Source organism: Coffea eugenioides, chromosome 5 (assembly GCF_003713205.1).
Source record: "Coffea eugenioides isolate CCC68of chromosome 5, Ceug_1.0, whole genome shotgun sequence".
Lineage (NCBI taxonomy): Eukaryota > Viridiplantae > Streptophyta > Magnoliopsida > Gentianales > Rubiaceae > Coffea > Coffea eugenioides.
Window position 1 is genome coordinate 14,881,287 of NC_040039.1, and position 72,089 is coordinate 14,953,375.

The 72,089-nt window shown below is 34.1% G+C and overlaps 4 protein-coding genes across 6 annotated transcripts; 2 read left to right on the forward strand and 2 right to left on the reverse strand.

Annotated features, from left to right (window-relative positions):
- Positions 1-10,750: 10,750 nt before the first annotated feature.
- LOC113771210 lies at positions 10,751-11,644 on the reverse strand. Its single transcript, XM_027315820.1, has one exon. The coding sequence runs from the start codon at positions 11,642-11,644 to the stop codon at positions 10,751-10,753; it is 894 nt and encodes a 297-aa protein (XP_027171621.1).
- A 2,228-nt stretch (positions 11,645-13,872) lies between these two features.
- On the forward strand, positions 13,873-29,179 carry LOC113772334. Of its 2 annotated transcripts, XM_027316927.1 has the most exons (15): positions 13,873-14,313; positions 16,718-18,561; positions 18,831-19,133; positions 19,214-19,285; positions 19,453-19,533; positions 19,668-19,702; positions 19,819-19,906; positions 19,979-20,116; positions 23,461-23,652; positions 23,738-23,817; positions 23,914-23,986; positions 24,065-24,166; positions 24,755-24,860; positions 26,919-27,006; positions 28,336-29,179. In XM_027316927.1, the coding sequence occupies exons 1-15, from the start codon at positions 13,902-13,904 to the stop codon at positions 28,508-28,510; spliced, it is 3,789 nt and encodes a 1,262-aa protein (XP_027172728.1). In that variant the 5' UTR covers positions 13,873-13,901; the 3' UTR covers positions 28,511-29,179. The 2 variants fall into 2 exon arrangements, with proteins under 2 accessions (XP_027172728.1, XP_027172729.1); XM_027316928.1 differs by lacking the exon at positions 26,919-27,006 and having other exon boundaries at positions 28,336-28,460.
- A 13,732-nt stretch (positions 29,180-42,911) lies between these two features.
- LOC113769853 (zinc finger protein CONSTANS-LIKE 9) lies at positions 42,912-49,766 on the forward strand. Of its 2 annotated transcripts, XM_027314155.1 has the most exons (6): positions 42,912-43,141; positions 44,041-44,791; positions 46,056-46,280; positions 48,092-48,393; positions 48,900-49,031; positions 49,172-49,766. In XM_027314155.1, the coding sequence occupies exons 2-5, from the start codon at positions 44,210-44,212 to the stop codon at positions 49,027-49,029; spliced, it is 1,239 nt and encodes a 412-aa protein (XP_027169956.1). In that variant the 5' UTR covers positions 42,912-43,141; positions 44,041-44,209; the 3' UTR covers positions 49,030-49,031; positions 49,172-49,766. The 2 variants fall into 2 exon arrangements, with proteins under 2 accessions (XP_027169956.1, XP_027169955.1); XM_027314154.1 differs by having other exon boundaries at positions 48,900-49,766.
- Positions 49,767-65,001: 15,235 nt separating this feature from the next.
- Positions 65,002-68,954, reverse strand: LOC113770624 (probable LRR receptor-like serine/threonine-protein kinase At3g47570). Its single transcript, XM_027315145.1, has 2 exons — positions 66,027-68,954; positions 65,002-65,729 (listed from the first exon to the last, which is right to left on the reverse strand). Exons 1-2 carry the CDS (start codon positions 68,752-68,754, stop codon positions 65,320-65,322), a joined length of 3,138 nt encoding a protein of 1,045 aa, XP_027170946.1. The 5' UTR covers positions 68,755-68,954; the 3' UTR covers positions 65,002-65,319.
- Positions 68,955-72,089: the final 3,135 nt, after the last annotated feature.

Below are 72,089 nucleotides of genomic sequence, written 5' to 3' on the forward strand. Positions count from 1 at the left end.
TATTTTATTATATTTCCCCATTTTAGATTGTAGTTAGATTCCCACCTGTAATAGGTAGGTTTTGTGTGTTTATGTGGCTTATGTGTTTATATGTTTTATCCACTTTCCTTCAGATTTTTGTATCTAGATATTATACTTATGTGTTACGTGCTACGTGCTCTTACGTGTTTATTTATTTTAATTTATGTCTTATCTGTTTTATTATTTATTATGAATGCATGACGTCACCACATTAGTCCAATGCTAGTTGTAGCTTCTTCCTCCGCTTAGTTGCTAGTCCAAAGCTAGTAAGGACTTTAGAAATGGGCTAATCCAACGCTAAACTCTTAGATCGTTTATGCGTTAGATTCATCTTTTGTGTGACATTCATACATTCCCATGCATATTTTTTATTTTAGGACATTTTCTCATTTGCATGATATTTCCTATTATATTATCCCTTACCCTATATATGTATTAATCATATCATTTAGGGTTGCATCTCATTTAAGAAATTGTAAAATAAGTTAGTTCATCTGCTTGTCTAGATTAGGAGAATTACTCTTTGAACATGGGAAATGGGTGATTATAACTCTTTAGTTTAAATACCCCGTTAATCCCTGTATAAAACAAATTATGTCATGAGTTTTTACCTCTCGTACCCATTATGGTGCATCCCTTTTTTCTTGATCACTTATATCTATATATAATTTAATTTTTTTTTTCAAATTTCATTTTTGCATACTTGTGACCCCCTTCAAGGGATTATTTTGGCTTTCGCAATTAATGAGATTGATATTAATTAAACCCTTGAATGGACATTTTGTCCCTTTCGCTATTTTCTATAAATTTAGATTTACATCCATATAGGAAACATCCAAACGTGATAAATTTAAAGATTAGATTAGGAAAATTTTTGACTAAATCTCGCAGTTAGTTTAAACTAGATTGAAAGGATGTCTTAGGTTTGAGTCAATCGAATTTTCGCCTTCCCTTTCTTCAACCGTGACTTCCGAACTTATTTTCTCTTATTTTCAAAAATCTGGAGTTGTCAAAAAGGGTTTATTTTTATTTTTATTTTAATTTAAATTTTGTTAAAAAATTTTGGGTGATTTGGTACACCCAAACTCAATACCAAGTGGCGACTCTTATTTTTCTTAAAAAACCTTTTTTAGACTAAATTTTGGGTCCAAACTGTCACATTCTTTAAAGTCGCATTTTAGGTCATTTTCACTTATTTTTAAATAAAAATTACATCTTTTGTAAATACGATTTTCATCGCGAAAAATGGGACGCGACAATAATGTGATTGAAACAACATTACATTGTTTTTGTCTCTTGGATGATCTGCCTCACCTATGTCTTTCATATCAAACTTGCTAGAAAGCAAAGTTTTGATGACTTTGACCTGCTCTAAGTCAGCCCCAAATATTAACATATCATCCACATATAAGCAAATTATGACACCTTTACCTTTATTAACCTTGTCATAAATGCACTTATTAGATTCATTAACCTTGAATCCAGTAGCAAGTATAACATGGTCAAATTTCTGATGCCATTATTTAGGTGCTTGTTTTAATCCATATAAGGATTTAACAAGTTTACACACTTTGTGCTCTTGTCCAAGTACTACAAACCTTTCGAGTTGTTGCATGTACCCTTCTTTATCCAAATCACCATTCAGAAAAGTTGTTTTAATATCCATTTGGTGTATGATAAAATTTTAAATTGAAACTAGAGCAAGCAGTACCTGAATTGTAGCAATTCTTGCTATTGGAGAATATGTATCAAAATAGTCCACAACATGCTTTTGTGTAAATCCTTTTACAATTAACTTGACTTTGAACTTATCAATAGTTCTATCAACCTTCATTTACTTCTTGAAAATCCACTTATAATCTACTGGTTTTGAACCAAGCAGTAAGTCTACCAATTTTCAAGTTTTGTTACCCATAATTGAGTCCATTTTATCATTTATTGCTTCCTTCCAAAAGGGAGCATCTTGTGATTTCTTTGCTTTTTCAAAGGTCTTAGGATCAACCTCAGTATTGAAACAATAAGGGATTTGATTACTCAATGTATATCTAGTTCCTTCGACTAGATAAATATAAAAATCCGAACCAAAGTCTTTCAACTTTTTAGCTCTTGTGCTCCTAAATTCAATAGATTCATTTCCATCATCTTTTGTTATTTCACTTGACTTTGGAATATTGTCATTTATTTTAGAAATAGAGGTCAATCTATTTTCTTCAAAAATAGCATCCCTAGATTCAATTATGGTATTAACTGAAATTGAATCATTAGGGTCAATTACCATGAACTTAAAGCTTCGCTATTATGTGCATATCTTAAGAATATGAACTCAACACCTCTTTCTCCGAATTTCCTTTTCTTAGGTTTTGGGAGTTTCACAATAATCCTACAACCCCAAACTCTCAAATAGTTGAGATTAGGCTATCTTTTTTTCCAAAGTTCATAAGAAGTGATAAAATTCCTTTTATTTGGAAATCCATTTAGAATGTGACAAGTTGTTAATAAAGTTTCGCTTCAAAAACCTTTACTAAGGCCAGAATTTGGATTTTTTTTCTTTTGGTTATATCATTTTGTTGTGGTGTATAAAGAGCACTAACTTCATGTTTAATCCCTGTTGACTCAAAATAGTTGATATCATAGTATTCTCCATGTTTATCGGACCTTGAGCACTTCACAAATGTTTCAAAATGAAGTTCAATTTCACTTCTATATGTTTTAAATTTATGCATGACTTCATCTTTTAAATGCAACATACAAAGAAATCATGTATAAATGTGACAAAAATGAAGGAAAAGTAATACATGCATGTTAATAAAGATCACAAGAAATTCATTTTCTAAGATTCAAAAACTTCCTAAGTGTAAAACTTGATTCATAGTGATGTAGAGATTTTCTTAACTTATAGTATTAAAATAACATATTTATTATAAGCAGTTAACTTGTACATTAGTTTACACACTTGGTAGCTTTGTTTTATCATTTTCAAATGAGTTGGAAGCTAATAAGTTTTAAGGATTTTTCTAGATAAGTGTGATGAAATAATGATTCTAATCTGTGTTGTAAATATATAGGTTATATTTTTCTTATTTGAACTTTATTCTCTTCATGACTATATAGTTTATTTTCTATGATAAAGTGAGTTTTATCCATGTAGGCACACAAGATATAACCTATCAATATGTTAGGTCCCTTTTTTTAATGATCACCTAGTGCTTCTCTCTGACGCAGCTACAACTTGAATTTAAAAATAAAAAAAAAAAAAAAAAACTGGCCCAAGCTGCATTTACAGTATGTGACTGGGTCATCTCTATTTTTTTTCCTTTCATAATTTGAGCCTAATCACATTCTTGGAATGGCCTAGCTGAGAAATGCGTTGGGCCTAGTTTCGAAAAGACTTCTCAAATGCAATATTTGGTTGATTTTTTTAAAATACTATTATTCCAAGAAATTATCATCTATTAGGTCATTCTATATATTTTCTTGGTTAAAAATGATGGAATTTAAGCATGTAATCATTGCACCACATTCGCAGGGATATTTTCATCATTATTAAGACAAAATAGTATACTGGGCTAAATAAAATTTCAGAAAATTTTAGTGACCATTAGCATGCTTTTGTGAAAAAAAAAGCAAAAAATATATATAACAAAAGATATCACCGCAGTCCTAAATATTTTAAGAAATAATAGAGGGTTCGTATAAATTAGGTGTTTATCAAAAACTTTATTGTAATATTATATTTTACAAATTTTATTGTACAATTATATCTTGGTGTGTTTTTCAAAATTTATAATTTTGGTATATTTTATGATAATTTTTGGGTATTTTAATTTCACTCTTTAGATCAACTTCCACATCATATTTAGACTCTAATTTCTTTAGATAGTTTTAGCTTTCTCTATTTTAGAACTATTCATGTAAGAGAGCAGTACTCCTTTTTGCTTTTCTATTTTATTAGAGATAAGGTTTATGTCCCCCTCTTCATTGGTTCTTAGTTATATTTTCATATTTCATAAAATAAAAAACTAGCATCCCTCTCCCGTGTATGAGATTTGCCAATAAATTAAAAAAAAACTATTCTTCTGTTTTCTGATTCTTTGCTTCTCCCTTCTTCCACCTTCCTCTTCTCTCACCATCTTACCTTCCCTGTTCTGCCTTTCCCCTGCCACCTCCCCTATTCTCCTCTTTCTCCACCCTTTCTTTTCCCTCCTCTGTCTTTCCTTTTCTCCCTTCTTCCTTCTCATCTCTTCAAGCACTTCACTATTCTCTTCCCACCTCTTTACCCTTCCCTGCCACCTTTTTCCCCTTTGGTTTCCCCCATTTTTTCATACCCTTGCCTTCTCTTCCCCTCTCAAAATTGGTTGCACAACCAAATTTGAAATAGAGAAGGGAGGCGGGGGGTGATTGAGAGGGGGGAAATCAGAAGGGAGAGACTATGACGCCCCCACTTCTCCCTAAGGCGAATCAAAGGGTATCCACGGGACGCCTGTCCAACTCTCGTCAGGACTCACTACAATCCACAATTTAAAAGTTCGGAATACTTCAAATAACTTCAATACATAATTAAAGTACTCCAAAATATCTCACACTTACAATTAATCAACTCTCAAGCTTAATACAACCCAAAAGAATATTTACTACAGCCATCTGCTGTAATACAACTTAAAATCTTCAAGAGAAAGCAATCTAGTACTATTCACGAAAACTCTTGGTTTCGAACCCTGTTAAAGAAACCCAAAACGTGGGATGAGCTACACAGCCCAGTGAGGTTCTAAGACACTCTAGCAGTTCTAATAAATCAAGTAATTGAGCATACTGCGTGTATGGTTCAAGGTTGCACATTGGCATATTAACATGAGACAATAATCATTGTACGAGTAATTTCAGCATATCACAGGTATGGCACATTTGCATGAAACGGTTATCATTATGTAAAATAAACACACATTGAAGGATACGGTGTTCTATTGGAACCATTTCGGTCAACTGCATCTTATAACTTCCGGTCCCCACGGTACTGTCTGGCCATCGTCTTATCCCTCCAGTGGTAATACTCGAGTATACCGAAACGGTGGCTTAGGGTTCCAACCTACCCGACCGAACCCAGTCCTGGCTCGAGTAGGTCAGTAACCAAGGGTAGGGCCCAAGTTCAGCTTAGAGCTTACAACATGCACAAGTAATCAAATAACTTGGCTAACGATAAAAATTTATTCTTTTGGTAGGTCGAGTGAGATAAAGTACACACTCGCCTTAAAATGGTGGACAATTTCATATGAGCAATTACTAGCAACAATTAATACATAAACACATAAGCAATATTTGATAATTTCATGTGAACATGTAATTTACGGTAATTAAGTAATCAAGTACCAGGTAATCAAGTAGATAGGAAAACGGTAAGAAATTACGGTAAACGGTAACGGTTGACGGTTAACGGTTTACGGTTGACGGTTAACGGTAGTAATCACGGTTAATTGGTAGACATTAGTCATTTTAATAGGCCGCCATTGGCCGTTTCCCACTTTTACCGCTTAAGAGTCGAGGAGATTCATTCCAACCGACTTATGCAGCCATAGCATAATTAATCATTTAAACACATCACATAAATATGCAATTCAAGTATTTTATGTCGAGTAATTCAAGTATACATTACTTAAATATGCATGAGTATGGTAAATACTTAACATGTAGCACTTAACACTTAATGATCATGGATTAAGCATGATAGACTTATTCAAATTACGTACTCCTATATGGAACACTCACCTATTGCAACAAAAGAGTAAGTGCGTATACAATCCTTCAGGTGTTCCCCTCGAGATCCTCTTGAAGGTCTCCTTGAGCACCTGAGCAAACAATAGTTGTCTATTACACACCATCGCTAAAATCCCTTACTTATCGTGAAGGTTGTACTAGTGTTCATTCTAAGGAGAATTCATGAATTGAGCCTTAATTATTTATAGTCGAGACTCGGAAATGGGTTTTAAAAACACAAGAGAAATTTGATTCTCGCCTTTGAAATCAAATGTAAAACGGTCTAGCAATATCGGAGTAAAATGGAGAGTTTGAAACCCTCAATTTCCTTTAAGTTCAGAAATTTCAGATTCGGCAAGCAAACTTTGAAAAATCAGATCTCACTCTCTATCAGTCCAAAATTGGAAAACTTGGTACCGTTGGAAATTACTTCCAAAGTACTAAAAGTTTCTATAAGACACTTTTCCATGATTCCAAACGGAAGGTATTCAAAAATTGGCTCAAAGTTGCTGTTTTGAACATGAAGACAGCTTTCGGGGTTGGTTTTTTGCCAACTTTGGGAATTCGGCAAAATTCACTCAATTTGAACTAGCCTTTGAAATTTGGAACTCTATTAGAGTTGCAATCAAAGTTTAAAATGGAACAAGCGGAATGAGAATTGAAGTTTTGAGCACCAAGATATGGTAGCTCAAAGTTACCCAAATTTCTTTGTTAAATAAGGGTTTTTCCAAAATCAAGTCACGAACTTTGGAAGTTTAGTTGAGAAATGAAACGGCCTCGGAATAACACCAAAATTAGCAGTGCAACACTATCATATAAGGGTTATTCCTCTATCAAATTTCATAGAGAAATAAGTACAGAAAGTGGGTTAACAAAACCGTTGAAATCACAAGAAATTCTAAGGCTAAGCTGTCTTTGAACTTCCGTTTTGCCGTTTCCAAACATTTGGTCAAGGAACATCTCAAACATGGTTCATTCCAGTAGAAAATGTCCAAAATATGTTCAAGGTACATTCGATAGATGATTTACAATAAGAAACTTTGGATAACAAGTCCCAAACCGTAGTTAGTTTCAAATCTGTCCAAAACACTGTTTTCGTTCACAAAGTCAGTTTTGAATTTCGATCATAAATCACTCAATTCAACTCGGAATTGAGCGTGGTTGTGGAGTTAGAAAATATACTCATAAGGCTATATTTTCTCAGAAGAAACCATTTTCAAAATCTGTCCATAAATAGCTTATTCGTGAGCATCAATTTGCAACTCGTGTGCTGCCTTCCAAGAAGCAACGAAACAGGACAGTGGATTTCAAACGAATGATTTGGCTCACTCAAATGGAACCAGAATGTGCATTTTATACCGTTAGAAATCTGTCTGTCTTTTCCTGCAAATGGCACTCGATTCCGATTCATAAAAAATATAGCCGAGCCAAACACACTGCCTGAGTGATATGGGATAAATTTTCAGATTGCTAAGCTGTCGTAAATCCAACATTTGGGTGACCAAATCAAGTTATTTTTCAATGAAACTTTTTACACAACCAATATAACATGTAAACAACATAATCAAGCCATTAGAACCTCAAAATTTTGCACAAAAGTGGTCGGACAAGGCAGGGGTAAAATGATCACTTTTGCTCCAAGCACCTCCTTTGATTTTCTACCAACAATTCAACATTAATCCACTAATATAAGTACTAAACCACCATTAATTTCATCATCAATCATCAAATCAGTCTTTCCATCAAAGTGGGAGTTCATAGAGCCCACTCACCAATTTTACAACATTTTAAAGCTACCCATGAGAATCCAAGAGCTCATGAGTGTAATCTAACTTCCATAAATCAAGAATTAAGAGGTTGATCGTTCATTACCTCTCTTGATGACTAAATCAGAATTTTTGGTCACTTTGAAGCTCAAGAAAACCGTGGAAATGAAGCCCCTTTTCTAGCTTAAGATGATCGCCAAGTGTTTAGTTAGGTGTGGTTCAATTTTGGTTTGATTTGGTGAAAGTTTGGTGAGGATTTGATGAAGAAAAATGAAGAACTTTGGTGTTGTTTCCTTCTCTTGATGCACGGCTGTTTTGGGAGCAAAGAGGAAGAGTGTTGCACGCCACTTTTGGGTGATAAATTGAAGGGTTTTGATCTAGTGTGATGCTCCCATGAAAAATTCAATAATGTTTGGCCCAAAATGCTCCAAAAGTCAACTAAGGATACGCGTGCTTCGTGCTCGATTCCTCTCGGGTTTATTTCACTAGTGCACTAAATCTCTAATGCACTTATATTCATACTATTATTATTCACTCTTAATAATCTAGAAATAAATTTCTTAAGTCCCTCAATTAAATCGCGCGTGTGAAAACGCGCATTTCCAATTTGTGCGCGATAGAGTGAAATCTCCAAGAAATTCCTATAACGATTGTACCACTAACTAATACTTGAATACTTAAACATGAAAATATCTATTTTTAAGACTAATGTATAAGTATCCAATTTTTTCCGAACTTATTGTATCATCAAATCGGTCACTGTCTCCAAACGCGTATTCACTATTTTCACTAAACGAACTTCCAAAAATTAATTTCCACAACAAGTCATTTTAAAAATATAAGAAAGTCATAGTTCCATGTAATTGGGTCTAAAAAGGTTAGAAAATAATATTCGGAGTAAACTGAAAATTAAATATTTAAATAAGCTTGTAACAGGAGTTTAAAATAAATAAATTTTGCGAGTCCTCACGACTTTTCTTAATCTACTATTGATCATTCTTATTTTTCCAAAATTAATACACTCTCAATTAAAATATAGTCTCGAAAAATATGTATTCATTATTCCGGACTAAACGAGTTTTCGAAAAGTAATTTTTTTTTCTAATAAAACGCTTTAAAAACATAAGAGATGCGTTTTTCCATATAAATGGATTTTAAATAGTCGAATTAAATAATTAATTAAGCCAGTAAAATAAATTAAATTAAGGAAATTTTCGGGTCCTCACAGAGACAAGGGAAAAATAACATTTTCAATAGAGGGAAAAAGTTGGAAGGGAAGGGTGGTGGAGGAAAAAATAGACGGAGAAAAGTGGAGTCCATCATTTGAATAACATTTTCAATGTTTTCTTTCCTTTTCTTTCACATTGAATCTAATCAAAATTGATGGAATCTATTTTCCTCTACTCTCATGTTCTTTTCTCTCTACTAGAGTTCGCTTTTTCCCTTTCCTTTCCATCCCCTTTTCTTCAATCCAAATGGTATCTAAAGGATCGTAATTTTTCTCCTCTTTTTTTTTGAATTTTTTATTATTCAAGTCATTCTTTTTGCTAAAATACTTTTATATTTTTTCCAATGATTTAGGAATACTATGATTCCTTATGTTATAACTTCTTGTTAAGAAATTTCTTTATGTTTTAACTCTTCTTTAATTTAAAAAAAAAAATTTCCAAGAAGTGCATCAATAGTCTCTAAACTTTTCTAAAATTTCATTTTACCCACTTTACCATTTTTTAAAGGCAATGTGACAAAAATACCCCTATAAATATAATGTGCCGCTCATGTACATTAAACTCCATCACTTTGAACCAAGAAAATAAATAAAATGGCCCAATTGAATACTTTTAAGTACGTTTGGTTCTACAGAATTAGAATTGAATTAGAATTGAAATTCTATAGAATTGGAATTCTATGAATTGGAATTCCAAGTCATTCCAATTCTTTCGTTTGGGAAATGCATGGAATTAATACATAATTTATTTGGAATTCCAAATCCTTTGTTTGCATGAGAGAAGAATTCATTACGAATTAGAATTGTTTTCATGAAACATTTGCTTACATAAAATTTTTCTTTTTTTTTCTTTTTTTATATAATAATTTCTTTTTTTCTTACATTTAGCTAATTTTTACTAAAGATTTAAAAGTAAAAACCAATTTGTGCCATTAATAATTTATTTTTTCCCACTCTTATGTCAATTTCTTTGGTGAACATTTCCAGACTTAGGTTGTGCCAAGCACAGCATTAACGAGACGTGTCAATCTGACTGCCTTCTTTTGTTCAACGTATGGTATAGATATTGGCATCCAACCAAAACTGGACCTCACCCCCTTAAAAGTAAATCCCCAATGACACTAGCATATTTCTTAAAACATGGTAGAATACTGGACAGTGAATTAGTCACAAATTAACTCAAATAGTACGTTTGTAAAACAATTTAATTAACATTCTCAACAAATAAATTCAGTTTACTATTCGAATTCTGAATCTAACAGTTGATGGTGGAAAAGGGTGTGGAGAAAGGTGGAAGGACCAAAAAAAAAAAAAAATCCAACATGCCTGACTTATACTGGACACCATTTTTTTTATTGCAGACTGCAGCAGTAATTCAAAAAAATAAGGATCCAATGGCTAGTAAAGGAGCCATTGACTGCATGAAAAAGACGAAGCACTGCAAAGCTTATTTTATCACCCTTTCAATACGTGTTGGTACTCATATGCATACTTACTACTGCTGCTATTTCTGCAGTCCAGCAGTGCACTACACCTCCTCTTCATGTAGGGCAGTGCAGCACTTAGAGGCACGCCACATCCACATATACTCATTCAAAGTTCAAACATCCACCTTGTCAATTGTTTTACAAACGTACTATTTGAGAAAGAATGCAAAGGTTCATGCAGCTAAAGGACAAGTCAGGGCATCAACACAGGCAGCTATGTTAATCTCAATATCTAAAATGCTAGTTCATCAGACAAAAGATCCAATGTTCCATTCTTATCATCTCAAAAGCAGATAGAAAATAGCTGAAATACTCCCTAGAATCTTTCTATAATCTTGTTTTGATCCATTACATAAAAAACAAAGAACTCATCAGAATTTAAAAAGTCATGGATACACAATGGAGTAGTAACAACTTCTACTTGCTCTACTTGGGCTTCCAGCAATCAGCTCAACTTTTTCTACAAAAACAACTTCAACTGGAGATTACCAAAAAAAAAATCAATTACCAATGTGCATCAATAGCCAATCCTTTTTTAAGTCATCTTGGAGACCAGAAAAAGTGTCATACTTTGTCCTGTCATTCATAAGTAAATCAATACCCTTCAAAAATTGAAATCTATCCAATTCAATTTTAGATAACTCGTCTTCCACCATTTTAGTTGTAACTTTTGAGCATTCTGAATTTAAGTACTTATCCAGTGAATCTGCCATTCGTCCCAACACTTTGTAAAGTACTTGAGAGCTAGTTAGTTTTCTCTTTGTGCCACGATCATTTGTTGAAGATGAAGCTTTTGATTTTGACCGTTGTCGAGCTAGCAGTGCATTCATAACTTCATCTTCTAAAGATCGTGAATCAGTCTCAAATGATTCCTCTACATTAGCAGACTCTTCAACTTCAGCTTCAGTATTAGCCTCAAAAACAGTTTGGGCACCCTCTCCATTTGCACGATCTTGTGAAAACAGTGTACAGATGTCCTCCCAATTTTCAACCACAATTTTTTTTCTGTAAGGAAGAATTTTTGGATTCTCACTTACTCGAGCATTCCATACATCCTCATCACGAACATCAATTCTACCTCTAGAGTAGTCCCATATTATCGTAGACCCAGAGTTACAGGACTGGAGCAGTGGGTATAAGATGTCATAGTGTTTCTCCCATGTCTTGAAACGAGATATAATATTAGCCTTTGTCACAGATATATTGAGTTTATCGAATAAAGCATTCATTACTGCAGTGTAGGCTACTGTTTTCCATGCACATTTACCATCCAATTTGTTTCCTTGGTTCATTTGGTCAATAAAACAAGTGCCCATTACACGATCCATTTCAGGAGTCCAAGTGAAATACCCTTTGCCTTTCCCTTTTGACTGAGATGTTGCTTCAGATGCCATATCTGAGGCAGATATGCACCAGAAAAACATCACAATGTCATGTTCTTAAGAACATATTTAATAGCTACTGCATTATAGAACTAAAAATGAAAGGCAAATATGCACCTGAAAAATTCATACATATGTTAAATGAAGAAAATTTCATTCAGTGCCAACAGATATGGCAAGTTATTTCAAAGATCAGAAGTCAATGTACTTAAATTCTGTTAGGATACCTAGTAACTACACCAAATAGCTACATGCAAACTAGAACCAAGTAAAACCCAAATGTCAATAGATAAAAGATGATCTGAAGCCGTTAGCTATAACCATGTGAGTGGAATTATGGGGTGACTTTTTCTTCTTTTCTGTGGGTAGGGGAGTTGGAACTTTATGTTTGTTTATCTTTTTAGCAACGGAGTAAAAAAATAGTACTCCTAACAATAAAACAAAAGAAAAAGGGTGTAATCTGCATTCTCTGTGTTTATGTACAAGTCTATGAGAAAACTAATACTTGTTAAAGTGTTCTAAACAATCTGACAGATCTTAAAAAAAAAAAACATTGAGAACGCAAATAATTGTAATATGAATCAATATATGATATTAATTACAACTCATGTACCCCAATACAAATTTGATCCGGCAAACTACATTTTAACATATCCCAATACATGGAAATAATACCTCATTCTCAAGTATCATTATAAAATTCAACCCCACAAACAAGGTCAGTGCATTTCAAAAAGTGGAAAAGAACATGAACTGGATGAATGAAAAACTTAAAATCAGATTAGCAGTTTAAAAGCACATCAATTTGATCTAAAGGAAACTGAAAGGACAGTAGTTTCAATGAACAGCTCACAACACGATAAGAACTGCAAGAAAGGAACAAAATCATACCGTCTTTAAGAGCTAGTGCAAATGCAATAACAATATATATTAAGCTGAATAATGTTGAAAATCCCAACCAAATCCTTAAAGCTGACATATCCACTCCTCTTACTTCACTCTCCCTGTTGCCCCTGAAAATCCCTAAGATGTCCAATTCCCTATTAATTAACCAAACTCTCTTGAAGAAACACATCAAATCACTCTCTTGTACAAAGATTTTGCCAGTCAAAGAAATTCAGAATTCAATATTCAATGCTGCAAAGTTAAAAATCGAAGGCAAAGGAGAGCTTTTAGTTGTTACCTTCCGAACTAATAACCCAGTTCGAGAAAATTAGGCACGGGTAAGTAGAGAGCACTCGGAGCAGTCTTGCGATTGCTGAGGTGATGGGTAAATGCGTGGCAGAGCGATGCCGGAAACGGTGGTGGAAGAGGCAAAATGTTAGGGTGGAGGTGAAGGGGAGGACGCAGAGCAAAAGCACTTGCGGTTGAGGAAAAGTGACTAATTAGATCGCGAGAGAGGCTGCTTACATAGTTGACCCGATTTTAATTTTTTACCCATTAGGATCCGCGTACTAACCCGAATAGGAGGTGAAATTATGGAATTGGAATTGTAATTCTTAGGTCTTACCAAAGAATTGAATTTGTGGAATTGATGGCTCATAGAATTCAAATTGAATTCTAATTCTCTCACATAGATAGCATCCAAACCGAAGATTTGGAATTGATGCTCCAATTCTAATTCTAAGCCTCCAATTCTGTGGGAACCAAACACACCCTAAAAAATGGTATAGTGTACAAAATAAAATTGAAAAAAATATTAATAGCGAATGGTGCACTTTGCCATGTGTTTAAATCAAATGTCAAATATGACATGATAGGAGATGATAATGAATTAATAAGTTGTAAACTAGATTATTTTCACATCTTACATGAAAGGGAATTCAAGAACAATGTTCAACTCAATTTCACATCGATACTCTCTCAATGTTGATTTTTTGTGTTCCCATACATATAAAAAAATTTTAGTTATATATCTAGGTAAACATTAGAAAGATTCACTCATTGTTGATTATATCTTTTCATGGTGAGAAAGTAAAAAACATGTTCACCTCTAACCTCTCCTTATTGAAAATTTTCTGTCTAATTGAAAATTTTCCACCACAGTTTAATTGCCTTTGAAAGTTGAAACAACGACAATAATATCATCAAACTATAGGGGTCAAATTGGAATTTAGACATTTAATTGAAAAAGTGGAAAGCTCAAAAAGGCTTTCCCGCACAAAACCAGTCATTCATTTCCCTCTCTCCAGCTTCATTCCCAACCTTAGAAATTGAAATCTGAACAGTTCAAAAAGAAGCTCTACGAATTGAACTTCAATTTCAGGCCATGTCGGCAAAGTCCGGCGAACCCACTGCTATCGCCGGCGGCGATGGTGAAGCCACGGGGAACTCAGAAGGAGGAACCACCGTGGCTCTGCAGAAGAAACGGCTGAGAAGGGTGAGCTTTGCGGAAAATACCTCAGTGCGATTCTTTGACCGCGATGACGACGAAAATGAGACGCCGGAGGCACTGGAAGAATCGGCTAGCAAGGTTGGTAATAATAATGATAGTGAAGAGATAATTGAGCTCCTAGGGTTCCGTCAACTGGTGAAATCAAAAGGCGGCGGTGAAGAAGATAGAGAAGATGGAGACCGGCAGAGTGATGATGAGGAGCGTGTTGATATGCGTAGGTCGTTTTTGAGGCCGGTTGAATCGCCTTCTTCAGAAAGTGGTTTTGGTTCGGCCACCTCCAATGACGGCAAGTTCCTTCTTTTTCCCTTTTTTTTACACCTTTTTGCTATAGTTGTAAATTATGTGTATTTCTGAATGAATGTGGAGTTTCCAGATTTTTTTTATTTTTCTTTTTAGTTTTATTTGTGATTAAGTTTTTCTATTTGTTTTTTACTATTATTATGTTTGGGAAGTTCAGTTTAGATTGTGAAAATTTTCAATTAGCTGCAACCTGAATAAGACCTGTATATGGAGTTGAAAAGCTGAGGTCCATTTCATTATGCTGGAGTTGCAGTTTATGTTTCTGGATTTTCTTAAAACTACCAATGAACTGCATTTTGGTAATTTCGTTTATTTTGTGTTTTGCATTCCGTATTTGTGCCCAATTCTTTGAGCAAGAAAACTTGTTTAACTTAGTTAAAAATGAAAAAACTCTATGGCTCTGGAAGAGTGGAACGAGGTTTATGGTTCAATTCTTACTATATTGTTCTCCTAAACCATTAGAAAAACCTAAGACATAATAAAAACCTTGCTGTTCTCTCTCTTTTTGTGTAATCAGGAAATTCTGCCGCCCTCAACTTTTGGCACCTTGCTTCTTCCCACCACCTGCCTCTTATCCACTCCAGCAGACAGCAGCCACTGCCTCCCATGCACTTCTTTCCTCTTCCAAAGCTTGTTAATGGAATTAGAAAGTATGTCTAAGAAACAAGACAGCAATTCCTTTAGTCCATTACTGCATCATAAGAAACAAGACAGCAATTCCTTTAGTCCATTACTGCATCAATTTAGTTGGATATTGCGGCTTAGTAGCTCTTCTATTTTCAAACTAAATGTTGAAGGGTCTGAAACGTTGGTTGCTTCATTAAAAACAGTTCTCCATGTTTTTGGTTCCCTTCTTGACACCCTTAATTGGGATTGCTTGGTTGATGGAATTAATTGACATGGCTTGGTTGTAGGTGGGCAAAACCATAGTTGTCGCTTCTTGTAGCTAAATGCTAAAAGAGAAGTCTACCAAATGGGTTTAGTGTTATTTTGTTATCAATCTGTAAAGTATAACAAGCAGGTATTTGTTTTTTTAAATGAAAAATAAAGAAATGGTCTGTTTCATGTATTGCATAAAATGGATCACTAGTTCCTTTGTAGACTCTGAGTGGTTATTAAAGGGAACCTGAATTTTTCTATGTACATGGATACACTTAAATGAGTGAATTCCAGTTCCAAATATTCATGAAGTGAATCTGGAGATTAAGAATTTTGCAGTTCTGTCAGCACTACCATATTGATGATAATTAAAAATTTCTTTTGTATTTCTTTGCTGCCGCAGTTTGAACATCATGTTTCACCAATTTACTCCTATTTGCTGATAATCCTCTAATGATGATGCAACTGACTTGGTTCTGTGATTGTGTTATATAGAATTAAAAGATAGATAATTTACTTAAGAACAGCCTAGCTACCATCAGGAGGAAGCTAGTACTCGCAATTACCACAAGAAATGTCGATTTGGAATATTGTAGGTATCTTGACCAAGAAATCTTTGGTTGTGATGCTAATAATCATTCCTCTGGATTCTTCCATGCTTGGACATTAGCTTCCTACAAGCATCATTTCCTTCATTTTGTTTCTTGAGGGAATGGCAGCGTGTTCATAATTTTTGAAGTATTATGAGATTGTTCTACTTTATGTTTTATTCCTATTATAAGAAGTATACATGTGGACTATGGTCATAGATAAAACACTTCATGGAGATGTGAACAAGGTAGTACATGTTATGTATTAATCAGAGGGTGTCCAAGTAGGAGCATTCAGGGACATATATATGTTTGTATACATGCATTTTCACCTAAACAATTCGTATTAGTTTGAGAGGACTATATGTCACAACATTTTAAGGAGCTGTTAATAGTTGGGGAAGAAGACATGCTACATGACTTTTACAGAAACAAAATAAGAATACAAATCCAAATTGAATTTTAATGTTGTTAGCCTTCCTAACCCACAACATGATGAGACAGACTTGTGATCATATATTGGAAAAGGAAACTAATGCTTAGTCAGCTGAGACAGCTAAAAGTTTTGAAACAGTTGAATAATCTGTACCTTTGGAAATGCTTTGAAGTGGGTTTTGACTAGATATGTCCTTGCATTTAGTCCTAGGTACACCTTAGGTTCAATTTTACAGTTGTATTGAAGGCTTTGTGCCCCTTACTTTTTTATCCATAACATGTCTTCGGTTTACAGAAATGTGCTTTTATTTTTGAATGGTCATGAATGTTGGATGTGTTTCAGCATGTTTTAAATATGTAAACCTCCCAGGAGTGTCTTTATTTCTAGATTTCTAGCTATGTGATTTATGCTGTCTTTCTCTTTGCAAAGTTTGTTTCACTTTCTACTAAGTTGATCTATTTACAGATTTTTGAATGTTTGTGCAGAAGATAATTTTTTTGGTCCTGTTTCCGCCAGTTTTATAAGGCCTGACCGTTTATCAGACTCTGGAGCTTCAGATCTCAATCATGATGTTACCATGGATTCAACTGCATTCTCCATGCATTTCCGGAGCTTGGCTAGGTCAGATTCAGGAATTGACTTAAAGACACCCACAGAATCTCACTTATCCTTTGAGGAGAAGACACCAACGCAGACTAACATAGGAAGTTCAATGGAAATTACAGTGCCCAAAAAGTTAATTTCCCTGTCTTCCTCGCCTATTGTGAATGAAGGTGGTGGTAGTAGCAGTTCAAGTGATATGAGTCTTGTTGGCGGGAGCCCTGCTAGCTACGATTATGGGAGACTTTCACCTGCATTGGATGCTCTTTTGGGAGAAGGAAGCAAGAATTTGAATATGATTTCTGACTCTGACATTGATGTTGTTTCAGGGTCACGTGGTAACTATGGAAGTAAGTTTTTCCCAGAAAGAGAGAATGGGGATATCTTTGTGGATGTAACTAAGAATGGAAAGGCGGTTTCTAAAGGAGCAGGTGAAGCAAATAGTAGGTTACCAATCTCTCCTGTTGCTCATGCAACACCAGCTTCGGATATTTTGATTGATAAAACAAAATTTTCCCCAAACAAGTTAATTAAAGAGAGAACTTTTCGACCAGTAATGGATGATAAACTTGGTCAAGCAGATGGGCATATTCAAAATGAATCTCCTTTGGTTGATTTCATATCTTCGCCTGCCAAACGAAGAGAAGCACTTACAAGTTGTGCTTCACCACTCAAAAGTATGTCAGCACTGACTCCTCAAGAAGAAAGAAGTTCTTTTCGAGGTACTGAAATCATAAAACAAGATAGTACATCATCCATCCAGAAAAGCATTTCCAAGCTAAGATTACTTGAAGCTTCTCCCTTCGCTTTTCTTGGAGCTGAAAAACGAAATATTAAGCCACATAATATTACAGATTCTTATCCTTTCAACATCCTTTCAGAGAAAGAGATGAATAATTTTCAGATGAAGGAATTGTCTGCATCTTCCACAGACACTGAGAGCCAACTCTTAAGGGATTCTCTTGGGGAAGGGGCACAAGTAAGTAATTTTAACATAAAAAATAATCAAATCGAGGATTCAGGTGGAGGAAATATGCCTCAAACTGAAGAAGTTAATGTAGTTGCTATTTCACCCTCTCAGCTAATTTGTCCTGGAAAGGAGATGGAGCATGATTTATTCAGGTCAAAAGATCCAAATGATGATGTACTTGTAACCGCTGGAATTGATTCTTCTTCAGCTGAGACCACTCTTGATTATATTCGAGCGAAGAATTTAACTGGTACACCTCAAATATCTGTTCCTTGTCCAGATAAAGGGGTACAAAAGAAGTTGACAGCGTCGCCAGAACTTCTGAAGCTATCTAAAGATTTAGTGCTGCATGATCGATTTGTCAAACTTAAAAACTTTTCCCCAGGTCGAAACTTATCTCTACAAGGAAGTGCTCTTGATGAAAATCTTTTTACTGAACCTCTTGGCAGATCAGGTTATTTCTCGATTGGGAGGGAAGTTCATCCTAGCTCACCTGCTTCTGCAGTCTGCATTTCCAATCTAATTGAAGTTAACTCAACAGTTGCCAAAAATGGTAATGATGATGATGGGAATGTAGGTACTGGAGTGACCGAAAGATCCCAGTTTCTTCATAATAGGGAACTGGATGGAAATCTCCAATTTGGCATTGGTCTCTCCAGGTCTTCAAGTGAGCTACATGGGGGTGAACCAGAAGATGTTTCTAATGTCTCTTCGGTGCCATCTGTTTGGAGGAATTTGAAGGAGTTAACATTTCCAAAGGTAAGTGTTTTTCTTGTTATCCATATTCCTTCTCCTATTCAAACTTTCTTCTTGACTTGTATTACTTCATTATGCCCGTTTAAATGTGCAAGATTTTGGAGGTTTCATGTCTCAATCAGTGCATTTCAAGTTTGTACACCTTTATTGTTGTGTCACGAAAATAAATTTTTCTTGAGATGTATTCACTGCTCCTCAGTGAACTCACTAAGACTGTTTTAAGTAGCAATTGCAGTTCTCGTCATTCTAAAGCTCAAAATATTATGTGTCAGAATTTGTTGGACTCATTGACGCCAAGTCCTGCAAGGAAGGCGTTCGAGATAGTGGGGAGGGATAATACATGTGAGCATCCTGTGGAAGATGTTTTGTTTCCCACATCCAATCAAATGAAATCTTCTCTTAAAAGAAGGAATAGAGTAATTGACTTTGAGGATAGACAACATAGAAATGAAGTGGCTCCAGAGCTGAGGAGTCCAAAACTTCTGAAAGTGGGGTGTAAAGATGTGGAAATGCGTGGATATACTAGTGAAAATTTTGGAGAAAGATCTGTTGAAGCATCAAAGCATTGGACTGATGTATGTAAACTTTTCTGGCATTATTTTCCCTCTTATTTGACTAGCCTGCAGCACATCATTGCTTATATTGTGCATCGCAGATATATTCAAAATTTTCACATGATGCAGAACGATTGTTCACGCTTTCCAAGGATAAGCTTAATCTTTCAGTGGTAATTGAACTCCCCTTTTTGCTATACGAGTCTTTCATACATCTGGCTGATTATGGTCTTACACACATAATTTTGGTTTCTCAGGTTGACTGTCAATCTATATATCTTCATTCTTGATTCCATGTCCTTGTCCATGCTTTGTTAATGATTATCCGTATTGTATATAGATTGATTTGCTGGAAGGGTTTTTGTTTCAATTGAAGAAGTTAAAGATGTACGAGATGGTTGGCACTGGAATCTTTACTCAGGTCTGTTGGCTGATTTGTATACTTAATTATGCAAGGAAAACAAAGAAAAAACATATCGGTGTGATTAAGCATTGAACTTTTTGGACCATTTAGATGCTCTTTAATGTATCTTCTGGCTGACAACTTTTGTTCAGAAAACATCTGTTCGTCTTGACCAGCAAACTGAAAGGTAAATTTGACCGTCCTACTTAATTTTAAGGAGGACGTGCTGATTTTCTGCCATCTGCATCAAGGATCTCATGGTCTCTAATATGTTTGAGTGTTGATTCCCAACGTATAATGTAGAGCTGGTGGAACAAGAATGTTATTGCATCAAATCCTGCATGAAAGGTCAAAACTACAGCTCATGCGTGCTAAGCAGCAGAGGTTATTGGTAAGTTTCACCTTTTCATCTTCTTTCTGGGTTTTCAATGAACGTGTATTAGCCAATCCACCTCATCTGCAGGGAAAGTTACAAAAATTGAGCCAGGGAAATCAGGAGTCTCAAATGTTGAAACAAAATTTTTTGTCCCAGTTGAGGAGAGGTGCCCAAGCTGACATCCTTGGCCTTCAAAATTTTGTTCATGTGAAGCAGAGGGATGAGGTAATATTTAAATTAAGCTTGGGTTACAGCCTTTCTTTGGCTTATGATAGTTTATGTCAGTTGGTAGAGTGGATTATTTGGAAGTAATGGGACGTTAGCCATGCTTCCATACATGTGTTCTTTAAGGATGGTTCTTCCCTCAAGGATGCTTTTTGAAAAGGCTTTGATACTTAATAACTTTCATACACTTCAGTTTGCTTTTGAGAAGAAAGTTTTGTTAGAATGGACATTGCTGTCTGGCATTGAATTATATTTAAGATGCTCATCTTCACACAGTAGTTATAGCCATTTTTCCCCCTTATGTGTTACTTGTAGATTGGGTCAGAATAAGTGATTCAATTGGACTGGTTGGATGGCCTGTTTCTCATTTATTTATAGTTTAATGTCTCAGAAAGTATGTCTTTGTATCCATGTAAAGGCCTGTTCTTCATTTGATTATTTTATCAAAATTTCCATTGTACACAGATGAGATGTGAATTGGTTATCCCTGAGGGACTTAGGACATTATTACCATGTCTTAGAATGATTCTTTGTTCTGACTATCCCATTCTTCTCCTCTTTTTGTCCTATCCCTTCTGAAAAAATTTATGACTGGTTTTCTTATTTGAAGGCTAGCAAGAGCCCCACAGAAATTAACATGGTTGTTTTATATTGGACTTTCCCACGTAATAGCAATTCAACTACATATTTTGAGAAAAAATAATCGATGGGGATGATAGACCCATAAAGGTCCAATACTGTAAGATTTTCCAGCTACATTGAGGAAACATAAATTTAGGCTCTTGTTCAGTAAAATATGGATGCAGCTGGAATAACTTTACTGATGCATTTGTTGGGCACAGCCTTCGGCTTTGGTTGTACTTTCAAACTTATAGCCAACTGGTCCTCCACTTTGGGGTTTAGAATAACTAATATCAGTGTCTGGTATGTTGGATAAAGAGCTTTGCATGTTATTTCAGCTTGAGTATGGATGTCAGATACATGTGTCTAGGTGAAAGATTTGTTAATGTTCTAAAACTAACATACGGCAACACCTCTAAAAGACTTGGACACTGTATGAAGTGTGTCCTGTATCCTCATTTGTAAGTAACATATATAGAAAATATTACTTAAAATTTTTTCCATATCTTATGTTTAAGAGGGAAATATATGCTTTCATTTGTATGTACACGTGTGTTAATTATTTGTTAGTGTTGCACGGGGGAAAAAACATATAAGAGAAGGAAGTAAATAGGCATCATAATTAGAATCGAAGTCTTACTCGTGCACTCAGGCTGGTTTCAACCATGATACATTAACTTGTTTTTCTTCTTGTTTTCATTAACTTGAGGTGTCCAAAACTTCAAATGAAGTGTTGGATCCGGACCCCATACGAGTACCAGTGTTGTGTCGTGTCATGTTCGAGAAGGGTATGGCTCAGGGGGGGAAGAGTATCAGTAATAGAGATAGCTTCTATTTCCAAGCTTGGCACTCCCATTCACCACTTGGAATTTGTTTTAGTGGAGCTAGAACGTTGTGGGATTTTGAGAAGAAGGAAAATGAGATTTGGGGATTTATGGTGCCTTATTAATTTCTTCTTGTGTATTGGACTGAGCATTTTAAAAGGCCACTATGGAGCACTGTTGCTTTAGGTGAAGTGCTTTTCAAGTCAAATAATTCAAAATTTGTAAATTAAGCCTCATCAGAAGTGGGGATGCATTTGAACTGAGTCATGCTCAAGAACCACCATTTTCAAGCTTTACTCTACTCCAAATAGGTGTACACAAACTGGACCTCGAGCTGGGCAAGTACTTGGTTAGGAATTTGAATTTGAGCGTGAACTCAAGCAACCAATTTCCCCCCCAAAAAAAAAAGAAAAGAAAAGTTCATCCATCCCATTAAAGAAATGAACAAAACTTATTGATTCACAATAGATTGAAAAAATCAACAGGAACCTCACAACTTTTTTAAAAAAAAAAGATCAAAATACTCACACATTGTCCCACTAAAGCAATGAATTACTTGTTAATACTTTGGAACAATTAGATCTATGCATCGATAATATCAAAGTGAAGGAAAAAAATCAAAAGCAGAAAAAAGGTCAGATAAAATGAGTATGGAAGTTGTAGACTGGTAATGTTTAGTTTTTCTGTTTGGTTGGATATTCTAGTAGATAAACATGGGACTAGAGGCAGCCAAGAAATAGATAGACTAGAGTTTTTAGGGTTTTACTACAAGGACTTTCCAAACCATATAAATATTGAAGCTCAATAGGGCTTGCGAGCTTCTGAGCCTAGTAATTTTCAGCTCATGCTCAAGTTGATTGGCTAGTTGAGCAGCTCAAGCTTGAAAGAATGCTGTTGAGTCAAAGCGAGTAGCTTCACTTCCCTTGACTAAGATAACTAAAACAACTTAGTATTCATGAGATATTACCAAACACACCAAAAAGTACTATACCTGAGAAGCAATACCTCTAACCACACCAGACTCCTACATAGGTTCTAAATATATATTGTCCACCATGTGCATGTTGTTATAGAATTTCTGTGATGCCCTTGTTTATCTTGGTAGAGTGCTAGACAAGTAATCAGACACTTCTTCAATATGATGTAGCTCTCTCTTAGCATTGAAATAGTCAACTATTTTTTAGATTGTGTGATAGTATCTTTCAATAAATGTTCTCATTTACCTCAAGTCATCCATAAGTTTATTCTGCTGGTTGTAACTAAAGATTTGAAACTGTTTTTAGCCCTTTTTGTAGTTGAAGCAAGTTTATAGTTGATCTTGACATACTGTTTATGATCTAGAACTGTAAATCCTTATCTATCTGTTTGTAATACAATTTACATAAATTAGCCTTTTGAAACTATGATATAGAAATCGTACAAGATGTAGTTTTGCTGATTCCCTCTCTACCTAGTTTGGAAATGCTATTATGTTTCTTTCCCTTACTACATGAAAGTTGCTTAGTTATTGATGTGTAACCTCTCCTAATTCAATTAAACTTCATAAAACTTATGTAGTCATGCTTAATTTGATGTGTTTGTTGGATGTTGCCTTTATCTGAAAGTTGGATGTTGAGGTACCATAAGTGGCTTGGCCAGTGATATGTATTATGAAGGCCAAAAGTTTAGGTATTAAAAGTGGTGTTGAGAAATTTCTTCTGACCTTTTCGAAGTTTGTAAGATTGCTTCATATTTGTGATGACAATCGTATACTTGTTGAGGCAAATAGTGTTCTTTTTTTGGGTGAGTATGATTTATCTTTTTGTTGATTTGGTTAGTTATTTTGTTCTTGTTCAGTTTTTACTCCTTGTTCCAATATTTTCTTGTATGTTGAGGGGCAGCTTTAATGTTTAATGCCAGGTGACATGTGAAAAAGTGGCAGCAATCAAGCAGGCTTTAGAATCATTGGATAGAAAGAAAGCTAAGTTTACCAAAGCACTTCAGAGTTCTTGTAAGATTAAGGGAGAACTTAGCTGTGTTGACAGTGTTAGTTTAGTTAATGATCATTTGATGAAGGAATCACGTCATAGGTTTATTCGTCAAGACATGCAGGTCTCCAATCTTCTTCAGCATTATCATCAATTTATGGTGTAATCTTATCTATGATAGTGAGATAACCTTTTTGTTCATTTGTCAGATGTGGGTTGTTGATGATGTGCAGAGTAAGAGTGGGCATCATGATATTGCTCTCAACTACCTTGATCTAATCATTCAGAGGTTGGTTGGTACCAAAGGAAAAGGAATAAATGAGACGTTCTGCTTTGTCTCTTCATGTTCTAGTATGATGAGTTCTTGTATGGTGGATAATTGCAGGGTGCAACTTACTGTTGGTACAGTGAAAAGCATTGTCATCTCCAATAAAGTGGATGATGCAAAAATTAGGAAGGTAAGACAATGTTGTAGAACTTGTCTGCTCTACATCCTTTCAAGTTATACCTTTTTATTGCTTTTTTCTGCGTAATAGATTTTCCCAAATATGGATGCTTGCAAAGCGTTTTCAGTTGTCCTAAATGCTGAGAGCACACGGAAGTATTTTGGTTGTAGAAGTCTGGCACAAGAAATACAAGTAAGTATTAATTTTGTGCACCTTGCAAGAAAGTTTGCATGTCCATCATTTACCTGTGTATGTTAGCAAAGAAGTGGGATACGGTCTTCATAATGTGGGATTCAAGTGTTTAAACAGATATAAAAGTAATTATTTTGTGAATGAGAAGGTTTGTATGAAATGACTTAGGATAATGACCTTTTACTTTTCATGTTCCAGAAGCATGAAGTTTATGTCAATAGAGGTTTTCTTTTAAGCATAACTACAATATAACCTTTTCGTTTACAAATCCAACAATTTTAAAGCATTTTTATGTCGGTTAACTTCTCATCCAGATCTATGTGAATTCTTATCATGTTTCAAGTCTTTGGTTTTCAACAAATCACATTAATAACCAATAAGTGATGTCTATCTGTATTACATCTAGTCATCACTAAATCACCATAGGGCGCATGTATTTCATATTGGACTTAAACGTCTGTTACACTTAATAAACATCCTTGAGATTCTCGATGTTGCTTGAGTTAATCCATTCTAGACTGGATCTCACTCCATCTAGAACTCTATAATTTTTCCAACAGTGCATTCTGATTTACAACTGTTTTGTAGGTAACTAGTTCACTTCTTGGTAATTTGGTGGATGTGGTTCGGGAGCTGCAGATGGCTCAGATAGAACTTCGTAATCTGACTGATATATCATTTCATTGTCCATTAGGTACTACTGTAAATTCTTCTTTTTTTTTTGGGCATTTCAAAAGTTTTTTTTGAGCATGTGGGTGATGACATTAGTCTTTCCTTTTGAGGTTTGATGCCTGTGGATGGATTTGGAATTTGGTGATATATACGTTTATGTTAATCGACTTTTACTTCTGCTGGATGACTTGTATAGGATTTTTTTGAGCGGTTTTGGTGGTTTCATTCACCTTCTTTTTGGTAAGTGGAAGGTCTTGAACCCAGGACTTCCTACTTAAAATCCCTCCCACCTTACCACCCAACCCAATGCTCCCCCCTCATTCACCTTGATGTACCTTTGAGCTACTAGATAATTTTTTATCCTAAAGTGGCAAAATTTTACAGGGTTCTCCCAAATACAAAATGCGTGAAAAAGCTTCAAGGATGGGTCAGCTAATGGCATAATGCAAAATCTTCAGTTATTTAGTTAGGGCTTGTACTCAACAGCTTAAAGTTTTCAAAATTTTGTTCCTTTTCTTTTCAATTTCCGTGAAGTTTCTTACAGTTTTTTTTTTAAGCTGTTGAGAATAGGCCCTTAGTCTTGTATAGTGTTTTCTGCTCATCTTTTTAAGGATGGGAAATATTTAAAGCTTGACTTCAATTGTAAGGAATGTCCAAAATAGTTTCAATCAGAAAGAACTCTCAACTTTGGTAAGGGCAGTTCAGCATATAGGAAAGATATAATGATTGATGAAGTACCGCAAAGATTATAGCAAGTTAGTCAATGCAACATTACTGTGTGGCCTGATCGGAGATATCCTCATGTCATGATGTGAGATATAACTTCGAAATCAACTTATTCAATGGAATCTATTCACTAATATTTTTAGGCAGCTATGTAGGGTCACTGGATCAGATCTCAAAGAATATAAATCTTGACAAATGAAGGATTGACTTTTGTTTGTATATGTAGGCAGCTATTTGTTTGTATATAAGCTCTGATTACTTTGTGGGGGAGGGAGTGTAAGTGAGAGGTCCCGGGTTTGAGCTTTGACTTCATTTTCCGAACTTTTTCAGAGTGAAAACAAATCCTTTACCTATCAAGGATGGATGATTACAAAGCTTTGACTGACCCTTATTTTGCCGACACTTTAGATATTAGTCCTAATGACCTTAGACATGATGTCTACCTATTGAGCTTAATGCATCATGTATGTTTGTGAGCTAGAGTAACTACTCACTATTTCTTTGTAGAAGACCTGGGACTTTCAATGAAAATGGCCCTTTTCCATTTCAAATCTCAATACAGCATATGTTTTTTAAGAAGTTAAAAATTACAAATGTTGGAGTCGTACATTTGCCTAGAAATTGAGCTAGATCCATTTGTAGTGTAATGGTAATCTTGGTATTAGAGCTTTGAATATGTCATTTAAGCTAAACATAATTGAGTTTGGCTTAAAAAATTGGTGGAATTGATTTCAGAATTTTGTTGGGTTCTTTGGGTATTTGTCAAAAAAAAAAAAAAAATACCAGAAAAGGAGATATTGGTATGAGTTTCTTGATGAGAAAGTGACAGCTTGCCGGTCACTGCATGGGTCAAAGATTTTATCCTATGTACTGCTATATACATTGGTTGCTTCTTGCATTTCTCGTTTGTGAACTTGAAGAGTTTTAAGTAGCAATTCTGCTTTCTTTTCTGATACCAATTGGTCAAAATGGGGCCTCTATTAAGACTTAGAACAGGTCCATGTAGTCTTTCTTACTTTCTTAGCACACAATTTTGTTACAAGGTTCCATATTCTCAGCTTTTACTTTTATATGTGTCGAGTGTGTAGGTTATTGTACTCTTTATCTTTTCCAATCATAATGAATGGCCATCAACAAATTCTTGCTTCTCGGAATGGGATTAATATGAATGACTCGGAAATGTGTTCTTTTTATCTTCTGTGAATTGGTTTTTAGTTCCTGCCTGGTGCTGTATATGAAAATTAAGGCTATCTTGTTGACCTGAGATTAATAATATATGCAAGTCTTTTAGATGATCTTGTAATTTTGTGAAATTGCATCTCTCTAAATTTGGTTGTTGGTTTTTGACCTGCAGTTGGGCAGCTGAATTTGCATCTTTCTTTCTTCAGTTTTAAGAGTGGAAAGAAAGTTTCCTTGATATTTAACATGTCTAGTTTGAATCGGTACGCTTCAGTAACCTCATTATAATGGTCTGAGCTTTATATCATGGGTTTCATGCTTCCATTTATTGATTCATATGATGCTTAAGCTTAGCTTTTGGAATATATCCTTTTTCCTTCACCCTGCTCTGTCCTTATGTGCTGTTTGTACCGTTGTAATATATTTCTGGAATCATTATACAAATTACATATGTAAATGCTGTAGAGGTGTATATTTTTGGACTCATTGTATGAATTGCATATTGATGGGGATGTTCCTCGGCAGGTTTACAAACTGGCTTTACTGTCATTTATTGGACTAAAAATGTGTAACTATGCTTCACATAACTTGCAATGGTCCACCACCTTTACAATAGTCATTATAATTATCCAACAGAAGAAATTAGAAATGATCCGTACAGTAAGGAATTTAGTGATCTGAAACATTTTCTACTCCACCGATTTAGTCACTAACTCGTGCCTGTATTAGTTGAAACAACCTTTTGTTCATTAAACATGATCATCTTTTGGCATATCCAATTCCAAGATAAGTCCATGAACATGATTTGTGCTGACAAAAGTAATTCTGTCCCCATGATAACTTGAAGTGCTAGTCTTGCTTAGTTCAGCAACAGCAGACTGGCTGGTTATACATTTTTACTGTGACAAACTGGTATATGCAGCTTTCTTTTTCTTTGTAATGTCACGTCTTTGGACAAAATGCATGTTTTGAGTTGAATTTTTAACTCTTTAATACTGCAATTGCATGACATGTAATACATGGATGCTTTACATGTGGTTGATCTTGTGTGAGCAGTCAAACTTGTGTTCTTCCTGTGCAGCCAAACATGTATTTACGGTTCTACTTGAGATGTGGTGGCGGGGGAGGGGAGGGTTGGGTGGGGTGGTAAAATGGGGGGGAGGGATTGTAAGTAGGCGGTCATAGGTTGAAGACCTCCCACTTTCACGCTAAAAAAGAAAGGGGTTCTACTTGAGATGGATACCTGCAGCATAGAGGGTACCACATCCATGCTTCATGTTTTCATTTAGATCTAGAAGAATCTTCTCTGTTTCACAAGAGATGACAATTAGATGTGTAAATTTTGGAATGCAAGTATATGCGTGTAGAAAAATATGACTTTTAGGAAGTCATGACTCTTGATTGAGGATCGACATTTGGGTCAATACACTACATGTTTGTTCGTGGATAATTTTTTCTAATACACTTCGTCCTTATTTTGACTCACTGCTATTTGTTACTGTTTCGTGTCATTTAAAATGTATGTATCATGGTTATGTTTGGTCTGTCTTTTCACAAATCAGGCTTTTGACTTGTCTTATGATTTCATCCAGGGGTGTATACCCATCAGATATCCTACCTTCACAGTTAACAGCATTTAAAGGGATGAATAATACATCAGGTGATCCTATCATAGGTGAAATTAGAGATGCTTTCAAAAGCCTTAGAGCTGGATACATGAGAATTATACGGCTATGCCGGTGCATTTCCCTGGTTGTTCAAGGCTGAAACAAGTGAAATTCCTTTGATGAGGAAAAAATGTGAAGAATTTATTAGCTTGGCCGCATGGGGAATCCAATGGGTTAGCATCTCAACTGTATATTGCACCTATAAGGTCATTTGAGATTATACTGGACAAGGGCCATACGTATGCGAAGACTTGCCCAAAGATAACAATGGGACAAAGTGGCAGTTAAGGGAGCTTCAATCCTTCCCAGAGTTCAGCCGGAGGAGAGATCAAGACGTGTAATTTTGCTTATGCAGCTAATTCTTTCGAAAAGCTGCAGAAAAGCTTAGGATTTTTGTTTATTTGCATCATGTTTGACTACAATCTATGATGGTGAAGCGGCGATTCCTTCTGATTTGTTACCTTATGTGCTATTATAGGGACTTTTTAAAGCTGTTTTAGTGTTAGTTTGTGGATTAATTCAGGGTGCAGTTGAATGGAGTAGGATGTAACTCGTAAGGTATGCATTTTTTGCTTTTGTCTCTACTCGCAAACATACTTGGATCTGCAATCCAAACACCTTCCTGAGATAGCACAATTCACCTCGGTTTTGCGATCCGAAAGTGTTTTCATCGAATGTTTTATAGGTCGCTCATGTATTTACCAGAACGAAATGACTGCATGAATGTATCTCTTTGTTCTTAATGATATAAACATTTAAGACATGTTTATTCTCATCTGTATCTCCTAGTTGTAGCGCTTGGAATATAGCGAATGCCTTGTGTATGTTCTATAAGGCGATTGCTGGAGCATTTGTACAAATATGCCGTGCTGGGGCTGATTCAATCAGGCAAATGACTAAAAACTAAAAATGTTTGTTATCGTCTCAATGTAAGCTTACATTTTTTAAAACATTGGGACAGAGCCGGTGTCTCATTTTGGATTTCGTGTTTGGAATTTTGTCAAATCCTCCAACTTTTCAGTTCAAGGATGCACAGTATTTTATTATTTTTTTGGGGTTAATTTGTGCAGATTTTCTTTATGACAAATTCAGCCCTTGTCTTTGAAGTATATCCTTTGCTCGGACGGTTAAAGCATCAAGTTCACTGAAAGGCAACGGTTCATTTTGAAAATTTAAGTGTTTGGATACTAAAATTATTCCAAATAATATTTTGCTTGCATCACAAACACATTTCCCAACCTACCTTTTTATATTCCCAATCACCTTTTTATCTCACATACATCACATCACAAAAAGTGATGCAGTAATTATTTCAAATAATATTTCAAATAATACACTATCCAAACAATTAGATCCAAGGTTTAGCAGTGCTGTGAACCTCTTGACCGTCTTTGTTCCTCTCCCACAATCGGTTCCTTTGTACCAAAGATAATAAAGAAACAGTAATTTAAAAAAAGGAAGAAGAAGAAAGGTACGTCTAGTTATATGCTCTCTTTCAACTCCAGTGCAAGACTTTTGTTGATTAATTAAATCTAATCTCAGATTGAACTCCAAAAACCGACAATTCTTGAAACCAACCCAGGAACTTAACTACCCAACCCAACCCCTTCCCAGAACCGATGTGGGATAACTAGCCTAAGGGGGGAACGCTGCTATTAAGTGGAATACTACCACCCAAGAACCCAATCCAGGAGTTAGTTGTCTTCTTTCAACTCCAGTACAAGACTTTTGTTGATTAATTAAACCTAATCCCAGATTGAACTCCAAAAGCCAGCAACTCTTGGAGACAACCCAGGGACTTAACTACCTAACCCAACCATCTAGTTATATGCTCTCGCTATCAATGCTTTGTGGCGGAGCGTTGAAAATTTTTCAGTGGGGACAAAACAAAAGGGGGAAATGCACTTTTGGTTCTCAATGCTTGGCACTTGTGCAATTTTGCCCTAAACTTTCGGCTAAAAATAAATCTAATCCCCAATTTTTTGGTACTTTGTACAATTTTAGTCCTCAAAGTAAAACAAATCTGATCCCAATGTTACTAATATGAAGCAGATTTAGGACAACTGATGGATTTTTTCAAATATAGACAGAATCAATCACATATAATTACATTTTTGCTGAATTAAACTTCTTAAAACCCAAGTAAAATAGCAAGTAAATTTGAACAATAGAATAACTCACATGACGGTACCTTAGGAACTAACTAATCAAGAAACAAAAAAAAAAAAGAAAATTTGTTAATCTATATGAAAATAAGTATTATAATGTTTTGCTTAGGGGCAATGGGATAGAGAGTTAAAATGAGTTCTGCGATCAATGAATTAGGTGTTTCAACTAATTTTAGTTTTGTAGTTTAAAAATTTTCCTTCTTTATACTAGTTAATTGGTTAGTACGTAAGTTATTAGTTTTTTTTTTTTCCGTTCAAAGTTAGCTACTATTTTGCTTCTCTATTTGAAATTTGGATACATGATGAGACATGATCAAATTCTGTTAGTAATTTGAAAAAAAAAAAATCTTCAAACGTCTTAGATTTGCTTTAAATTGGATACATTAGGGACCACATTTTTTTTGCCAAAACTTTAAGTACTAAAACCACACAGGGGTTAAATATTAGGGATGAAAACCACATTTTTTTCCCAAAAAATTATCATTTCTTTCTTGTCTTTCCAAAAGTAGGACATAAATAATTATATTCACATAAAAAAATTTCATCTAATTCATGGATAATATAAGATAAGATGATATAATTGAAGAGACTCTTGATACACTTCTACAAAAAAAAAATATTGACTTTACTAATAATAAAATATTTTTCTTTGAAAAAATAAAACCTTTTAAATAACTAACCTATAATTTTGTGAGAGATAAACATATTGTTTTATTGGAAAAATTCTTCTATCCCTTATTGAAAAACTATCTGCTTTTTGTTTAACTAAGCAGTACAACTACCCTTGCTCTACAAATTTCTAAATAATGTACTTCTCAATTCTATTTTTTTTTTTAATCCGCTCAATTCATCTAACAAACAAACGACAAACTATTACAAGTTCCAAAGGAATTACATAACTCAAGTAGAAGGCCTTTGCTTTTGAGTTATTTAATATTCCATTTCTATCAAATTTCATAATTAGTCATTAAATATATTTACTTCTAAATACTTGGTGGGAGCAAAACTGAAATTTTCTCAAAATTGTATAGGTACTAGAGGCCCCGTACCCCCAATTTTCCCATTGTAGATACACCCCTGCCAATGCTTGTACGTGGAAGTATGTCCTTAAGAATCTAAACCTTTGCCAACTAGCCACTGGGAGAACTGATACGCTTCTGCCTAAAAATGATGGGGACTGAGTGTCAATATACTATAAGAAATAATAAAACAGAGCCCCTTCCTTTGCCTACAATACAAATTTAGAATTGAGTGTATGTGCCATGCAACAAATATTTTCTCATTAAATAAGATTGGATTTCTTCCATGTTGATCTTGGAAGAGGATAAATCGTGTTAGGATGATTACAAGGTAAGTAAGACTCGTTGCTATTAATAAACTGAGCTCCGAGAGGGGGGCGGCGTCCTGATTATGTATTCATTGTTTTGAGTTATGAGCACTTCTATAATTGGTCTAAGAGCTGTTATGCACGGTCAATATAGTACTCCCTAGTTCCACACTCCGTTTTTTTTTTTTTCATCCGTCGCAAATTATAGTTTACCTTTCAATTGAAAAATGTAGTTATCTTGTAATTTCTCTAAAATATTCTTATTTAATTTAGGTTATTATTGAGTATAACCTGACTTATTTAATGTAAAGCTAATTAGTCATACTTCATTTAATATAAGGATATTTTAAAAAGATAGGAAGGTAGATTTATTCTTCCAATAAAGTTAACTAACTTTTTTCAAAATGTGTGAAAAAAAAAAAAGCAAACCTACCAAAGTGAAACGGAAAACGTATCATATTTTCTAATCAAATTCTCGTAGTCCTGTGTCCTTCCAACTGTCTCTTGCTCACAAGTTAATAATTGTATTTTTATGTCCTCAGTTTGGGGCGAGGGCAAAACTCTGGTTGGGCTCATTACCTAGATAAGCTTTCAGACCACTAAAACACATGATCACTATGACGAGATTAAATGTAGGTAGAAAGCTTCAGGATAGTGTCTTATTAGCTTCCTTGTGTCTTGATACTTGTGTACACAAGCATGAGAATTGAGAGGAAGGAAGGAAGCTTTGTGAAAGCTTTCAACTTGACCAAATAACTATGGATGGCTCGACGAGTCATCTAACTAGAGCAAACTTCCATCAGTTGGCACTGGGTATGCAAAAAGGAAATTGGTGCCAACTTAATAGAGCGAAATAAAAGGAGTGAATCATTAGCATGGCTTACCAATAATCCCTGTTTGCTTTCATTTTGGTTTGGTTGATAAGCCATTGAAGATTTATATTTCTTAAATCCCAGTGCTATTTCTTAAATTATAGAGGAGATGAGTGCAAATATCAGAAACCTCAGCCCCTGAGTTTTCTGCAATTTTCCCTAAATTATAAAGTACCCGAGGGGCTTAGAAGTGCCTAAATTTGAGTCATAGTGCTCATTTGAAAAAAAAAAAAAATCAACTGTAAGAAAGAAAAGAATAGAAAAGAAAGCTGTGCATTTGACTAAGAGAGGATTTGTATAAATAAAAGATGAAGTTATGTTTCTGAAATAAAACATGACGAGATATTCAATGGCTCTTAGTAATCAAATCATAACAATAAACCTTCAACGAAAGATTTGTGTAGTTTCATAATTCGTAGAAGAGGTTGTGGAATTATATAACAAACCTCTCGTGATTCTAATGTAATTTCACTTTAATATTTCTGCTAATCACTCCCTTTGTATAACTCCTTTTACTTTCATTTCTAGTTTTTTTTCTTTTTTTTTTTACTTTCCAGTTTTGGTAAGTTCTTGGAAGCTTGAAATATTTGCATTTGGCCCGAGAAGAAAAGAAAACTGTGGAGGACGTGGCACATTTTTCATCTCATCATTCATAGTCAACAGCAGATCCAAAGTTGCCGATTGAAGTGGGCAAATTCGTAAAGCACTTATCCCGGGACCTATCTAGTGTAGTAGTAATTCTTTTATTTTAACTTGTCGTGGGATCAAAGTATTGTCATATGTCAAATCATTGTCCCTCAAGTGGTCAATGAGGTAAGTACAAGAAAAGCCTAATCTGAAACAACAGTTCCTCATGTTTACTTATATCAGAGGCCCCCAAATAATAGTAGTATTCAACCACCAGCCTTTGCGCTGGTGGCCACCGCCTAGTTGGTGGGGTGAGAAACAAAGGTTCAAACCTTATCTCCCATAAAAAATATCATATTTAAGTGGCTTGTTTCTAAAAAAATTCAGGGGATGTGTTGTGCACCCGTCTAGTTCGGTGATGATTCAGTCCTCTTCGGATTATCCGTGGGCCTCGTTAGGTCCGCCTCCTCCCCCTTAGTGTAGGATAGATTAAGTTTATCGTCTGCGAAAAAGAAATAGTAGTAGTATTCAGCTGTAGAAAAGGAGTTCAAAATAGCTCTCTTTGGATTCTTCAGTTTTTCAAAAATTAATTTTTTAAATATTTTAAAAATATTTTAAAAAATAATCTAATTTTTTAATATTTAAAAAATATCTCAAAATATATTTTAAAAACTTTACTACTCTTAAATATTTTAAAATATTTAATAAAAATATCTCAAAATATATTCTAAAAATTCTGTTACAGTAAAATTTTTTAAAAATATTCTCAAAATAGCTAATCCAAACGAAGCCCACACAACATAAAGACATGTGAACTTGCAGTGCAAATTGGTTTACATCAAAGGACTAAAATGTGAAGCTGCTACATATTTTTGTGCATATGGGCATCATTCCACTGCGAAAACGGGTGTAGTGCGGGTGAACTTTAGGACACTTTTGGACGCGCAACACTTTGACATAGTCAAGTGCAGATGCAAATTGCAAAGAAATGAAATTGAGGACAAGAGTTACCTGTCCAAATAAGTAAGACCAAATTTATTGAGTTTGAAAACAATGGTCGTAAGTTGACTTGTTATGCAAATATGAAAAGGAAGATTAGAGGTCCCAAATGAAATGGCATCACAATAAATAATTTGAAGTTTCATTTCCCAAAAAAAAAAAAGAAATAAATTTATATAGAATGAAGACTTAAAAAAGGAAAAAAGAGCTTAATTATGAAATGGGACCCTTAATTGACAATTGCTTTCCAATTTGCCCTCTATCCTTTTGCAGTTTACTCTATTTTTTTTCTCCTTACGCTATTAGCCTGTTGATATTACATATATCGCATTATTTGCTTGGGTTAATCCCACTTTGCACACTTTTTAACTATACTTAGATTCCCACTTCAGTTTCTAAACTTTAAATTGGAACATTTTGGTCCCTAAAATGTAAAACTTGTCCCACTTAAGTTAAAATCTTTGATGAAAGCGAGACGGATTTCAGAGTTAAATAGGACAGATTTGATATTTTGATGACTAAAGTAGAACATATTTTATACTTTAAAACAGGACAAATTCTATACTTCCGAGACTAAAATAGAACATATTTTGTACTTTAAAAACTAAATACCTATGTTTTAATGTTTAGAAACCAAAGTGAGGAGTCAGATATAATTGAAGAGTGCGAAGTGAAATCGACCTTATTTGCTTGGTTTGTATTTGAATGAAAAGACTATAATAACCATATAATGGGATTACGCACAGTATATTGACATTTAATAAGACCATGTTAAACATCCCTGAAATGGCATGCAGAGAGGGAAAACAGAGGTACAAAGGAGAACTTAGAGAAAGGAAATTGACATGGGTTGTGGGGGCTGCAAAGGGTGGTAGGGTTGGAAAGGGAAGAGAAGCATAAATTGGGCTGTCTACTAAATTTTCAGTACCTGGTTTTGCGTAAAATTATCAGAATCTATTTTTTTACTTATTTAATTGGTTTGAGTTTGTGACCAAAAAATTCATATTACAGGTAAAGTGTTAACTGATATTTGAATCTTTAAGGATAAAAATTTTGCAAGTTGCGATTGTTAAAGTGTTAGTTGGTACTCCCATCTTGGTTTCTAAATTTCAAAATCGCACACTTTAGTCTCTAAAATTGAAACTTTGACCCACTTAAATGAAATCTTTGATAGAAATATGACAGATTTTATACTTGAACAGAAAAAAATTTCATATTTAAGAGACTAAAGCGGGACAATGTTATATTTTGGTGACTAAAATGAGACAGACTTCATAATTTAGGGACTAAAATATCCCATTTTTATGTTTAGAGACTAAAGTGCGAATTCAAATATAATTGAAAGGTACAAATGAAATTAATCCTTTTTTGTATTCGCACTCATAGCAATCATACTCTGAAAGTACTTTCCAGAGGAACAACTTATCGTTTTGACAAAAAAAAAATACTTTTCAGAGGAAGTCGATTGGGTTTTGGAGGGTAAAGAAGTTACAGGGAATTAAATTCCACATTTATTCTATGGATAGAATTGACCAAGTAAGATTTCGAAGTCTTAAGTCCTAACCGTGAAAGAGTTGAAAGGAATAAATTGTTTGATTTGGCATAGTTGCCATGTTCAATTTCAATACTAGGTTGCATTGTCACGATGACATCATCATGTGCATGCATAAACAGTTTGATATAACCCCATTACTATAGCAAGGCAAATATCCACAAATAAAAGAGAAACAACAAGGCAAATATTTGCTCTAACTATCCGTTATGATGTAGGTTAGGATATTTTTATTTTTCATTTACTTTTTTAGGGTTTGTGCTGATTGAATGTTAACTATTTGCATTCCTTGCAACATTTTTCAGTCAAATAGGAAAATCGTTGAACAAGGAGATACCACATGCAGCTTGGCCCATACTTAGAGAATTGTTCCATTAAAGTTTAAATTGAAGCCAATTCTCAACAAAATGATTAACTAGGCCTGCGAACATAAAAATCTTTGCTTATGTTGGCACTTGAGAGGGAGGGAATGATGGGCTGGGTGATAGAGCGGAGGGAATGGAAGTGAGAGATCTCGGATTCAAGACCTCCTACTTACACAAAAAAAAAATTTTTTAAAAAAGCTTTGCTCGAGTAGTAAATAAATAAATAATGATTTATGGAAAATCGTTAGCTTTTTGTTCGTTTTTCTTTTTTCTTTTTTTGATAATTCTGTTCGTTTTTCTTTGACCTTGACACTGAATTTCTACTATTCATTTTTAGAGAAATAGAATTTGGATTCCTTAAGACTTTAACTACAAAATGTTATTCCTCTTTTTACCAAATATAGATAGTGATCATGCAATGTTTTGCTGTCTCTTTTGGATTTTTATTACTATTTATGGGGGATCTCTAAAATTTCTCCTTTTCACTAAGGTTGAATTTGATACTTTTGCATTTAAATGATTCTGGGACGATTTAGAATCTTCACTCCATTCACCTAATTAGGAAAATCAACATGAAATGTTCAACGCCTATATTCGGTAATACAAACTTCAAACGCTGGAAGGATAAGTTTAATTTGATTGAACTTAAATATTTCACTTTATATGAAGCAATCTTCTTGAAATAGCACCCAAGTTTAAAAGCCACATGATACGTGGAAAGTTAAACTTGCACTATCAAATTAGGTTATGGATGGTGTTTTCTACTGTTCCAGTGGATGGCATTCCATCATACTATAATGAAAATCACTACTCAAAAGTTCCAAATTTATTGACTATCCATACCATCATTTACCATCAATCCAATCCAAAAAGGACAGGGATGCGTCCACATATCTCCTGTCTGCCTAATGTGTATTTGACTCTCTGTAGTAAGTGTGTCAAAAGTTGAAATGAAGACACTTTAGAAAAGCAGGCACTCAGGACCTTTTTCGATTATTATAGTATTTTATGTTGATTTCTATACAACATTTCCGTCCTTTCTCTTCTTTTCTTTTTTTTTTCCTTGTTGTAAAGTATACAAAGAAAAATTCCTGTTCTAAAGATCCAAGAAAATTCCAATAAAGGTCAAGAGAAATAATTTAATATGATTTCGTTCTAGCAATAGATGTTCATTTGCGGTTCGATTTGCATGTCCTCAAACCCATGTATATTCAAGATATTTAAGTACAGTTTTCTTCATTTTAACTAACCATGATGTTGCTTATACATAATATCACACAGAATTTTTTACGCGTGTTTTCAATTTATTTTTATTATTTTACACACATTACATCATAAAAAGTTATATAGTAAATAATACGTAATTTCTCTTATTGTATAATCTTCACTTTAAACACGAGTGAGTGATACATGTTGTACTTTACTAGGTTTGTGAATACAAACCGTAGTAGGTTTTATACTCTGTGGCGGAGTCAGGACCTATAGCCAGTGGGTGCAATATTATACACCTAAAATGATGCCGTTATTATGTAAAGAAAATTTTAATTAAAGATGATGTTTTTATCATGAGATTTTTTGTGTTGTGAAAGTATTGAATTTGTTTCTTATTCAAGTAGTAAACAATTATATGTATTTTAATAGCTTTAAAACATTTGTATTATATAGGAGAGATGTTTCAAAAATTGGTTATTTAAGAAGATAAATGTGAGGGGCCCCTCCTGAGCAGCTCGTTTGGTCACGACAGTCCCTTGAAAGTCGTTGTCCAGCTCCTCCACCAGGGATCGAGTCCCAGGGTTACCGTGTTTGAGGGGAAGGAGCCTCTCCTCTCGGGTCGGAGTGAGATTAGTCGGGCCCCGTAAGAATTGACCCGGACACCCACTCAATCAGAAAAAAAAAAAAAGATAAATGTGAGGGGAATGAGAATTTCTCTTAATATAAGGATTCAGTTGCGTTTTTTCTACGAGCCTTGACCAAAACAAGTCCATGTATCATTGTCCATGAATTGGTAAGGACTATATTGTCCACGTAATTTGAATGTTGTCCTTTTGGCTAGACGATCATTTCTGTAGTACCAAATTACATGACCTATTGATATAAAACGTCTAATAAATCATCCTATTCAACCGGCAATTCATTTGATCCTGCTAAATAATCATCTACCGTGCTAGTATTTTAAAACAATCATCTAAAATTTTTCGATGGCTAAATTGTTTCCTCAAAGATTTGTCGTTTTCGGTAAACCATTTACTGTATGCAATCGATGTAGCATACAGTAAAACATTATCGATTTACACTCTGTTTTAGGCATATCAGCGGGTAGAGGATTACTGAAACACAACGCGGACGCATCATATTTTTCCTAGGTTTGGATTCAATTTTTAAAATCTAGATTTTTACCCAACTTGGACATAGATACTGTGAAATATTTTGTAGATCTAGATGAAGTCTAATTTTATATTATCCGTCCTCAAATTCAAAATCAAACTGGATTTTATCCAGAGCTACATATGCACATGAGAACAAGCGGAGAAGGTTTAAATAAATGCAAATTCAAATGTTGAATATTGATAAAAAAATTTGAAGCAAATAGAATTGCTTGATGATATTTTATACACACAATTTATAAATGTTACACACAACGTTCTTGAATTTAAAATTTGTTTGTTGGAATTGATAATTGATTTATATTTCTTTTATCTTTGAATTTCATTTTTTTCCCCAAATTTAGATTTGATTGCACATTAAGAGCATTATACCTACAAATACACATTGGATATACAAACTCACATTGGAGAATCTTTTCAAACTCACAAGAATTTGGGTATTAATAAATAAATTTAATGGGTTCAAATTTAAATACAGTGAATCCAATTTAGACCCCATTCATTGACATTACTATTCAATTTCATACAAGGCTTGAACGGCTGGACCAATTTAGCAATTGATTATCCTCAAAAAGACTTCGTGGAGCATCTTGTCTTTGATTTCTAGCAATAGCAAAGAAAATTCTATGGTCATTGTGAACATTAATTAGCATAGTGTCAACTGGGTTTGAATATATTTAAAAAGTGAAACTGAATTAAAAAAAAAGTGTTTAAATAAAAGGAAGACAATTAATATGAATGGCCGCTCAATTGAAAAAAATGCCAACCATAATTTATTGGATAAATCTTTACTACACTGACAGTGTATATATTGCGAATCTAGATGTATGTTACATGAGCAAAACTTGTAATTCAAATTATACACGGTCAATATAGGAAGGACTAATTCTAATTATATATGTTACGACATGTCAGTTTTGGCTTAAAAAAGATCAAATACATGGATGCGTGATATAATAACAAACTGAGTTTTGATAGGTCAAGAGTTCAATTATTTATCCAAACACTAAAATATTTGTTGGGAATATCCTTGTGCATCCTAAGCTACACTTAAAGCTCTGAATTTGTAATATAAACTTGCCCAAGAGTAAATGTACTTTAATCGAATTAACATTCTAAAATACACTTAAAACTTTAAAAGTAAGCTTCAAATATATGTTACTTAATATCATAATATGTAGTTTTTATTCTGAACAATTTCAAGCTATGTCAATATAACAGGGTAACAAAGTATTCCTGCATGCAGGTTTTGCCAAAAATATATATGCATATTCATACATATATACATTTATATATACATATATAAATATACATATCTTTTCATGGGTGGTAACATTTAAAGTAGAAATATTCAATTGAGAAATCTAAATTCGACCATTTCCATCATTCTTTTTACTTTTTAAATCTCATTATTATTATTTTTTTTAAAAAAATCTAATTTCTATAACTGAATTTCTGCATCTAGCAGTAAGCACTCTCACAAGGAAAAATAATAATTTACTCTATCGCAAAAAAGGAAAAAGAAAAACAAAGAAGTCCACGTACTTGGGTTGGCATTAAATATCAAGGAAAGTGCCAACAATGCAACATTTATGATGCTAGGCCTATGATGATCCACCATGCTATCGACAACAAATACTCTGCAAGGAAAGCGGAAAAGTGGGTACCACCTTTTGCATCATCCATGGGTCAGTCAAGGTTGTGTTTTGTGCAGTTCCAATTGGAGTTGGTATTTGTTGCGATATGTTCCAGTATAAACTCACATTACATATACTATTATATTTAAAGAATAATTTCAGAAACCTCTCCCAAGGTTTCTTACAGTTTCACTTGACACCCTTAAATTTTAAAAATTTTTGTTGCCTCCCTTTAAATTTTTTGTATCACTTACACCTAGGATAATTTTAGAAACCTCTCCCAAAATTTCTAACTATTTCACCTAGCTCCCTTAAAGTTTTAAAAATTACACTTACCTCCTTTAATTTGACACTTTTGCTAACTAAATCTTAAAATACGATCAAAATTTTAATAAATATCCTAAAATGCCCCTTTCTTATAAAGTTTGATCTATTTTTCTAAACAATTATAAGGCAATTTGGCATAATTATAAAAGGAATGAGTGCCAAGTTTTTCATTGTAATATTTATTATTTGATAATCAACTATAATAATAAATCTATCGCTACAATAGGCAACTTTTCATAATGCTTTATTGGGAAATTATATTCTTTTTAAAATAGAGAAGAAAATGTTGTCTAGATATTTTTAAAGATTGTGGACTAGTTCAGTGATAGAACTACCATAGTATTTTGGGCCATTTGTTTCTAGATTATTGTTGATTTATTCTTGATTATGATACCAAAGAAAAAAAAAGCTACCCAAAAATTGGATGCTATTAAAGTTATAAAAAAAATTGTACTAGTTTGACATTTGATTAGGAAAAGGCTAGGGACAGCATTGCTAATTTTTCTGATTTTTTTATGAAATACACAAAGAAATGGATAAGAAGGAAAAAGGAAAAAAAATTATAAAATCCATCTTTTGTATAAGCATGGCAAACAAGGGAAATTTACAATAATTTTAAGGTTAGTATTGTCATTTTAAATAAGCAAGAGAGGTATGTGTAATTTTAAAAATCAAGGGTTCTAAGTAAAATTATTAGAAATCTCAAGGGAGAATTTTGAAATTATCCCTTTACAACCCATTTTAAAATATACTATTAAAAAATTCATGTTTGGAGAGCAAATATAATCTCATTTTAAATTTGCCCTTTTATTGTCTTACTTTTTATTTCAAAAACATAAGTATATTAATAACAAAAATAAAAATATAAAGTATGAAGGTTTATTCTGACTGGACAAAATATAGTGTGTTAATTTTTAAATACCAAGAGCTAATGTCCGAAAGTTTATTTGAAATTTTTGCAAGTTACAAAGATGATATTTTCTTTACATAAAGTATTTTGAGTTAGTCTAAGAAATTTTATAAATTGTTTACATTTTTTTTAAATTTTTAATTTTGTTGTCCTAATTGATGGCTTGAAAATTAAAAAGATACAGCATGCTGACAGTTGTATATAACTTGTTTATATTGTTTTTAAACTGGTGTAAAAAGATGTTATCATGGTCATAAATTATTGCAATTTATTTTTAAGAGTGTTGAAAATCATTCATAATTTTAAATAATTTAACATTCTTATCTGAACTAATGACACAAAAACTATTAAAGAGTTTTTCAATCTTATTATCAACTTTTAAATTTTCATTAAAGAACTATGTTGATCAATTTATAAAAATTAAGAAATAAATTTGGTGTGCTATGACAATTAAGAAATAATAAGAAAAGGGAAATTTTGAAATGAAACTGTATTTCTCTCTCAAAATGAGTTTTTAATATTATATTTTGAAATGAATTTCAAATGTTACAAAAAGTTTAAAGTAGCGAAGACAAGTGAGATTTTTCAAAGTTTAAGGGCACCAAGCGCAATTCTCAGAAACCTTAGGGGAGCTTTTTATTATTATTTAATATCAGCTTTTGCTAATATAAAAATATAAAATACTAACCTATTAGGATCGGAGTTTTTGGGAGGTTTTTTTTTTTACAAATATATACTGTAATTATTTAATATATGTGAAAAATATATTAAGCTATGTGATGTAATTATGTAAAGAATAATTCCCGCAATTTATGTCAAATGACTAATAACACATCATTAGAGTGGTGTACATTTTAAATTATTGAAATTATTATAGAGTTAAAGATTAAAAATAATTATTTTATCATCAAATGGTAAATTTTAATTTAAGATGATGTATTCAAAAGGGATTATAATATTTATTTAAAAATATAAATTATCTATAAAAAGTGACTAAAAATCATGATATTATTAAACGATGGGCACAAATATGATAATCCTTAAAATTCCCTATTTTTTACTTTATTTAGTTGTTCATACGTGCCTTAATATAAGATTTTTCTCAAAGATATTATGCACACATGTAGCATAAAAAATACAATATCGTATTCGGATCAAACGCCCTTTTAGCAAAGTGGGTCCCAAGACTAAGAGGAAAAAGGGGGTGCCCAACTTTTCCTTTTCATGAAAGGGACAGGGCCCCACCCTCCAATTCTCTCTCTTGCACTTTTTATCAGTTTAATTATTATTATAATCCAATTGTCAGAGCTCTCAAGACTTCCCCACAGAGAAACAAAGCAAAAACACACTTTCAACTCCAAACTCTCACACACATACGCACACAGATTCTGGAAAGGTCGATATTTTGTGTATGTTAGGAAAGCCATAGGGTTCTGTTGTAGATATACTTGTACTGCTTCTGATGTAAGAAAGAAAGCTGGAAAAGGGAAGGGAAAGGCTTCTTCTGTTGCATACTTACCTTTCTTGTACTCTGTAAATTGCCTACCTTTACTGTTAAATCAGGTAAAGCAGTTATCTTGGAATTGTTCTTTTCTTTTTTATTGTTTCCCTGAAATGGGATTTCTTTGTCTTCCTTAGTTTCTCCTGTTGAGGGGTTGTTTTATTTTTGTCTAATGAGTTAGTGGGTATTTTTCTCTTTTTTTTTTTATTGTTCAATTACAAATCTTGTTGAATTTTTGCTGCTTAAGTTGAATTTTTTATCAGACATACATCTGTTATCTTGCTTTTATGTTGCTGTTTTTGGCTGATTTTCAATTTGTACTTGTTGATTTTTGTATATTGAATTTTCTGAATTATATCTTCTATTGATAAATGGATGTTTGTCTTCATGTTTTCTATGAATTTAATTTCTAGTTGATAAGATTGGGTTGTTACTTTCAACTTATGTTTAACATTTTTTTCCCCAATAAAAGTTCTTACTTTTGCATATTCAAATGATTGGAGACAGATTAGGGGAAGTTGTCTGAAATTTTTACTTTAGTTCTGATTCTTGATTCCCAATCTGTTAGAGCACCTTGCCCCCAACTTTTCCCCTTGAGATATGGTTCTAGTGTTATTCCTTTGGCATCTTTTATTCTTTTCTTTCTTATTTTCCTATTGCTTTCTTCTTAATTTTTTTTTGACTTGCTTTCTTCTCAAATTTACTGCAGTTTAGACTTAGGACTATGATGTTGAATTTTGTCTTTCGGTCAAGATCTACTTTTTTATTTATTAATTTTTGTTGCTAAAGTTCATTTAGCTACTGGTTCAGAACTTGATTCTCTTGAAGCATTGGCCCATCTTCCCCTGTCACTTACATGAAGCATCTGAGCATTTCTTTGCAATTAATGGATGCACCTGTAGTCCATTGGCAAAGCAACCACTTTGGCTGAATAAATTTCCATCTGTATTATTTGTTGCAGATTATTTGAGCTTATCTTGAAGATAGTGCAGGATTGTGTTTCTGGCCTAGCTCTGTTTGCAACACAGTGATTGGTCCTTTAAGAAACAGTACTTATTGGCTATAAGTAATTGTTCGACGGCTTGGAATTGCAAGATTATACTAGACACAATCTACAGGAAGATTTAGTCATGGGTTATATGTGTGATTTTTGTGGCGAGCAAAGGTCTATTGTGTATTGTCGGTCTGATGCAGCTTCATTATGTTTGTCCTGTGACCGTAATGTCCATTCTGCAAATGCCCTTTCACGCCGACATTCCAGAACACTTGTCTGTGAAAGATGCAACTTGCAGCCTGCATTTGTTAGATGTATTGAGGAGAAGATATCTCTTTGTCCGAATTGTGATTGGTTGGGTCATGGTGGTTCCAATACAGGTTCCACACATAAGAGGCAAGCTGTTAGTTGTTATTCTGGTTGCCCTTCGGCTGCAGAACTCTCAACAATTTGGCCATTCTTCCTAGATTTCCCTTTGGTTGGTGATTCCAAATGTGAGCAGATTATGGGGTCAATGAGCATCAATGAAGTTTCAAGAGATAGCCAAGGGGCTCAAGGAAAAAAGAACATTCAAGATGCATCTGTGGCAGTTGGAGTTACCAACATTCAAAATGTGGATAAATCAACTGCTTGGACAGGGTCATCAATGCTTCCATATGACACAAAGCTACAGAATATTGAATTGCCTGCTGCATCTACATGTGCTGGTTCACCCAAGGTAAGTGGCAGTAGCTGCTGGAAAGAACGAAAATTTGTTTGGTTAGATAATTCTTGTGTTCTTTTGGTGTAAAGTGGTTGGCTCCAGGAGTCTGAGTGTCTTCTTTTTGGTTGGTGGAGGTTGCATGCGCTTCTGGTCTGTCTTCAACAACTGAAACTTGTTAATATTCTAAGAATCTGGACTTCCAAATCCAAGACATCGTAATTGGCTTGTTTGCTGCCCTTGGTCCCTAGAGACCGATATCATATGTAGCCCTCAAGGTGTCTGCTTACTGTCCTTATTAAGGAAATCATAACTAATTTAATTACCCCAGAAACGTATATTTTGTACTTATTTTCTCAAAAAAGATTTGTATGAGATCATAATTTAGGTATTGTAGATGTCATAATTGTAATCTACCCTCAGGATTCTATGCTTGTGAATTTCTTAAAGTACTTCCCCTGAATGTTGACATTAGCCCTTGGCCTTTGGTTTCCTCCACAATTTTATCATATTCGTAGTTTTAATTGTTAATTCTGAATTGGATACAATAGTTGGTACCTTTTTTTTTGGAATTGTTAACCTTGTACATTAGGTGATGCGTAATGTAGATTAAAAACAACCTGTTTGGTTGTTATACTGCTCTCAATTGTACAACCGAGAAGGGGGGGGTGGCCAAGAGAGAGAAGCACACCTAATCTTAATTAGTTAAACCTGACAATTGCCTTTATGACTGTAGAATTTTATACAACACAATTAATTGCATTCGTATAAATTTTCTTATAAATCCTTCTGACATGAAGCTCACTGATGAAAAGTTAACTAGATTCTTTTGAAATTTGTGTTCATCTAGTAGACTATTGTTTATGATATTGAGGAGATTTGTGACATTGATGGCCATTCCCATGCCACAATTCCTCTTTCCTTCTTAATAAAAGATTTGGCCACAAGTCTGCTTTTGTCTTGTTTTGTTCTGTTGGAGCAGAATAGTGTGCATAACGTGATCCCGATCTTAGATCACTTTATCCAATAATTAAGTTTTACAATTTCAAATGCCCAGTTCCAGCAGTAGGAGTACAGTGTTTTGGCCATTTCGGCGGAGGATCTCAAAAATTAATGTGAACATGTACTAAAATTTCGTAACCTACTATAAGAAGTGGGAAAAAAATGAGACAGAAGGAAAGCCAACTCGTCTGTATAAGATAGTATGTCTTGTTTTGAGCTGTATGATATTCATTCTCATCTGTTCCTTAAAAGCTACTCAAATTTCCTTTGTGATGTGTAGCTTTCCTGTTTTGGAGCAAAAGGACAAACAGTTTGTGAAGATGATAGCTTCTATGAGAATTTCAATATGGATGAAGTTGACTTGAGTATTGAGAATTATGATGAACTTTTTGGAGCAGCTCTTGATAATCCTGAAAAGCTTTTCGAAAATGATGATATTGATGGTCTTTTCGGGATGGAGATATCTGGTGCCGATTCCAACTGCCAGGATGCACATCTCATGGAGGTTATATCTATCATCATCATAAGCTTTTTCTTTTCTGTAGTAATCTGGTTTTCTGTAGCCTTCTTTTGTTTTATTCCAGTTATATGGGAAAATTTTCCTCACTGGTGTTGCATGCAACCCCAATTTTGATTTTCTAATTGTTACTTTTATCTATTATGACTCTGTCCTGGATGTCTCTTTGCTCTTAATAATGACTACATTTGAGCTGAACATGCTTTTCTGGCATACTCTGATGTTTCTGCTTTGTCTTCTATTTTTAACTTATTCTGTGATCCTTGCATTACATGTTCAGTCCTCAATAGCTTGTGCAGAAGAAGATTAAAACTGAAATGCTGAAATAGCATAACTTTTCCGTGTTAAGAAACTTTTTCAAGTAACAAGATGACCAGGTTAGGTAAGATGATAAGACCTAGTAGTTAAAAGTATCCTAGAGACTCCTGGCCTTAGTTCGAATCTTTCTTCCAGCACATGTCATCTATTAAAGAGGAAATGCGTATTATTTTATGTATCTGAAATTAGACGAATTGATTGAATTGCAGATTTTTTCTGGCATCTTAATATTATAATTACCTATTATCTAAACAAAAGCTGTTCAAGGTTATTGGAGAGCTAACAAAAGGGAGGTTCTCTGGTGAGTCTACACTGCTTCCCAAAAAAAAAAAAAAACAAAAACAAAGAAAAGGAGGCAAAGTCTTAAGGTCAGGAAACGGCTTTGCCTATAAGTTCGCATGAAACTGGAAGTTACAGGTTTTTATTGTGGTCAATTGGTTTGACATATTTGAGTGCAATTAAACACCTGTTTTTTCAGATGCTAACAAACTGACACTGTTAATCAATTGTACAAAAAACATGGATTTACAAGTGTATCTCATAGCATGCATTATAATCACTACCATTGCTTTCTAAGGTTCTGATATTGACGATAAGGAACTTTTCTCTTTTAATTTTTCCTGCAATTTTATTCTTTTAGAGTGTGTTTGTATGAGGAATTAACTCCTGGATAATATTGGGAATGTTTCGGGGGATATGTTCTGTGATGTGAGAATATGGAGTTATAGCTACTACTATTTTATCATGCCACCAGTAAAGGTGCTGTCAATGAGGTTGGCCAGTTTTACCAATCAATCTATACAGGCTACCCACTTATTTTAACAAGTATTACAGTACTTTTTCTGTCATAGCCCCCCTTCCATCCAATAAGTTTAAATTGCTTTATCATTCTTTTTTGCATATTCAATATGTCCTTGAGTTTTTGCTTATCTGTCAAAGAATTTGTGTGCCTTTTCTTTTTCTTCTTGTTCAGTTTGTTGTTGCTCAATATATTTGATGTGCATCCATAGCTTTTCCATTTTGCTCTTTCTTTTATTATTTTCATTATATAAATATTGTTGTTATTATTTTTATTGTTAATTTGTTAGTATGACTGCACTGATTTGTTTGGTTATATGTTTCTTGCTCTGATATTGGTATTGCTACAGTGCTTGTACTGAAAGTATGTACAGTTCAAACGTGTATGCATTTTGTGTTATTAGTCAGTAGCGAAGATGTTTCCATATGGACAAACTCTGTCTCTAGGTCTTTTCTAGTGACATGGGAAACATCTTCTGTCATCCGGAGAGAGAGAGAGAGAGAGAGAATTTGTGTAGAACTGCATTGGAATGGTGCAAATTGAGTGTCATCTATTATGACAGTCTTGTTTAAGCTTCTTCCCAACTTCCTTTGGCATCTTCTAGGCTCATTTTGGTAAACTGTTCAATCTTTTCTCATCTTGCTTCTGTTTAATGTGCTTGGCTTTGTACGATGTTTGTCAGGGGTCATCAATGGGGCGTATTAATGGCATACAGCCAGCATGCAGCACTGCAGCTTCTGCAGATTCCATGATGAGCTGTAAGACAGAACCTAATATATGTTTTGCTCGGCAAGCTCACTCGAGCCTCTCATTTTCTGGTCTAACTGGAGAGAGTAGTGCTGGTGATTATCAGGACTGTGGGGCCTCTTCATTGCTTCTTATGGGTGAGCCACCGTGGTGTCCTCCATGCCCTGAGAGTTCAAATCTTGCAAGTAGCCGGAGCAATGCTGTAATGCGTTATAAAGAAAAGAAAAAGACACGCAAGTAAGACTTACTTTCTGTCTCCCATTCAATTTGTTTTTGCTTGAGTTAGCTGTAGACGCTACTAAGCTTTTTATTAGCTGCCTTATAGACATCCACTTAAGTAGTTGATTTTCAGGATCATCTAACATTTAGTTAAGAATGTTCTCCTGTCCTGATTCATTAGAAATTTGTTCACTTGGCTGGTATTACGACGCTAATGCTCCATACTTTGCTTTAATGCCATTCCTTTGATCTCGTAAGAGTTCCATTCTAGTATTAACATTTTCTATTTGTTGCTCTGGTCTGTGACTCTCTTGATTCAGGATCATTTAGCATTTAGTCAAGAATGTTCTCCCATCCATCCGGATTTATTAGAAATATGTTCACTTGGGTGGTATCACAGACACTAATGCTCCATATTTTGCTTTTATACTGGTCCTATCAGCTCATAGGAGTTCAATTCTTGTATTAGCATTTGCTATTTGTTGCTCTGGTCTTTGACTCTCCTGATTTTAAAACTATTATAGATTTGAGAAGAAAGTAAGGTATGCTTCTCGCAAGGCAAGAGCTGATGTTAGAAGGCGCGTGAAGGGACGCTTTGTCAAAGCTGGTGATGCTTATGATTATGACCCGATGACTCCAACTAGAAGCTACTGAGAGTAAAGTTTTTAATCATAAGCACAGGGAAAGACATGATCAATGTTAAATTGGAAAAAGAAAATTGGTTTAAAATTCATGGAAATGGATCATTCCACACGGTTTCCCCCATGCAATGACAAGCTTCATGATTTTATCTCAGGGAAGGGAGTTCTCTTTGATTGATGAAGTTGGATGGAGGAAACTTGCCCCTTTGCTTCACCACTGAACTTCTATATGCTTTTTCATGATCCAAAAGATGGATCATGATCTGTGTACAGTATGCAAAGATTGACGTTGTTTCTCCGGAATCAGGTGTCAGCTTCTCTTAGATATAGTTTTACGTGGTTTGCATTTATTGGAGAGGGACCATGCGTCTCGGGTATCATCACTCTTTGACATCTGTTTCATTGGTTTCTTTGTACTCATCTTACCTCTCCGAGTCTGCTTAGGTTATAAATCTTCTCAAGGTAGGTACTTGAAGATTCAAACATATTCATTTCTTCCTGATATATCATGTTTGTCCATTAGAATATAGAATCCAGAGAGGCATACTTGGTGCCAAGCTGTGCTAGCAGCGTCAGATAAGGCACTGTTTTTTTTTCTGAATTAGATTGTCAGATGACATATACTAGCACAAGACATCTTTGTACATAGCTACTGAAGCAACATCTGTTTGTAATAAGCCCCTGTTTACTTGAATTTAATCTGTAAAGCTTTATGTAAGATGAAATTCGAGAAGGAAAATTGTTGTCTGCTGACTTCATCTAATTCTGAGGATATCTTGTCATAGCAAAATTGGAATTACTCATGAAACTGCAGGAGAAGGGTGATTTGATTCTCATCTGTTTGGCTGTGGCTTCAGGAAAAACTAAAATGCACGTCTCCTTTTCCTTGCATATCTTAAGCATTTTTGTCTTCGTCTTTAGCTCAAGCATTCAACTCTTCTGCTTCCCAACTAATTCCCCTCTCCCCTCACGACTTGGTTAACGTGTTTTCTTTGTCTATTGGGCCAAATAAGTTGGTGAATCAACATCGTTTACTTTTTAGTGGTAGCAATACTTTAACATGTGTTTGTTCTGATCCTACTTGGGGACAGCCTGGTGCAGACTGAACTGTATAATACTTGTGCAATTTGCTATGTACCTTGCTGGAGAGGTTTTTCAATGCCCGTGTGCAAAGGTAATATGATAGGGACTTTCTAGGAAATAAGTGGTTCAAGTAGAAATTTCTAGGAAATAGGTATCAGGGGCTTGGCAATGTATGCAATTGCCCAGAGCGGTACATGTCCAGATTGGGGGCCTCAAGTGCAAATTTTAAAATTTTTTTTTTTTTTTGAAATTTCAAATCCGTTTATCAATGTGTTTTGCCGCATTTTAACCCACCTGACTCATTTAATTATTCACATGTAAATTATAGATGATATATTTTTAAAAAGAGTAAAACATAGGTCTTTCCAAGAAAATTTATGATGTTTTCTCTATCTCCTCCCGTATAGATTTTTTTATTGAATGCTGCTTATACATGTATTGAATGTATTACCATCTCATTAAGAACACAAAAAAAGGAACTATTATTTTGTCTTAAAAACAAAGAAAAAATTTAAAGAAAACAGAATGGGCAAAACCATGCAAAACAGGAAAAAAAATATAAATATGCAATAATTGATCTAAGGGTAAGTATTTGTCAGCAGTCGTATGTTTGGATTTATGGAGTTTAATTGCAATACATGTTGTTCACGTATACTTACTTGAAGGACGCTATTTTATTTTTTATTTTTATTTTTTTGAATGTATTTGCAGGATGATAATTAAATTGTTTCAATTCTTAGACTTTATATTTAGGAAATAAACTACCAATTGTTTGGTATAAATTTAGGAGGGAATCCAAGTAGCAATGTTTTAGAATTTTGGAGCGAATCCAAAGATATAAAAAGGCCTAAAACAATTTTTCAGTCAGCTTATAAAAGTGTTATGTTACAAGTTTCTTATTGATAAATGGGTTTGTCTAACGGGATCGTTAAGACATATTTTAGGTGTCATGTTTTAGAAATGTAAGATTAATTAGGAAAGTGAATAAATACAAAGGAAGGGTACGTAAATAAGATTAAATAAGAAAAGTATATGAATGCAAGAAAAGGTAATAATTAGTAATATGTGCGAATTTTAAATGAGTTAACGCATGCTTAATGGGCACCCGTTAAAAAAATCCTATGTATTAACCTAAAATTGTTTGTGGGTTAGTAGCGGATTAATTGTGTCAGCCCATATATTGAGCCATTATGACGTATTTCATCTGTGATTCACGTTTGTGTTGACCTTTCTGTAAAACGAATTTGTTTTTTTGTCGTGTTTTGATCTTTTTTTTTTTGGTATGTATGTCTTGTCCGCATCAAGTAGGAATTTTTTTTTTTTGTCAATTGTCATCCCCACTCCTACTTCTACTCTTACTCTATCGGGAGAGGCTCAACTAAACCTATGAGAACCGATGGGGACAGAACCACCACCGGACCAGACGGGTGCATAGTGCACCCGTCTGAATTTGAAGCAGAGCCACAAGAGTGACATTTTAAACCCTTGCCTCCCACCCCACCAAAGCCTTAAGTGCCCATCAAGTTGGAAATTGCTACCCCATTTTTTCAGGGAGAGTTGGATCAGGACATGAGATTCAAGGATCTTGGGCACACTAAGCTTAAAGCAGTAAATGCTCGGAGAATATATCAACTTTCGTTTCAAAGTGTAGATTTCGATTTGGGTTGATAAACAAATAATTGGTATAATGATTTGATGTATGCGATGTAAAAATGTAATTAGAAAATATATTGACAGAAAATATAAAAGTTTTTTGATGAAAATTTACAATCCAAACAACGTTCATGTGCACTCTTACCCACATGTTGTATGCCAGAATGCTTAGAATGGAAAGATTTTTTCATTCGAAATACATTTGTATCCATAATGGTGAGAAAAAAATTTTATTATTCCAATTTGGTAAATAAGTCAGAATGAAAGTTTACTCGTTTTCCAATATTTGGTATAATCAATATTTTAGATGTCAGAATGGAATATACTAAATACAAATTTGACTTAATTACCCTGAATTAATTTATAGGTGCAATATGTCTTATTACTTTTTTGTTTTATTTGTTCCATAGTATTTGTCTATTTATGTGAAATTTTGATATTTTGACTTAAAAAATAGATGAGAATTGATATCAAAATTCTTTAATTGCAACACTTGATTCGTTCTCATATATAGATTTTTAATTTAAAATTTTGCAGTTATTAGCAGTATAATTAGTAGTGTAAAATATGAATTACATGAAGTCAAACAATTATCATTTAAATTTAATATATTTGCAATTTTGATAAGATTCAAAAAAATTCTTGCACAATTGTTCAAAAGTCAAAGAATAAAATATCTTAAAACATTTGTTTCTAGTATAAAAGAAAAAAATTATTTTAAATCAAGGAAAATTAATTATTACGAAAAATCACATTCGAATATTAGTTGAACTTACATATAGTCTAAGATATCACGATGCAGTATAAAGATTTATAAAGATAAATTTGATATCCTACTATTTAGGCATTCTAGGATAAAGTGCAAAAGGCTTTCTCTAATTTTTTTTTTGAGAATTGGGATTTTAGGAAAAAGTAGAATGAACATTTCAAGGGGAAAATGGTTCCCACTTAAATAAACCATACCAAACACTGAAATGAAATGGATAAGTTAGAAAGGTCTTTCCTTTCCAGGCCATTCCTACATACCAAACCAGAGATTAGGACTAAGGATGATAGCAGGTCGAATATCTTTGAAAAATTCTTCTTATGAATTCGAAACCCTATTGAATAACCCCTATGAGTTTTAATTTCTATTATCAAACCTCTCCCACGCGGATTCTGATTCCCACTGAGTATTCTCTATTTGGCTAATATAAATAGTTTAAAGAAGAGAATTAACTTTTATCAAATTAAAATCAATACGTATATCATGTTAAATCAATACACTACGTTGAGTTTTAAACCACATGAGATCAAACATTTTATGAAAAGGTAACTCAACATTCTTTCATTTTTAATCATAATTGTCTCCGTTTAATACTTTTAGTTAGTTTATATACACACACATACATATATTGCATATTGGGTTTTTTGGATCATGTTAACCAATTTAACCCTTCATTAATACCAAATCCCAACCGATAACTTATTGATTGTCCAACGGATTAACTATCAACTATCGGATTTTGTATCGAATTTTACTCTATCCATTGCCATCCCTAATGAGGACTACAGCGAAAGCTCTATCAATTGACAATTTTTAGAATTAATCTCTAATATATTGTTAGTGTATATATTATCACTTTTGAATGCTTGATAATTTATATAAATTTGATTTTAAAATCCAAATTTTTCATAGGTGATAGACATATAATTATGATATATATAATATTTACTCTAATTTTGAATGAGGCACCAGAGTCCTTAAAGTTCCTAGAGTTTGAATCTAAAATCTAAATGTTTTTATATATGTGATGCACTTAACAGTGATAATTTTTACATAGTCAGTGTATAAGATACTCCCTTCATCCTACTTTAATAGTCTTGATTTTCTTTTTATCCGTCCAAAATTGTAGTTTACTTTTTAATTGGAAAATATAGATAACATTTAACTTTTGTAAAATATCCTTATTTAATGTACCTGTATAACCTACCTTATTTAACAATAAACTTTTCATCAATGATTACTTTAATTCATATCTTGATTGGAGCAACTTTTCATCAGTATTATTATTGTAATTAATGTAAAGGTATAATCATTAGTCATACTTTTAATATTAAGAAAAACAGTAGGTTGGATTTACCCTTTCCACAAGGATAACTAATTTTTTTTGAGCTGTGTGCAAAAAAAGAAAAAAGGACTATCAAAATTAGACAGAAAGAATATTTATTTAAAATGTCAACAAGACACAGAGTCCTCAAGGGGGTAGACCTTAGTTTTCCCAACTTTGACATTCGACAAGATAAAGACGGCATTAAAGCATTACCGCAAATTTTAGTAGTGGAGAAAAGACAAATAGAGGAAATGTGGCCTTGTTTGGATTGCCGGTTTCCGTCGAAAAATTACGTCGTTTTCCGTGATCACATTTCCCTATTACCTTTTTCCCTCACATACATCAAATCGCTACAGTAATTTTTCCATGAAAAATCATGAAAAATGCAATCCAAACACAACTTTGGGCTGAGTTTTGCTCCAACGTGTAACATGTCAAGGCCTGTTCCTTTTGTATCCGAGCTTTTTCCAATCTTTCAAATGGAGCATAAGTGATGAGTCCGTTATAGCTCATAAACTTCAAAAAGAACATAACACAACAATTCTTAAGGGCTTTATGGAAATTTTTGTGTTCTTGATAGAAAGCAAAAATATTTATTAATCTGAAATAATGTCCCTTAGCAAATGTGGTAACAATTGGGCCTGTTAGATTAATTGAAGAATCTTTGGAAAATTTTTGAAAGTAATACTGTAACACTTTTTGAAATGTGATTTATATGAAATAAAAAGTGGTTGAAAAAAATGAAAAGGTGATTGAAAAACGTACTTAAGATGCAACGAAAATTTTTTTGAAAAAAATCTCATTCCAAACAAATCCATAAATTTTGGAGGATACTAATACATAGCTGAAAGGAACAAATTATTAGAACGTATTGGCATTCCGCTCGATATCAATTTTAGATTGAAATTTGAAGGTCCTTAAAAAAAAAAAAAAATAGATTCGAGGAATAATTAACTATAATGACCCCATCTCTTTTTTTTTTTTTTTTTTCGAAAACGATAATTGATTATAATGACCCATCTCAATCACAAGAAATGGTTCTCTGCCAAAAAGTAACGTAGACCACATGTCCATCCTAGATAATAGCACAAGACACTAAATTCTTAAAGGGTTAATTACATTCACCTTCCCTGAGATTTGACTATATTACCAATTAAACCCTATAGTTTAGCCAAATAGCGGTCTCACCTTTGAATAATCAATTGTTTAACACAAAACCCCCTACCGTTTACAAACGTTAATAATGCTAGTAATGTCAGCATAAAGATGGTGTCATAGCCCGAAAATGCCCTTCCAAAGGCCATGTTATATGAAAAACATATTTTTGTTTATTAACTGCCAACCTGCCCAAAAAGATTAAAACGCTTTTTGCTAATTACCCGATAAAAACCATATCTTTGCTTCCATAAATAGCCTTGAATCGAAATTGGCTTAAAATATTCAACTAAAATGGGATTTTTGTAATTAATTTAAATCTCAAAAATAGTAATTCTAAATCAAATAAAGTGAAAGAAATATCAAAAAGGAAACATTAATAGCTAAACAGAAGATGGGAAAAAAGAAGTTTTAACAAATGCAAAGAATATAAAAAGAAAATTGTAAAAAATATTTTTTAAGGAAAAAAGGAAAAGAAAAGATTCCTCAAATAAATGAAAAAAAGGGGAAGACTAACATGCTAAAAAACACAGATAAAGTAAAAAAAAAAAAAAAAAATCTAAATGACAAAGACAAGTTCTAACAAAAGGAGAGAACGTTGAAAATCATTATAAGGCAAAAAAGGAATAAATTCTAGGAAGCAGATGTAGGAAAATCAACAGAAAAGGAATGTAAGCAAATCGGGAATACAGATTCAAAGGAAAGAAATCAGAATAGCTAGTGGCACTGAGCAGTTTCTATAAGATAATTCTTTTTCTCTCTCTCCTATTTTTAAGTTCAATTCAAGATATGTGTTTTTCGTTTTTTCTGTCCAATTCCAAAAATGTTTCTAATTTTGCTTTTCTAACTGCTTGACAGTTCATTCTAGGTGCTGCTACATACAATATGACAATTTTCTAACTAAAAATCTTAGGGATTCATGGATTCTAAATTGATAAAATGGGCTTTGATGTTTCAATCTTTGGCTCCTGATTTTGCGAGTCTTTGATGGTTTCTTACAAGTTTGTTGGATTTGCTGTGTTCCAAATCTCATGCGAATTATTTTATGGTAAACTTATAGGTGCAGTTACTTTTTGACAAATCTAATGCCGAAATCGCAACCTACTGGAAAAACTAGATACAAAATTCATTCAATTCTACTATTGACTGGCCTGGCCGGTGGTGGATGACGGTGCACTATAGTTGCTGACGAAGTCGCGGCAATGGTGGAGCATGGCGGGCTTGGACATTAGTTGTTGCCATGGTTGAATGCTTCCCAAAAAAGCAAGGAAGAAGGTCAAAACTGAAAAAAGAAAAGGAACTAGAGAGCAGGAGATGATGCTTTCCTTGACAACTTCATTCCACTTTTAGGGCATTTGGTCATTTTACTGGCACCGTTAAGATTTCTAACAGAAGTTATTCAGAGGGAGGTATTTGTTATTTGGTCAAATCACGGAGTTTGATTGGTAACATGGTCAATCTCAGGGGAGGTAGATGTAATTAACCCTTTCTTAAAATTGCAATCGCCAACTTATCAAAGAAAACTAAAATTACTAAGATCAGATTCACAAATGCAAGGAAGAATTTTGAATAATATTTTTGCAAACTTTAGAGCTTCTTGGTTGTTGTCATTTGTTTTTAAGTATAAGTGGGAGGTCTCGAATTTGAGACTTTTCATTTTCACTCCCTTCTCTCGTATCACTCAATCCATTCCTCCCGCACCTTCTTTGTTGTTGTCTAAATATGTGCTATTTTAACTACTAGTAAAGCCACAAGTTGCTGCATTGCTGCTAATCCTTAGCATGGAGGTTTCTCATTATTAGACAATTGACTTTTGCAGCACTTAATTTGCATTTGGCTACTGTAGATCATTGGCTAAGTCATTGTTCATCTGCTCACAATGAGGCTCCGTAAAATAATAAACTGCACAAAGTGATGAATAAAAGCATATATAAATTTCTTAAAAATTAAGGTATATGACTTTATATCTAGTAGACATTGCACTCAAATTAAATGAGAAATTGTTGCCAAAGGAATTGAAAATTGACCTCAACGAAAGGAAATAAACATTAATGATGAAAAAGGAAACGGTCTAAAGAATTAGAATCTAAGATTGATTTATGGTTGTCTCTCATATTTGAATCTGATAAGAATAACAGATAAAATCCTGAATATTCAATATATCACCCAGTTTTAAAGACCATAGTGCTATTAAATAAGACGATTGCAGATTGATGTAATCGCCATCCGGGAAAATCATCATTCTCTCGACAATGGCTTTACTATTTCATCCAACTACCTAGTGGAATTTGAAAAACTGATTAAACGAACCATCAATGATAAGGATGACGGTGATCGCCAATTTCGCTAGAGTCATTGATACGTCAAGACTTGCATGTAATGCAGTGGATTGTTAGCTTTTAAATGTGGGTTCTTCTATTCCGTATTCTTATGGCACATGATAAGAGCACTACTCGAATATTAGTTGTTCCAAAAAGTTTAAAATTTCTTCCCTAAAGAATCTTGAATTTAGGGGTAGATGACAATGTTTAAAATTTGAAGTAGATCCACCTAGGGGTGTTAAAAAAGAACCGAAAAAATGAGTAATGGAGAAAATTGAATTGGTTCAAACCAAAAAATAACCTAACCAACTCATAATTTTTAAAATAGTTAGGTTACCCGAACCTACTTGAAAAAATAGCTTAGGGTATACTTTTCAATTTTCAAAAATCGTGGTTACCCGAACCTATCGACATAGATGAAAGGTTGGCTAAGATAACCAGTATCCAAACCTCAATCCATAATTATTTATTCATTTACCAATAATTTAAGTTATGAGCCCGATGTCATTATATATTTTATTTTCATAACTTATAAACTTCTATATTTAACCCTATCTTCCGTTTACTTTGTTCATTTCCTATCTTTGATACGAACGTCGCCAATTTTGTGACGAAACCCGTAAAAGACAAGTCCAAGGATTTAGAATTTGGTATCGAGTTTGCAAGCTAAAGATCTCAACCCGTTAATCACGTGGTTAACAAACTTTGATGTAAAGTAAAAGATGCCACAATCTAATGTAAATCTAGATTGGCAAGTTAGATTTGAACATCTAAGAACAATTCTAAAAGATTCAAGAAAAGTTTGCAAGAATCCAAGAGAAAGCTCTCAATATTTACTGGAAAATTCTACTTATTATTATTAGTGCACGACAAAAGGCCTTTTTATAGGTATAAAAAACCAAAAACCTAACGTAACATGGAAAAGCCTAAGCAGCCTTTTGTTTTTTGCAAGCTGACCGAATCGCTAAATCCTACTAGCACTAGGATTTGAGACAATTAGCTCTTAATAATGTACTAAAGAAACGACTAATTAAATACAAGTTGACACTACATGGACTCTATTTGCTCAACATGAGCTAACCGCATGAAGCAAAAACTAACTAAAAACAATATTCCAGCAATCCCTAACTTATATATAAAGCTCACGAATCCCATTAGATACTCAATCACGGATCATCAGCCACTTGAAGGGGATTCACAAGCTTCGTATGCTCTAACTTGACCTTGAATTGCATGTAGCAAGTTCCAAGTAACTTTCTTAGCTTTTTTGTTCATATCAATCTTCGTTGCCACTAACTTCATTTGATCTACTATATTTTTTCTCTTTCTTCAAAATTCTTTTTCTTTTCTCATAAATTTTATCCACTTCAGCACTCTATTTATTTTGTTTTTAATTTTTAGAGCTTAATTTTTTGTTGTAAAGCAACCTATCATCCATAATAAAAAATGAATTAATAATTTTCAAGAAGTAAAAAGAATGAAAATAAAATTTTGGAATATTTTATGTTTTAATTATCTATTGTGTTTTTGATTTTCTAGTTTGTTGGTGGTTTTTTTTAGAGTTGTAGGACTATACGTTTTTATTAATTTGAACAACTATTGTATTGTTTTCTTTATTAATATAATTTTGTTTTTCTTTTTCCCTATAAGTACAAGAGGGTTAGGTTATCCTATATACCCGACCCTATCTTGTAACGGTTAACTGATTGAATAGGGTTAGAGTATGCAATGCAACTTCGTTAAACCGGTACTTGCGATTAGAGTCAGCGAAATTGCTAATGGACTAGTTACCCGGTCCATAAACACCCCTAGACCCACCTCTTATATTTTATATGTTTATCATGTGCCCTAAAACATAGAATAGAGAAAACCTTTAAACATTACCTAATAATGCCTAGTATTCTCCACCTTAAAATGGAATCCCAAATACGTGGTCGAACTACGACAGTGATTGAGATGGACCTTATGTTATCATGCAAACCGTAAATTTTTTTCTCGGGATCATATGTTGATATAATCATAATGGTCAAAATGTAAAAGTGGGTTTAGAAAATGTAATAGAGGGTTATTCTAACGTATATACCATTTGATCTAATTCTTGTTTCGATATGACAAATATTTATTTAATGAGTTAGCTTAGGTAGTCGAGAAACCTAAATGCATGCACTATGGTGCTTAAACCTTGAAGTGCAAAACAATATGACCAAAAAAAGTGAAGGCAATTGGAGGAAAGCCATATCTTTTGTGTTGTGTTAAGGTAATTTCTTGTTATCTTTACTTAATTTCTTTAAGGATAACTTTTTTATACTATCAGTCAGTGTGTGTATGCGTGTGTGCATATATATATTTATACACACACACACATATATATATCTATATATATTGCACTAATAGGCTAGATTATACCATATAATATGAATTCAAATTTAAAATTCAAATCATGTATATATAACATATATCAAAAACTGCTAGTATAAAAAATCACTACATTGTCCGTGCATAAAAAGTTAATTCTTATTTTAATAGTATTAAACTCTTAGGTCATCCTCTGATATCTATGCCAACCTGCTTGTCAGTCCTTTTGTTATCTTCAAGTTTTTCTTCCAAAGATTTGCAAAAGTATATTTTTTGATTTTTGAAGTGTCAAGGATATTTTTCTAAATATCTTTAAGTTAGTCCAAATAATTTTTGATCACTCAATGATAGCTTTTCTATAAATTTATGTGATTGATCTCCTTCCAAAATTAAGTTCCTCTATTTTGGCAATTTTAATCAAAACATGACTTTCTTTTTGGATATGATATCCGATTGATTGAGTTAAATTTCAAAATTCTCTTGAAGGTCCTTTTTGTGTCCGGATTCACTAATTTGTCTTGAAACATTATATTTTTACAATCAATCAGGATTGTTTCCAATGGCTAGCTAGTTTAAACAGCCAGTTTGTTCAAAATACTTTATTAAAATCAAGCTTTTTTCATTTTTTTAAAGTTTCGGACTTGAGAATCATAAATGAAAAACTTTTATTGAGTTGTTGTGTTTCTGAGCAAAACTCTTTTTTGGTTACAAAAATTGTCTCGAAAGCTTGGTTATTCCGAGCAATCTGGTCAAACTTGAGGGCAATCTAGTAAAGTTGTAATTTGCTAGCATTATCTCTTATAATTTAATCTTTTTATATTGTTAGGGAAGGAAAGTCTAGGTTGTCGAAGCCCCTGTTTGATAAATCAATTCAGTAATTAAATTTAATGGGTTCAGATCTTAATATGTTCACACACGTTTGATAACAAATTTAAAACATCTAAATTAATTAAATGATACTAAATTTGCTAAATAAAACTTTCCCCCAAAAATTAATGATAAACTATTCATTTATTATTAAATATGATATACACTCAAATGTATTAGATTTAGTACAAAACAATTCAATAATTAATGGATTCAAATTGTAGATTTCAGATTTTAAATTTCAAACTTCAATTTTATCAAATGCACGCTAAGTTTATAAGTCCTTGAATCTTGCTAGAGTAGACGTGAAATGGAGAATACACTAGAAGAAACTCTTAAGTGAGTAAGAGCATCAGCAACTAAATTAAACTTTCCATACATATGTGAAAACGATCCCTAAACTTGATGAGTCAAACTTTGTGCCCAATCTCTAGGGTTACACAAAGGGCAAATACTTGGTGGACTTGTTCTATGTAGATTTAGTGGCTTAAAATTTATCACGCTATCTCACTAACTCAAGTATTAAAGATGTGTCAAAATTTGGGTCACTAAATCTATAAGATCGGGTCTTCTCAAGTTTTTGCCTACGCAAAAGGTCATTTTGAATATGTATCAGATGTAACTAAAAATAGCCAAAAGGCCCAAACCTTGCGAGTCCACTGCGATGTCAATAAAATCAAAACCGAGGGACAAAACAAATTTGTAATTTGTGTAGGCAGAAATTCAGTGGAGCCAAATTGCTTGCTTGCAGACATAATAAGAAGAAATACAGAATTGGGACTCATCCTCTAGGGTGACTTCGATGTTTAACAGTCGGGCTTTGTTTGGATTGCTGTTTTCCGCCGGAAAATTATGTCGTTTTTCGTGATCACATTTCCCTATTATTTTTTTCCCTCACATACATCAAATCGTTACAGTAATTTTTCAACAAAAAATGATGGAAAATGCAATCCAAACACAACTAAGTAACTGAAGTGGACGTATGTTAGGGAGTCATGTGAAAGAGATTAAGGTAAAAGGACAATGACACTTATAATCCATGTTTTTAAACTCGGATCGGATCGACCGGTTTGACCGATTGAACCGGAAACCGGAGACATGTCCGGTCCGAGTTTGTTCAAAAACTCGGGTGACAAAGACTCGGTCAAAACCGGTCAAAATCCGGGTTTGACCGGAAACTTGGAACAACCGGGAAAACCCGGTTCTTTTTTAGCATCCAATTTCTGCTATTTTTACCAGATTTTTTTTCTAACATCCAATTTCTGCTATGTTTCTCCCAAAATTTTCAGCATGGATATCGATCCTTGAGTGCAGATTCGACGGCAACAGCAGTGGTATAGTCACATATGGCTATTCTAACACAAATATTGAAAGATCTAAAGTTAAAATTAAGAGAATTGAGAAAAAAAAAAGAAGAGAAATTGATGATTTTCCAGACTGTCTAGAAATCATTTATAGTTGAGCCTCGTTTTCCTTTGGCAGACCCAGCTTCAGCATTTGACAGAAGAAACTTAATGTGAGTTGATGATTTTCGCCCAACAAAAAAAATAGTGTTGATGATTTTCATGTGGTAAATAGAAAAGAAATGCAAAGATATAGAAGTGAAAAAGGGACAAAAGAAAAAAAAAAGAGAAAAGAAACAGAAGGAGGAATGCGTCTGGACTCTGGAGAAGAAAGGACGGGATGGAGAGGACGATGACGGCCTATGAGATTTTGAGAGAAAAAAGAACGGAAAGATGGTTTCAAAGTTTTGTCAATTTTATGGTTTGACCCCTAGAGTGATAGAAAACTGTAAACATGCCTAAAAATCTTTATAATTTATAGCTTCTGCCCTAAATTCTAGTATTATTTTTCAAATAAGCCCTCTAATTTAGTTCTAAACTTGTTGAATATGATTAAATGATATAGATTGCTACTTGACTATATTACTTTATTTGTATTTTCTTGTAAAACATCTTAGAACCACCAAATATACATGAACATACCTTTCTCAAGATTATTACATTTTTAGAAATTTTACATAGCATATTAGTTTTTAAAATTAAACATATTTATAACATCATGATGACGTCACCCGGTTCTTAGATGGGTTCGACCGGAGTCAGAACCCATTGACCCCTGACCTTGACCGAGTCATTGTCCGGTCCGAGTTTCAAAACATAGCTTATAATCCAGAGTGTGGGTACTATTATAGGAAAACGAGTCGCCTCAATAATCTTAGGAGAATCTATAGGTCGGATTTGTTGCAAGTTGCTTTTGCATGCTGGCACATCAGACAGCACAAATCACATCAATTAATATCTATTAGGTAGGGTGATGAATATTCTTGAATTATGCTCTTTTGAGTTGTAACGGCAAAACAATATGCACTACTTTAGCAGAAGTGCTCCGGACGGACGATTAGCAGAAGTGCTATTTCGGGTCCCCCCACAACCATAACATATGCACTATTTTAAGCCATTAGAACATCCACATAACCAAATTCCCAAGAGAGCAAATATTAACTTGTCCAATTGATTTCTCAAAAGTCCTCACTCCCGAAGACAATAATCCTTTACATTTGCATCTGTATTTAGCTTAAGACGACCATCTAACGGTTTGGTCCAACGCACAGCTTTGCATAATGCTCTAGGTGCCAGCTAAACACTAAATAATGTAGCCACCAAAAAGCATGTTTCACCCAAAATCGGAGCTAGTTTAGCAATTATTAACCCGAAAAATAATTGATGATGCCAGAAAAGGGAACTCTTCAAAATGAGCTTCATTCTTAGCACGCCATAGAAGCCAAACAATCATCGAAGGAACCAGACACGGCACATGGTTGAATGGAACACCCTTACAGGATAGAAACCAGTCTAATAACAATGATGAGATGCAAGAAATGTGTCTAAGAGACACGCCAAAACAATTGTAAGAAAAACTCCACACATGCCCGTAGGGTTGGAAGGCGAATCAAACTATTCGGTATTTAAATAGAATTTCACTCACTAAGAGCTTGTTGGATCTTAATTTGCTAAGTAATTAAACCAAATTTGAATAGCATATTGCGTTTGATAAATACTCAAGATTAGTTTAAGTTTGGCTCAATTAGCATAAAATTAAAATTTCTAGGTAAAAAATGCAAACTACTTGAATTCGGCTCGAAGTTGGCTCGATAAAAACTCATTTTTTGATTCATAGATAAATAAACCAAATTTGAACAGAGTTTCAAATTTTGATAAAAGAATCAAACAAACTTGAACATCAGAATGCTTAACTTGATTATGTTCATTTACACCTCTACTTGAGCAATAACTTTACCAAGGAAAAATAAGTGAAATTTCACGACTCTGTGTAACATTAGATTCAAATTTTTGGTTCATATAACATTAGATTCAATGGCATTACAACAAACACAAGAAGTAGCTAATGAAATTTCACGACTCTGTATAACATTATCTATAGGAAAAATCATTCAAAGCACGCCAAGCTAGGAAAGGAATTTTGATGGGAACTAGCTTGTTCCATATTATCTTCCAAAGCACTGAAGTAGGTCTCCTTGATCTTGAATACTCCCAAGCAGAAGATGTTGAAAAAATTCTATTAGAAGAGAGGCTCCATGCCATCTTATACGGTTGCTTAACATCAAAGTGCTAATCAGATACCAATTCGACCAAATGAGAAGGCAAAAATTGCCTTAACTAAGCAGCATTCTACAGCGAATCAATATAAAATTCATTCAATGAGGGCGAGTAAGGTTACAAACCTCCACAAGAAGTTTATCAAGAAGCCATATATCATAACAAAAGCGCACCAATCCGGACCTAATCCACCATTGAATATTGTCTTTCATAACCGCACGAATAGTCAGCAAAACAAAATAAAAGCAATGCTTTTAACATATTTACTTGGATGTTCCTACTTTCAAATAAAAGTGATGCTTTTAATATGATTGTTTCATGGTGTAAGAAAGTACAAAATGAAAAAGGCTGAATCATCAAATCTCTTAAGGAGTGACCTAATATAAAAACTCTCTTCTGAGAACTATTGTGATGAGAACTGGATAACGTACAATTTCTCAGCAGTAACGAATCCACAACAAAATGGAGTATTTGAAAGGAAGAAAATGAGCATCCAAGAAATGGCTAGAAAGTGCTGAATGACAGAAAACTGTCAAAACACTTTTGGAGAGAATCTGACCAGAGCTTTATTCCCTTCCTGATAGTTCTACTAAGCTTTACTTGCGGCAATCTTACCAATATAGGCTTAGTAAATCTGGCTATTGACTAAAGGCCATCAATCTCTCCTGAAGGCTGAAAATGTAATTCCATTTTGCAAAATCAGATGATATATTTATGGGGACCCAACCCCTTGGTTTCTATATAAAAAGGTTTCAATTGCAAATTAACAATCAAGTAAACTAGCTTCAAGAACGGAAATCTTTTTTCCCATCCCATCATTCCTAAGATCAAAAATCAATTCTCACCTGGAAAAATTCACGTGACATTTAAAAAGAGTATCCAGAACTTAAATGAGTATAGAATCTATAGATAACCAGCAATATGGGACATTTTACTTTGAAAATTTGTGTTTTAGCAGCTACTATAGTTTCACTACTTTCACGAGCTACTTAACCTGCACTATCTGCAGCTATTGATGGGTAATGTGCAATATCAGCAGCTATTCATGGGAGCACAACTCACAGGCAGTAAGCCAAAATTGATTTGCAGCCTTCATACTTCCTCATATTAGCTTAAAATTTAACTGGTCCTGGACATCGTACGCTTCTGCTTTCTCTCAATCATCCTTATTTGCCTTTTCATCCGCAATAAGAAATCCATCTCTAGCAGCTTGTAATTCCATTAAAGCAGCAGCTATGTCCATTCTTCCTCTTGGTGATTGAGCTGAACATTTGACCCCGATATGGAGAATTGAAGCCAAGCACTTTTCAAACCTATAAGTGCCTCTTGATCTGGTCTGAGTTTGATTGGCCATCATACCTGACACATTTTGACATTCTGATGATAGTTTAGGATCAGCAATCCTCATAACTTGATCTGGGAGTGCCATCTTCACATAGTTATGAAGGCAAAAGTCTTCTTTGAACATGCTGTCTGTGGGCCTTTTTCCAGTAAACATCTCCAACAACAGGATACCATAGCTGTAGACATCAACAAGTGTTGATGTTGGTCCACCCATGCCACATTCTGCGTTTGCAAAAAAAAAAGGAAGAATAATGGTAGTAATGCTCCAAAATACAAATATCAAAGCATCATACTGGTAGTAATGCTCCAAAATATGTGGATTTCAAGCAAACTTATGTCAATTGCATGTGTCAGATAACAGATGCCCAATGAAGAATAGATTTTGCATCGCTTTAGTGGTAGCTGAGCAAATATGTCTTTGGAATCTTTTTGAGACTTTGACATAAGAGAGATATCAAGACAAACCATACAACTTGTGCATTTGTAAAAATTGAAGGTGATAGGGTATATGATAATCACCTAAAGCAACATATCCGACTGTTCCTACAAGCCCAATTGTCCTTGTACGGATTCGTATATGCGTGGATCTGTCAATGGCAAGCAAAAGAGATCTTGCAGACCCAAAGTCACCTAAATGAGCACAGAGTTGATCATCAAGAAGAATGTTACTCGGCTTTAAATCCCGATGAATGACTTGTAATTCACAGCAGTGGTGAAGATAAACGAATGCCGTGGCAACATCTATGGCAACATTTAGCCTCTGAATCAGGTTCAACTTCTTTGGCTGCTGCAAGTTAGACGAACTTGGATGTAACCAGCTCTCCAAGCTCCCATTGGGCATGAATTCATATACCAAGGCTTTAAATTCATTTCCTTTGGAATCTGTGCCTGAGCAAGATGTAATTATCTTAAGAATATTTCTGTGACGAATATTCCTCAGTGCTTCACATTCAGCAATAAAACTCTTTCTGGATCCTCGTTGTTGAAGGTTGATTACCTTCACAGCAACTGTTTCCTCTCTGTACTTGAGAATCCCCTTGTAGACAGAACTGTATCTTCCCGTAGCAATCAAATTGCTTGGAGAAAAGCCATCAGTAGCCTGAAGCAGTTCGGTGTAAGAAAGTTTAGGATATTGATCTCCTGGAGAAGAGTCTGAAGTTACAGGGCTGGAAATGTTCATCTTTCTTGTCCACCAGTGGCAAAAGTAAATGTAAGCTAGCATTAAAAAGATAAGGAAACCAATACACAGAGGGATCAAAACTCTCTTGGACAATGGTTTAAAGCCCGCGTTGTTTTTCGGTGACGAAATTTTCCCCTGACACTCTGGCAACTGTAACGATTTTATACCTCCACATAGCTTTTCATTTCCAACGACTGAAAAAGCTGTAGAGTTACGAAATAGACCTTCATTTGGAACTTCGCCTCCCAAAAAATTGAAAGAAAGGTTCAGATACAGTATATAGTGAAACGATGATGCTAGTGTCTGAGGAATGATACCAGAAAAGTTATTTCTTGAAAGATCTAGGAGTTGAATGCTCATCAAGCCGTCCAATGATTCAGGAATCTGACCATTTAAAACATTACCCTGAAGTCTAAGAAACTCCAGAAATTGACAATCGCCAATGGAGACAGGAAGTTCTCCAGACAATCTGTTGTTTGAAATGTCCAAGCTCCCAAGATTTTTCAATTTAACCACCACTGATGGTAAAGGTCCACTGAGAAGGTTATGTGCTAAGTTGAGATTGTAAGTGAGTGAAGACAGGCCAAAAACTTCTTCAGGTATGACGCCAGTAAGTCTATTATGTGAAAGATCCAATCCTTGCAATCTTGTACAGTTACCCAAAGAAACAGGTATGCTTCCATCCAAAACATTTCCTCGCATTTCAAGGACACTTAGATGAGTGATATTTCCAATCGAACCTGGGATCTCTCCAATGAATTTGTTTCCTGAAAGATACAGTCCCTCTAGCCTGGTAAGTTTGCCAATAAACGTAGGGATTCGCCCTGTGAGCATGTTCTGACTCATTGCCAGATTGTCTAGGTTGACAAGGTTCTCTAGGTTATCAGGGATTCCCCCAGTTATATAGTTTTTGTCAAGCCTTAGGGATGTAAGTTTGGTGGAAAGATTCGCAACGGAACTGGACAAAGCACCTCCATGATTGTTAGCATTCAAATGTAGAATTCTCAAATTAGTGCAATTTGTCAAGGATGTCAGAAAGTTTAAGCCAGTGCTATCAGTACTTCCAAGTGGATTCTTTGAAAAATCTAACCGTTGCAAATGTTTAAGATTTCCAATATTCATGGGTATAGGTCCTGATAAAGCATTTGCACCAATGTCCAAAATCACAATGCCTGAAGCATTGGCAATGGATAGAGGCAGGGATCCAAAAAACTGATTTTCTGCAACAACAAAAGTATGAAGTCTTGAATGGTTCAGACCAAAATCTGAGGGGAAAATGCCATTTAAATGGTTGGATGCAAGATTAAGATACTGAATTGATGAGATTTTGAAAAGCTGCATGGGCACTACACCGGACAATTTGTTGGAAGACAGTTTAAGAAACTCCAAATTGGATAACTTTCCAAGTTCTTCAGGAATGCTTCCTTCAAGAAAGTTATCAGATACACTAAGGACACGTAAATCAGCCAAATCCCCCAGTGAACGTGGTATTGTTCCTTTGAACTGATTGTTAGAAAGATACAACTCAAGGAGATTTTTCGATGAACCTAGCTCAGCAGGTATTTCACCTTCAAGATTGTTTCTCTCCAAATTGATGATTCTGATGGCCGGGTAAGTTAAGTTCCCGGGAATTTCACCATGGAAAGAGTTATTGTAAAGTGAAATATGCTGCAGATGTACAAGTTGACTGAGCTCACGAGGTATTGTGCCATGAAACAAATTATTATCAAGGATGAGTTCCTCAAGAAAAGTCAGGTTACCTATGGAAGTGGACAGAGCACCCCCGACCTCCAGCGATGACAAATTCAAGGCAGTCACTCTTTGATCCATGGTGTTGCACCTGACACCATGCCAACTGCAAAAGTGAAACGAATTGTTCCAAGAAGTCAAGAACTGAAATGGATCGCTCTCAATTTGAAACTTGATGGCAAGCAAAGCTTGCTCGTCAGTCCCATTTGAGGAACTGATAGAACTGCCGACTGTAGTTGGCTTGATTAATGCTACGAAGTTTAGGAAATATAAACCATAACACAGGAAAACATATGAAAGTTGAAACCGAAAACTCATTTCACAGGTGGAATTGCTGAGCAAATTCAGTATGTTCACTAAGGCCTGATGGACTAGAAAAGGAATGCAGCGTAGAATTCCAATCTCAATTAAAAATATTCAGTCTTTGGAAGCCACGAAACTAACTAGCTATGTTGACTATGAAGTACCAAGACCGGAAAGATGAAAGATGAAAGACTATGAAGTACTAATTCTTGTGGCTTCATAAGAAGATGAAAGAAAAAAAGTACCAAGACCGGAAATATGCGGTAGGAAATTTCATTGACGTAGTCACATTGGTGCACATTCAGTAAAGTCAAGATGCGTGTTCAACCACCAATCTCCTTTTTTGGTTGAACCATCAATGTCCTCCTTTTTTTTTTTTTTTTTTTACACGTAGTATGATAGATTTTATATTACACCTACTTCTGCTCTATAGGAGGAGAAGGAGTGGATCCAAAGGGGTTAAGGGGGGAATCCAACAGGAAATTCTGGATTTTTAGAATGCAGATAAAGAGATTTGATCCCTTGACCTACATTCAAATAAAATCTTAAACCTTTCATGGTGGCAAACTATTCTACGAGTAGATGAACCTAGTTTTTTTTTTTTTTTTCCAGAAATTAAAGGAACTTTTGACATACAGACCTTACAGAAAGCTAGAGCTGTCAAATGTCAATGAAGCCGGCTCTAATTGGTCCAAAACATTGGCGCTGACGCTCATACTTAATTAGGAAGAACAAAATTTGGGCGTAAATGTGAGACCGATTTAATCATGAATTGAATTTGGGTTTTATGACCTAGCCAATTTAAAGTTTGGCCGAAAAAATTACATATGTCACTGAATTTATATTATATACATAACTCTCAGTATATTATAATTGAAAATAAGTAAAAAAAATACTTTTATATATATTTATGTATATTATTATATATAATTGTATAATAATTGTAAGTTTGGCCCAAGCTCGAAGCAGGTCAAAAGCCCCAATATATATTTGTGAATTTTGTTTGAGCTAAGAACTACAAGTTTGAAAGTTTGAAAATTTCTATTTCTTTTCTGAGTTGTGTTTAGACTTGTTAAAATCCGACAGAAATGTACAATTGATTGCCTTACTCGAAACAATGATATATAGTTTTAGTTTATTTTCTTATGTTTAAATCTTTGCTTTCTTTTCTTTTATATTTGCTTTTTTTTTTCTTTTTTGTATGCCAGGCATTGACCCATTTTACCAATTACAGGACTTTCCCAATGGGCTTCTTGAAAATTTTGTAAATCACATATAGGTAAATCACATAAACAACTTTCAATTGAGATTCAGTTTGGTAATCGATTTCTAAAACCTAAAATCTATACCACAACTCTAATTGATTTGGTTTTTAACCATTTGAATCAAATCACTTTTGTCCATTTTTTTGTTTTCTGGTTGTTTATTGTTGGGTTTGTGGGCCACACCACAATACAAAGCTACAGGTTTTCATTCTTTATAAAGGGAAAAAAGCTTTAGTCGCTTAAGCTATCAACGGAGAAGAAAAAAGAACAGCCGCCACTTTTTGCTAGCTTGGAGGAAAAACGATGAGAGAGAGAGAGAGAGAGAAAAGAGGCTAGAGAGAGAGAGAGAAACTTCAAGGTCTTGATTGGAGAATGATTTGAAATTCGATTTAGACGAAATTTTATCCACGTGATCCTCTCGTCAAGCTCTACTCATCTACTGATTCAGATTTTAGATTTTCTCTTTATTTGGTAACACTTTCCTAAACCCACTTCTTTAACAATTGTAATTTTTTGGGGTGATTTTACAGCAATTTTGCTTGGTTGATATTAGTGATATTATTGTCATCCAAATATTTCGGGTAAACTTGTGTAGTTTCATTATTGTGATAGTAGAGATTTTTGACTGGACTAGATCCCGTGATTTTTTTCAATTTGGGTTTTTCACGTAAAATGTTTGGTGTCCTGTGTCTTTTATTTTTCCTACATTTTGTTATCACTGCTGGCATTATTATTTGGTGATTTGATTTATTTCTATTTTAACTAATACTTGGAAAAAGAGTAATTTATCTTGAATTTACTCTGATATTGTGTGCTTGCACCGGTACCCCTTTCCCAACAGGTGGTATCAGAACAGTTAGGTTGAGCTGCTCAGTTATACTAGTTAAAAATGGATTATTCGGATAGTGGTTGTATGATAAAATTAAATGCAACTAATTATTCGATTTGAAAGTCTAGAATGGAAGACTATTTGTATTGTAGAGACTTGTTTGAACCCATTCTAAGGGATAAGGGTAGACCAACTGATATGAGTGATGAAAAATGGGATGTTATGTACAGAAAAATTGTCGGTAATATTAGAAAATAGATTGGTCAGAGCATTTTTCAGCACTTTGCTAATGACACCAGAGTTGATGTATTGTGAAAAAAACTTGAGAGTATGTATGAACGGAAGACTGGTTTAAACAAAACTAGTTGTCTGAAGCATATTACTCGGATGAGATATAAAAATGGGGAAGATATGACTGAGCACTTGAGTAATTTTTAGGGATTAATAAATTAGGCAACTACGTTGAATTTGAACTTGGATGATGAAATGCAAGCTCTATTATTGTTTAGTTTATTACCGGACAGTTGGGAAACCATGGTGGTCTCTGTCAGTAATTCAACTCCCAATGGTGTGTTAACCATGGTTATTGCAAAAGGGGCCGTAATGAATGAAGAGTTCAAGAAGAAGGAACAAGGAATTGTCTACGAGTCCCAGGCCCTGGTGACAGAAAAGAAAGAAAGAAAAGAGAGAAGTAAAAATAGAGGACTCCATAACAGGAAAGACAAATTGAAAGTCAAGTCTGAGTTGCGAAAAAATATTGCGTGCTATTATTGTAAAAAGAATGGGTATTATATGAAAGAGTGCAGAATTTTAAAACGGGATTAGGCTGAGAAAAAGGGTAAGGCGAAGGGAAAAGATGATGAAGAAACTACAGCAGTTGTGGCAGCTCATGATGATATGTTTGTGTTCTGTGATGGTGGTCAGGTGAATATTATCTGTTATGACAGTGATTGGATAGTTGATTCGGGTGCATCCTACCATGTTATTCCACACAGGCATTTCTTCTCAACCTATACCGAAGGAGACTTTGTCTATGTTAGGATGGGAAATGAGGTCTCATGCAAAGTTGTTGGCATGGGAAACATACACTTAGACACAGATATCGGATGCAAGCTGATCTTGAGAAATGTTTGACATGTTCCTGATATTCGCCTTAACCTTATTTCTATAGGAAAATTTGACGATGAGGGCTATTATAGCTTCGCAAGATGAAGGCAAATGGAAACTCAGCAAAGGAAATCATTGTTGCCAAAGGA

Excerpts from the sequence above, each read along its gene's own strand:
- LOC113770624 (XM_027315145.1), bottom strand. The coding sequence starts at position 68,754 with ATGAGTTTTCGGTTTCAACTTTCATATGTTTTCCTGTGTTATGGTTTA. Across the intron at positions 65,730-66,026 it reads AGTCGGATATGTTGCTTTAG|AATGTGGCATGGGTGGACCA; the intron begins GTGATTATCATA and ends TTGCAAACGCAG.
- LOC113771210 (XM_027315820.1), bottom strand. The coding sequence starts at position 11,644 with ATGGCATCTGAAGCAACATCTCAGTCAAAAGGGAAAGGCAAAGGGTAT.
- LOC113769853 (XM_027314154.1), top strand. The coding sequence starts at position 44,210 with ATGGGTTATATGTGTGATTTTTGTGGCGAGCAAAGGTCTATTGTGTAT. Across the intron at positions 44,792-46,055 it reads CATGTGCTGGTTCACCCAAG|CTTTCCTGTTTTGGAGCAAA; the intron begins GTAAGTGGCAGT and ends TGTGATGTGTAG. Across the intron at positions 48,394-48,899 it reads GAAAAGAAAAAGACACGCAA|ATTTGAGAAGAAAGTAAGGT; the intron begins GTAAGACTTACT and ends AAACTATTATAG.
- LOC113772334 (XM_027316927.1), top strand. The coding sequence starts at position 13,902 with ATGTCGGCAAAGTCCGGCGAACCCACTGCTATCGCCGGCGGCGATGGT. Across the intron at positions 23,653-23,737 it reads TTATTCGTCAAGACATGCAG|ATGTGGGTTGTTGATGATGT; the intron begins GTCTCCAATCTT and ends TTCATTTGTCAG. Across the intron at positions 27,007-28,335 it reads AACATGTCTAGTTTGAATCG|GGGTGTATACCCATCAGATA; the intron begins GTACGCTTCAGT and ends GATTTCATCCAG.